The sequence below is a fragment of the Triticum aestivum genome, chromosome 4A, assembly GCF_018294505.1.
Source record: "Triticum aestivum cultivar Chinese Spring chromosome 4A, IWGSC CS RefSeq v2.1, whole genome shotgun sequence".
NCBI classification, from domain to species: Eukaryota; Viridiplantae; Streptophyta; class Magnoliopsida; order Poales; family Poaceae; genus Triticum; species Triticum aestivum.
Genome location: NC_057803.1, coordinates 162071376 through 162143016, shown reverse-complemented (window position 1 = coordinate 162143016; position 71641 = coordinate 162071376). Strand labels below are relative to the sequence as shown.

General features: G+C 43.6%; 3 protein-coding genes across 10 annotated transcripts; 2 read left to right on the top strand and 1 right to left on the bottom strand.

Annotated features, from left to right (window-relative positions):
• The first annotated feature begins 16772 nt into the window (after positions 1-16772).
• On the top strand, positions 16773-20888 carry LOC123085712 (transcription factor TGA2.2). 3 transcript variants are annotated; one of them, XM_044507402.1, is made up of 10 exons: positions 16773-17014; positions 17450-17483; positions 17590-17781; positions 18581-18664; positions 18751-18810; positions 19246-19323; positions 19400-19451; positions 19602-19873; positions 20009-20254; positions 20452-20888. In XM_044507402.1, exons 3-10 carry the CDS (start codon positions 17716-17718, stop codon positions 20596-20598), a joined length of 1005 nt encoding a protein of 334 aa, XP_044363337.1. In that variant the 5' UTR covers positions 16773-17014; positions 17450-17483; positions 17590-17715; the 3' UTR covers positions 20599-20888. The 3 variants fall into 3 exon arrangements, with proteins under 3 accessions (XP_044363337.1, XP_044363339.1, XP_044363340.1); XM_044507404.1 differs by having other exon boundaries at positions 16830-17365; XM_044507405.1 differs by lacking the exons at positions 16773-17014; positions 17450-17483 and adding an exon at positions 18037-18147 and having other exon boundaries at positions 17730-17781.
• A 4692-nt stretch (positions 20889-25580) lies between these two features.
• LOC123085711 (inactive glucose-6-phosphate 1-dehydrogenase 4, chloroplastic) lies at positions 25581-30333 on the top strand. 2 transcript variants are annotated; one of them, XM_044507400.1, is made up of 12 exons: positions 25581-25874; positions 26321-26516; positions 26803-27068; positions 27387-27481; positions 27580-27694; positions 27795-28000; positions 28100-28208; positions 28286-28326; positions 28708-28828; positions 28942-29141; positions 29540-29740; positions 29820-30333. In XM_044507400.1, the coding sequence occupies exons 1-12, from the start codon at positions 25797-25799 to the stop codon at positions 30058-30060; spliced, it is 1869 nt and encodes a 622-aa protein (XP_044363335.1). In that variant the 5' UTR covers positions 25581-25796; the 3' UTR covers positions 30061-30333. The 2 variants fall into 2 exon arrangements, with proteins under 2 accessions (XP_044363335.1, XP_044363336.1); XM_044507401.1 differs by having other exon boundaries at positions 25585-25874; positions 26328-26516.
• A 502-nt stretch (positions 30334-30835) lies between these two features.
• LOC123085709 (pentatricopeptide repeat-containing protein At1g56690, mitochondrial) lies at positions 30836-35845 on the bottom strand. 5 transcript variants are annotated; one of them, XM_044507396.1, is made up of 5 exons: positions 33620-35842; positions 33282-33369; positions 33038-33103; positions 32682-32927; positions 30836-31261 (listed from the first exon to the last, which is right to left on the bottom strand). In XM_044507396.1, the coding sequence occupies exon 1, from the start codon at positions 35751-35753 to the stop codon at positions 33633-33635; it is 2121 nt and encodes a 706-aa protein (XP_044363331.1). In that variant the 5' UTR covers positions 35754-35842; the 3' UTR covers positions 30836-31261; positions 32682-32927; positions 33038-33103; positions 33282-33369; positions 33620-33632. The 5 variants fall into 5 exon arrangements, with proteins under 5 accessions (XP_044363331.1, XP_044363332.1, XP_044363333.1 ...); XM_044507397.1 differs by lacking the exon at positions 30836-31261 and having other exon boundaries at positions 32480-32927; positions 33581-35845; XM_044507398.1 differs by lacking the exon at positions 30836-31261 and having other exon boundaries at positions 32480-32927; positions 33194-33369; positions 33620-35843.
• Between the last annotated feature and the right edge of the window lie 35796 nt (positions 35846-71641).

The following is a 71641-nucleotide window of genomic DNA, read 5'->3' as shown; positions in this document are numbered from 1 at the left end:
GGATAGCGGTCGATGTGTGGAGTAATAGTAGTAGATGCAGGCATGAGTCAGTCTACTTGTCTCAGACGTGATGCCTATATACATGATCATTGTCCTGGATATCATCATAACTATGCGCTTTTCTATCAATTGCTCAACAGTAATTTGTTTACCCACCGTATGCTTTCTTTCAAGAGAGAAGCCTCTAGTGAAAACTATGGCCCTCAGGTCTATCTTTTATCATATTATTTTCAGATATACAAAATTAAAAACACAAAAAAACCTTGCTGCAATTTATTTACTTTTATTTTATTTTGCACTTTTACTTATCTTTTATATCTATCACTACCAGATCTCAACCTTGCAAGTAACCATGAAGGGATTGACAACCACTTTATTGCATTGGGTGCAAGTATTTCTTTGTTTGTGTAGGTGCAATTACTGGAGACTTGTGTGTTCCTCCTACTGGATTGATACCTTGGTTCTTAACTGAGGGAAATACTTATCTCTACTTTGCTGCATCACGCTTTCCTCTTCAATGGAAAAACCAACGCAAGCTCAAGAAGTAGCACCAAGATCCCAAGCCTTGAGAAGTACCTACTCCCATCGACATTTCATTCATGTTATCACGTTCATTACACTTGTCGGTGTTCATCGTTTTCCTTGTATATTCATGTTTGCTTTTATTCATTTCTTTTGTGTGTTTGATAAAACTTAAAAAGATCCAAAAATATTCTCACTTCTTTTTAATTTTATTTCTTTGTTAGCTAGTTTGTTGTATTAATAGAAAACTCAAAAGACTTCTCGTTTCCTCTCTTGTCGTTTGTCTGGAGTTCTTTTGGTGTAAATAGTTTTCTCGCTTTTAGTTTTTCTTTGTTTCTTTCGCTTTCTTAAAAAAACTAAAAACTCCAAAAACATTTCAGTGTGTTTCTGTGAATTTCTTTTCTTGAGTCATCGTAAGGAGAAGGAATTAAAAAGAATCACAATGGCTCTTATGTGCTTTGTTGTTGATCTAATAAAAGACCAAATATTTTCTTGTTTGCTACTGTGTATATAGTGTTTCCAGATTTCATCTTAGTCCACAACACACTTGCACTATGTTATATCCCCCACATCATTCGGTTGTGCAAGTGAAAGGCAATAATAACGATGATTTGATGAAATAACCATGGTGAAGAAAAGCTGGTACGAACTCTACTTGTTTTTGTAAATATGTTTATCTTAGGAGTCCTGATTTAGGTTATTATGATTAAACATGTGTATGATAATGATTAGAGTTCATAGTTGCTCATGCCATGCTTAAGTAGCTATGAGTGTATAATATATTATCTTGCATGTCAACATGCATTAAATGATTATGATGTAGTATGTTAGGATGGTGCCCTCCTCTGAAGAATTCAAGTGGCTTGACTTGGCACATGTTCACGCATGTAATTGACTCAAAACCAATATTTCCTCTATGATATTTATGTTCAGAGTGTTTATATCCTCCTCATGCTCGTGTTCAATGTTGATTATTCAAAATGCAAGATTATGACCGTTGTCGCTCTCTAGTTGGTCGATTCCCGGTCTTCTGCTAGCTTTCTCCTATACTAAGCAGAACTTCTGCTTATGCCTTAAAATCTTGAAAATAAAGTTATGGCATAAGAGTCCACCATATCTACCTATACACGATATTACCCTGCCATTATAAGTAAATTTTGTGTGCCCGTACTTCTCATGGAGCGATGGGGTAGTCAATATCTTCCATGCTAAGTTTGTTTTACTCGCGGCGAGAGTTTATTCACTCGTCAAATTTGAGAGAGGCTAGTAACAACGATGCCCAGTCCTGAACTATTTATAAAAATGCTCTCCCGAAAAGTTGAAAGCTAGCAAGCAGCCGTGGATTCGGCTAGTCATGGTTTGTGTTGGTATAGTGGAAGGGAGTAATAATTTTTGCACGGGAACCGCCATTAATGTGTTTATCATGGAAGATATTGAAAAGTTTGTGTAAAACATTGACAGGAAAAGTACATCTCTCAAAATACAATTATCATTGCTTTTAGTAATGAGCTTTGGCACCTCTGTAAATCTCTGCTTCCCTCTTCGAAGGACCTATCTATTTACTTTTATTGTTGAACCACACCTTCTCATTCAAGCATCAACCCTGAGAACGCTATTTTCATTCTTATTTTAACATGCATCTGGTCTAATTAATGTTGGGTGTGAGCATGATTGGATATCCTCTACTCTTAATTACAATTTTTAGTCGCTACTTGAACTTCAAAGGTGCTCTGCATTTGTGCTTTATAGTCTTGGAAAGGGCTAGCAAGATACCACTCTATCATATTGTATCATGGTTGTTTTGACAAAGTGTTGGTATTTGAGATATACTATTATTGCTTGCTAGTTGATTATGTTATCGACATGAGTAAATATGGATTTTAAGTGTCATCATATATGTGGTTAGTTAATGATATTTGTTGAAAACTTGAACATTAGCTAAGGATATATGCAACAACAAGAACAAATGAATTTGTAAAAGTTTTTCTAAAGCACCTTCAGATTGTCACTAAATTGCTTCAGGACAAGCAATGAGTTAAGCTTAGGGGAGTTGATACGTCTCCAACATATTTACTTTTCCAAACACTTTTGCTCTTGTTTTGGGCTCTAGTTTGCATGATTTGAATGAAACTAACCCGGACTGACGCTATTTTCAGTAGAACTACCTTGATGTTATTTTTATGTAGAAATAAAAGTTCTTGAAATTGGATGAAACTTTACAGTGATTTTTTATGGAATGTAAAAATAATAATGGAGCAAAGAACTACCGGATAAGAGCCACCAATGGGCCACAAGTCAGGGGCGCCTACCCCCGTGCGCGCCTTGATGACTTGTGGACCCCACGGACCTCCGTCTAACCTAATTCCAAGCCTATAAGTACCGTCTTCTCGAGAAAAAAACCAGAGAGAAAGTTTCATTGTGTTTTATGATACGGAGCCGCTAGCACCTCATGTTCTTCGTTAGAAGCCCTAATCAGGAGTCCATTCAGGGCTCCAAAGAGAGCAATTTGTCACCGTCGTCATCACCAACCCTTCTCCATCGTCAATTTCATGATGCTCGTCACTGGGAGTGAGTAATTCCATTGTAGGCATACTGAAGGTAGATGGATATGGATGAGATTTCTTATGTAATCAAGTCAATTTGTTAGGGCTTGATCCCTAGTATCAACTATGTTATGAGATTGATGTTGTTATGACTTCGCTATGCTTAATGCTTGTCACTAGGACCCGAGTGCCATGATTTCAAATCTGAACACTTATGCTTTCATGAATATATTTGAGATGTTGATCTTACTTGCAAATTTTATACACCTGCTATTGTTCTGAACTGTAGACCCCAAGGTGAAAATAATTGGGATACTCTCCGGGGATGATTGTAATTCGAGGAGTTCATGTATTCACCATGTGTTAATGCTTTGTTCCGATTCTCTATTGAAAAGAGCGCCTTAATTACCCTTAGTTTTCAATAGGACCCCGCTGCCATGAGAGGGTAGGATAAAAGATGTCATGCAAGTTTTATCGCAAACATGTATGAATATATACAAATACATGCCTACATATGATTGATGAATTGGAGCTATTGCGTGTCGCTCTAGGTTGTGACTGTTACATACTTAATCTCATCTAAATATCCATCGCTACTCCATGCCTACGCTTTAATACTATTGCCACTATTTTTACTCTGTTACTATTGCTATCACTATTATCATATTAGTGTGCTACTAATAAGTTGTTGTAAGGAAGTGATTCTCAGGTGTGGTTGAATTGACAATTCAATTGCTAAGGCTTAGAAATATTCTTTGACTTCCCTTGTATAGAATCAATAAATTTGGGTGAAATACTTCCCTCGAAGACTATTGCGATCCCCTATACTTGTGGGTCATCAGCAGTCTAAGAGTTGCCGGACGTACTGCGGCGGCATCCAGGTCGGTGACGATGTTTGTGGCAGCGAGAATGGATTTGAGCACTACTGTGGCGGTTTTGGCGGATCTGAGAGCTCAGTATGGCGGCAGAGCAAGGGTGGCAATGGATCAAGGGAAGGGTCGGCGTGGAGGAGGGAGAAGAGAGGTGCGGAACAAGTCGAATCGGCTAGGGGGGATTTGTTGCAATTTGGGGTAGGGTCGGTCTGTCTGGTCCGATGTGGCGCCCGAGCCTCCCCATATCCGCCCGAGTTTTTGGTTGGATATGAGGGGTGCCGGTCAACCTGGGCGTTTAGGGTCGGTATGAGGAGCTCGTCTAGATTGTATTTGTTGATCAGTCAGTGACCGAACCGTCCGCCCGAGCATATAATGGGGGTTTAAGGCGTCCGGTTGTAGATGCTCAAGATATGCTAATGTCTCGAGCACCTTAGTGACATAACGATTTCATATGAATAAAACTCTTTAATTCCCTGAAAAGAAACGATGCAAAGGACGTTTGCTACGAGTCATGAAATTTTTGACACATGTACATTAGCATTTCTAAAAGAAAATTCAGGCAAACAATAATTTTCTTTTCTTGAAGGGACTGACTAGATGGCAAACGCCCGAAAAGGAATTTTGGGTTAGTCGATTTGTTTTAAGTCGTTATATAAAAAATGAACGGTATGATCGCTTTCTTCAACCTTCAGCCTAATCTCTTGCTCGATGTACCATCGGTCCAATCGCCTACTACCATCATCCCACCCTCCCGACAACCGCCACCCACCGCCAGCTGGTGCCGCCCTCGTCCACCCCTCTAACCCCAGGGACGACAAGTTTTTTCCGGCGAACTTGCACCACCCACACCCTTAAGATAAATAAGTAGGTTGTCTGCCACACTAAGATAGACGCAGAGGAGCCTATGGGCACTCTTTTTCCCCTAGCTCTCGCGACTAGGGTTTCCTTCCTATGAGGCGACTCGTCCCCTCAGAGTTTTACGTCCGATCCCGGCAACCCTTGCAGGGTTTCTCCTTGCACTATGTCGCCTCGTTCGGGATGGCTTCCTCCTCGGATGCGAACTCGGCGACCAACGATGGTGGCGGTAGGGGTGGTTATGGTGGCGGCGGCGGTGCAATTGCAGATCCCGATCTGGAAAACTTCTTCGACCAGTTGGATCTCAATGAGGAAGAATTTGATGATGTGGAGATTGATGATGACGACCCAGAAATCAAAGAGAGCATTCGTTGGTTAGCCCTTGCTAGGGTTCATACCGACAAAACCTTCTCGGCGTCAGCCTTTTACAAGGAGATGCGGGCGGCATGGAATCCAGCACAGGGAGTCAGATTCTGCCCGGTCGGACCGAACAGATTTTTCGTCAAGGCCGCGTGCTTGGGTGACTGGGAGAGGATCATGAAGCAAGGGTCGTGGTTGTTCTGCAACATGGCGGTACTGTTGTGTAAGTACGATGGTTTCAGTCGTGCAGAAGAGGTGGTGTTTGATCACATGCCCATATGGCTCCAGATTGACAAGTTACCAGATCCCTACTGCAAGGATCACATAGTTGAGAAACTGCTGAAGGGAGCTGGGGAGATTTTGGAGATGCTTTTGAATGGCAATACAAGGGGGGACTATGTGAGGATTAGGGTTAACCATAACATCAAAATCCCCCTCACTAAGTTTGTCAGTATTGTGCGAGCAAAGGAGAGGCAGGTGTACTTTGTTCGCTATGAGAAGTTAGCTCGTTTTTGCAAAGTCCGCGGACTGATTGGTCATGATCATAAGGAGTGTGGACAAGTGCTACGTCTTGAGCTTGCGTTGGTTTTCCCCGAAGAGGAAGGGATGATGCGGCAGAGTAGCGTAAGTATTTCCCTCAGTTTTTGAGAACCAAGGTATCAATCCAGTAGGAGGCCACGCTCAAGTCCCTCGTACCTGCACAAAACGATAGCTACTCGCAACCAACGCGATTAGGGGTTGTCAATCCCTTCACGGTCACTTACGAGAGTGAGATCTGATAGATATAATAATTTTGGTATTTTTGGTATAAAGATGCAAAGTAAAAAGTAAAGGCAAAGTAAAAAAAGCAAAACAATATTAAAGTGATGGAGATTGATATGATGAGAATAGACCCGGGGGCCATAGGTTTCACTAGTGGCTTCTCTCAAGAGCATAAGTATTCTACGGTGGGTGAACAAATTACTGTTGAGCAATTGACAGAATTGAGCATAGTTATGAGAATATCTAGGCATGATCATGTATATAGGCATCACGTCCGTGACAAGTAGATCGAAACGATTCTGCATCTACTACTATTACTCCACTCATCGACCGCTATCCAGCATGCATCTAGAGTATTAAGTTAAAAACGGAGTAACGCCTTAAGCAAGATGACATGATGTAGAGAGATAAATTCATGCAATATGAAATAAACCCCATCTTGTTATCCTCGATGGAAACAATGCAATATGTGCCTTGCTGCCCCTTCTGTAGGTAGATGATACGTTGGAGACGTATCAGGCACCCCCAAGCTTAATTCCTGCTCGTCCTCGAGTAGGTAAATGATAAAAAGAGAATTTTTGATGTGGAGTGCTACTTGGCATAATTTCAATGCAAATCTTCTTAGTTGTGGTATGAATATTCAGATTAGAAAGATTCAAGACAAAAGTTTATATTGACATAAAAATAATAATACTTCAAGCATACTAACAAAGCAATTATGTCTTCTCAAAATAACATGGCCAAAGAAAGTTATCCCTACAAAATCATATAGTCTGGCTATGCTCCATCTTCACCACACAAAGTATTTAAATCATGCACAACCCCGATGACAGGCCAAGCAATTGTTTCATACTCTAACTTTTTCAATCTTCACGCAATACATGAGCGTGAGCCATGGATATAGCACTATAGGTGGAATAGAATGGTGGTTGTGGAGAAGACAAAAAGGAGGGGAAGATAGTCTCACATCAACTAGGCGTATCAACGGGCTATGGAGATGCCCATCAATAGATATCAATGTGAGTGAGTAGGGATTGCCATGCAACAGATGCACTAGAGCTATGAATGTATGAAAGCTCAAAATGAAACTAAGTGGGCGTGCATCCAACTTGCTTGCTCATGAAGACCTAGGGCAATTTGAGGAAGCCCATCATTGGAATATACAAGCCAAGTTCTATAATGTAAAATTCCCACTAGTATATGAAAGTGATAACATGAGAGACTCTCTACTATGAAGATCATGGTGCTACTTTGAAGGACAAGTGTGGTAAAAGGATAGTAACATTGCCCCTTTTTATTTATTTTCTCTTTTTTTGGGCCTTCTTTTTTTCTTTGGCCTTTCTCTTTTTTTTATTGGGACAATGCTCTATTAAATGATGATCATCACACTTTTATTTATTTACAACTCAATGATTACAACTCGATTCTAAAACAAAGTATGACTCTATATGGATGCCTCCGGCGGTGTACCAGGATATGCAATGAATCAAGAGTGACAAGTATGAAAAAATTATGAACGGTGGCTTTGCCACAAATACTATGTCAACTACATGAACATGCTAAGCAATATGACAATGATGAATGTGTCATGATTAACTAGATGGTGGAAAGTTGCATGACAATATATCTCGGAATGGCTATGGAAATGCCATAATAGGTAGGTATGGTGGCTTTTTTGAGGAAGGTATATGGTAGGTGTATGATACCGGCGAAAGGTGTGTAGTATTAGAGAGGCTAGCAAAGGTGGAAGGGTGAGAGTGCGTATAATCCATGGACTCAACATTAGTCATAAAGAACTCATATACTTATTGCAAAAATCTAGAAGTTATCAAAGCAAAGTATTACACGCATGCTCCTAGGGGGATAGATTGGTAGGAAAAGACCATCGCTCATCCCCGATCGCCACTCATAAGGAAGACAATCAATAAATAAATCATGCTCCGACTTCATCACATAACGGTTCACCATAGGTGCATGCTACGGGAATCACAAACTTTAACACAGGTATTCTTTAAATTCACAACTACTTAACTAGCATGACTTTAATATTATCACCTCCATATCTCAAAACAATTATCAAGCTTCAATCTTTTCTTAGTATTCAACACACTCAAAAGAAAGTTTCACCAATCTTGAATACCAAGCATATTATTATTAAGCAAATTACCATGCTATTAAGACTCTCAGAATAATTTAAGTGAAGCATGAGAGATCAATAGTTTCTTTAAAACAAATCCACCACCGTGCTCTAAAAGATCTAAGTGAAGCACATAGAGCAAAATTACTTAGCTCAAAAGATATAAGTGAAGCACATAGAGCAAAACTACATAGCTCAAAAGATATAAGTAAAGCACATAGAGCAAAACTACATAGTTCAAAAGATATAAGTGAAGCACATAGAGTATTCTATCAAATTTTAATTCATGTATGGCTCTCTCAAAAGGTGTGTACAGAAAGGATGATTGTGGCATACTAAGACACAAATAATACAAGACGCTCCAAGCAAAACACATATCATGTTGGTGAATAAAAATATAGCTCCAAGTAAATTACCAATGGAAGTGGACGAAAGAGGGGATGCCTTCCGGGGCATCCCCAAGCTTTGACTTTTTGGCGTCCTTGGATTATCTTGGGGGTGCCATGGGCATCCCCAAGCTTAGGCTCTTGGCACTCCTTGTTCCATAATCCATCAAAAGAATTCACCCAAAACTTGAAAACTTCACAACACAAAACTCAAAATAGAAAACTCGTGAGCTCCGTTAGCGAAAGAAAACAAAAGACCACTTCAAGGTACTGTAATGAACTCATTATTTATTTATATTGGTGTTAAACCTACTGTATTCCAACTTCTCTATGGATTATAAACTATTTTACTAACCATAGATTCATCAAAATAAGCAAACAACACACGAAAAACAGAATCTGTCAAAAACAGAACATTCTGTAGTAATCTGTAGCTAGCGCAAGATCTTGAACCCCAAAAATTCTAAAATAAATTGCTGGACGTGAGTAATTTATCTATTAATCATCTGCAAAAATAATTAACTAAATATCACTCTTCAAATAAAAATGACAGCAGTTCTCGTGAGCGCTAAAGTTTCTGTTTTTTACAGCAAGTTCAACAAGACTTTCCCCAAGTCTTCCCAACGGTTCTACTTGGCACAAACAATAATTAAACACAAAAAACAAACCAAAACAGAGGCTAAATAATTTATTTATTACTAAGCAGGAGCAAAAAGCAAGGAATAAAAATAAAATTGGGTTGCCTCCCAACAAGCGCTATCGTTTAACGCCCCTAGCTAGGCATAAAAGCGAGGATAGATCTAGGTATTGCCATCTTTGGTAGGCAATTCTTAGATGAGGCATCTATTTCCCTTAGTAATTTCTTTCTTTCTAGTGATTATCAAACTTTTAGGCACAAGATCGAAAAATTCATTTGTAGCAATTGGTTCCTTAATGATAGCAAAAAGATTAGGATGAACACTTATAGATTTAAGATCCGCGGTTTCCTTACTAGATAATTCACCCTTATTTTTAGGAACATACATAAGCTTGGCAATTTTAGTAGGGGGACTTGGAGTATTCTTTACGGAAGAAAAAGCGGTTCCCAAGTTTGTAATGATACCCTCAAGCTTATCAATTCTAGTAGAATCTAAGTTTATCTTCCCATTAACTATGGGTTCCTTTTCCTTAATATTTTTCAAAGTCATTCCTACCTTAGATCCATATTGAGTAATTTGATTGTGGATCTTTTTATCTAGATTTTCAATTAATTCGATAGTAGCAACTTTATTTTCAATAATCTCAAGTCTTTGCATAACATGCTCCAAAGTTAACGTGGTTCCATTAACCAAAAGAGGTGGTGAGCCAAATAAATCTAACATAGCATTATAAGAATCAAAAGTATGGCTACCCAAGAATTTCCCTCCGGTAATGGTATCGAGGATATATCTATACCAAGGATTAACACCTACATAAAAATTGCGGAGAAGAACTAAGGTAGATTGCTTTCTGGTAGATCTATTTTGAGCATTGCAAATTCTATACCAAGCATCTTTTAGATTTTCTCCCTCCCTTTGTTTAAAATTTAGAACTTCACTCTCGAGAGACAATGGAGAAGAAATGAGACTAGACATGACGGTAAGCAAACAAACTAGAACACGAGCAAAAAAGATGCAAGCGGAAAGGAGAGGGAGGATAGAGAGAGAGAGGGCGAATAAAACGGCAAGGGTGAAGTGGGGGAGAGGAAAACGAGAGGCAAATGGCAAATAATGTAATGCGAGAGATAGGGATTGTGATGGGTACTTGGTATGTTGACTTTTTGCGTAGACTCCCCGGCAACGGCGCCAGAAATCCTTCTTGCTACATCTTGAGCTTGCGTTGGTTTTCCCCGAAGAGGAAGGGATGATGCAGCAGAGTAGCGTAAGTATTTCCCTTAGTTTTTGAGAACCAAGGTATCAATCCAGTAGGAGGCCACGCTCAAGTCCCTCGTACCTGCACAAAATGATAGCTACTCGCAACCAACGCGATTAGGGGTTGTCAATCCCTTCACGGTCACTTACGAGAGTGAGATCTGGTAGATATAATATTTTTGGTATTTTTGGTATAAAGATGCAAAGTAAAAAAGTAAAGGCAAAGTAAAAGAAGCAAAGCAAGATTAAAGTGATGGAGATTGATATGATGAGAATAGACCCGGGGGCCATAGGTTTCACTAGTGGCTTCTCTCAAGAGCATAAGTATTCTACGGTGGGTGAACAAATTACTGTTGAGCAATTGACAGAATTGAGCATAGTTATGAGAATATCTAGGCATGATCATGTATATAGGCATCATGTCCGTGACAAGTAGATCGAAACGATTCTGCATCTACTACTATTACTCCACTCATCGACCGCTATCCAGCATGCATCTAGAGTATTAAGTTAAAAACAGAGTAACGCCTTAAGCAAGATGACATGATGTAGAGAGATAAATTCATGCAATATGAAATAAACCCCATCTTGTTATCCTCGATGGCAACGATGCAATACGTGCCTTGCTGCCCCTTCTGTCACTGGGAAAGGACACCGCAAGATCAAACCCAAAGCTAAGCACTTCTCCCATGGCAAGAACTACCAATCTAGTTGGCCAAACCAAACGGATAATTCGAACAGACTTGCAAAGATAACCAATCATACATAAAAGAATTCAGAGAAGATTCAAATATTATTCATAGATAGACTTGATCATAAACCCACAATTCATCGGTCTCAACAAACACGCCACAAAAAGAAGAGTACATCGAATAGATCTCCACAAGAGAGGGGGAGAACTTTGTATTGAGATCCAAAAAGAGAGAAGAAGCCATCTAGATACTAACTATGGACCCGAAGGTCTGAGGTAAACTACTCACACTTCATCGGAGGGGCTAGGATGATGTAGAAGCCCTCCGTGATGACGGCCCTCTTCCGGCGGAGCTCCGGAACAGGCCCCAAGATGGGATCTCGTGGATACAGAAAGTTGCAGCGATGGAATTAGGTTTTTGGCTCCTCTTCTGATCGTTTGGGGGTACATAGGTATATATAGGAGGAAGGAGTACGTCGATGGAGCACCGAGGGGCCCACGAGGCAGGGGGCGCGCCCCCCACCCTCGTGACCTCCTCTTTGACTCCTTGGAGTAGGGTCCAAGTCTTCTGGATCACGTTCGGTGAGAAAATCACGTTCCCGAAGATTTTATTCCGTTTGGACTCCGTTTGATATTTTGTTTCTCCGAAACACTGAAATAGGCAAAAAACAACAATTCTGGGCTGGGCCTCCGGTTAATAGGTTAGTCCCAAAAATAATATAAAAGTGGAAGATAAATCCCAATATAGTCCAAAACAGTAGATAATATAGCATGGAGCAATCAAAAATTATAGATACGTTGGAGACGTATCAACAAGGCATACATGACACGAAATAGATGAAGTATGGTGACTGGCTTTATGCGGATGGGCCGTCTAGACCAGGACAAAATGCACCTGCAAGACAGTCGGGCCCCCGACCGGCGGGCAAAGGGGATGGCCAGCCACCTCCATCAGCACCAAGAAAGGAGGCTTCAGATTCTGAAACCGCGACAAGCCCTCTGAAACAGGCCGTGGCTAGGATGGAGGTTGACAAAGATGCAAGGAAACGTCTGAATATGGATGAGGCTGGGAAGGGGCTTGGCAACATCTTAGGTGCCCCTAAGGCTACGTTGGCTATCACAGATGGTAGCGGGGTGGAGGCTATAGAAAATAAATCGCCTGCCAGCAGTGACTCAAGCAACAAAAGGCTGAAAGTTTCAAAGGGAGGTGGAAATAATGAGATATCGGCGGCCTCCCTCAAGGAGGACCGCCGGACACAATGAATATCCTCGCATGGAACTGCCGGGGGGGAGGGAACCACCGGACAGTTCGAGAGGTGTTGGCCCTCACTAAAGCCAACGTCCCCAGCCTAGTTTTCTTAAGTGAGACTAGACAAGATGTAGTGAGAATGGAAAAGCTAAAGTGGAGGTTGGGTTTAAAGGGTTTCCATGGAGTGAGTTCGGACGGAAGAAGTGGTGGCTTAGGTCTCTTTTGGGATGAAGCCCTGAACGTGACTGTCTTGGACTCCTGCAGCCGCTATATTGATGTTCTTGTTGATGATGTGGGAGGTGGATCCTCGTGGAGAGGAACTTTTGTGTATGGAGAGCCTAGAACGGAGAATAGACACTTAATGTGGGATCACCTAGCTCGGCTTAGGGCAAGCTCGCAGGATCCATGGTTAGTCTGTGGCGATTTCAATGAAGCTATGTGGCAACATGAGCATCTTTCTAGGACGCTGAGCTCAGAAACGCAAATGCTAGCCTTCAGGGACTGCTTGCTGCTATGTGAACTAGAAGACCTGGGATTTTCAGGCATTCCTTACACATACAATAATGGACAGGAAGGAAATCGTAATGTGCAAGTTAGACTGGATCGCGCTTGTGCGGATGAGGCGTGGCGTGACCTCTTCCCTTCTACACAGGTGGTCCATCTAGCAACACCGTGCTCTGACCATAGCCCAGTCCTAATCCGCATGGGTGGGGTTCAGATGGCAAAGCAACGTGGACAAGCACCACGTTATGAAATTATGTGGGAAAGACACCCGGCTCTGGCAGAGGTGGTGTCGCGATCATGGGCTGGAAATCCTCAACTAGGCAATCTGGGTTCGGTCGCCGAAGCTTTGAAAAAGCTCATGAAGGATCTAAAGGCATGGAGTAGGGCAAATTTTGGCAACGTGTTAAAGGAGATAGAGGCATTGCGAGGTCAGCTAGTGAAGTTACAGTTGGATGGGGCTGATCGATCTCAAATTCAGCTCAAGATGAACCAACTTGATGAGCTCCTCTACCGGGAGGATATGATGTGGCTCCAAAGGTCACGTATCACGTGGCTTAAGGAGGGGGAACGCAATACTAAGTATCTCCATCGCCGGGCAGTGTGGAGGGCGCGGAGGAATTATATCCAACGTCTATGTAGAGCAGATGGGACTTGGTGTAATGCACCAACTGATATGGAGAGAATGGCGTCCTCATATTTTTAGGAAGTCTATACTAAGGATCCTACCCATGATTATTCTGTGGTTCTGGACTGTATTCTTCCCAAGGTCAGCCAAGAAATGAACATGGCTCTTGATGCTCCATATTCAGAAGTGGAGATCTCGGATGCGTTATTCCAAATCGGACCACTAAAAGCCCCGGGTGTTGATGGCTTTCCGGCCCAGTTTTACCAGAGAAACTGGAACGATTTGAAAAAGGACATCATTGGTGCAGTACAAAAATTCTTTGTGAGTGGTACTATGCCCGAGGGGGTTAATGAAATGGCGATCGTGTTGATCCCGAAGATTCAGCACCCACAAGAATTGAAAGATTTTCGCCCAATCAGTCTGTGCAATGTGGTTTATAAAATTGTTTGTATGGTGAATAGGTTGAGACCCCTACTGGGGGAGTTGATCTTTGAAAATCAGAGTGCTTTTGTTCCCGGGAGACTTATCACAGACAATTCAATAATTGCTTTCGAATGCATACATCATATTCAGTCTCTAAAGGAAAATGACCCTGCTTTTTGTGCCTACAAGCTCGATTATCTAAAGCATATGACCGAGTCGATTGGTTTTTTTTGGAGAAGGCCTTACACAAATGGGTTTTTTCACCTGCTTGGATTGCCCGAGTTATGGCATGTGTCTCCTCCGTAACATATTCGGTGAAGTTCAATGGCAAGATCTTAGAGTCTTTCACCCCATCGAGAGGGCTACGTCAAGGTGACCCGTTGTCCCCTTTCCTTTTCCTATTCATTGCTGATGCATTATCGGCTCTGTTAAATAAAGCGATGAATGAGGATGGTTTTAGAGGGGTGAAGATTTGTAGAAGGGCCCCGGAGATTTCTCATCTACTATTTGCAGATGATTCACTTTTGTTTTTTGAAGCTTCAGAACAACAGGCACACATGGTGAAAGGTTTGTTGAACATCTATGCGTTGGCCACGGGCCAGCTAATTAATCCAGCAAAGTGTTCCATCCTTTTCTCAGAATCCTGCTTACCTGCGGTGGTGGATGAAGTGAAGAGAATTCTGGAAATTGAAGAAGAGGTTTTTGAGCCTAAATACCTTGGTTTGCCGGTGCCTGAAGGTAGAATGAACAAAGGAAAGTTTGAAATGGTACAAGATATATTAAGAAAGAGATTGATTGACTGGAGCAAACAGTATATGTCATCTGGTAATAAGGAAATCCTGATAAAATCAGTTGCCCAGGCGATCCCAGCTTATGTCATGAGTGTTTTTAAAGTACCAGCTTCAGTGTGTGACGAGTTAAAACCCGGCTTATGCGTCAGTACTGGTGGGGTATTGAGAATGGAAAAAACAAGATGGCGTGGCTCAGTTGGGATAAAATGAGGTTACCAAAGTCAATGGGTGGTATGGGGTTCAGAGATATGAGAGCGTTTAACCAGGCGCTTCTTGCTAAGCAAGCTTAGCGTCTCATTGATACTCCAGAAAGTCTATGTGCCAGATTGTTGAAGTCCAAGTACTTTCCCTCAGGCAACCTTTTAGATACGGTTTTCCCTAACCAGGGGTCGGCGGTCTAGAAGGGTATATGACATGGCCTCGAGTTACTAAAGACAGGAGTTATTTGGTGAGTGGGTAATGGTTCAAGTATAAGAACCTGGAGGGATCCATGGATACCGAGAGCATCTTCGTTCAGACCTATAACTCCAAAGCGCACGTCCCGCCTAAATCGAGTCTCTGACTTTTTGGACGGGAATGGTGCATGGAGGATGGATAGGTTGTCACAGCATTTTTGGCAAATGGATGTTGATCACATACTGAAAATAAGAACGTCCCCGAGGCAACGTTGCGATTTTATCTCATGGTTCCCGGAGAAGAATGGAAGATTTTCAGTAAAGAGTGCCTATAAATTGGCTACAAGTGCTCATGATGCTGCCTACGCAGGGGGGTCATCTTCAGACGTACCAAATGGCACAAGATCAATATGGAACTGTGTTTGGAAATCATCGGTGCCACAAAAGATGAAGATAGCGATTTGGAAAGTGGTGGTAGGGGCTTTGCCGACGGCAACATGCAAGAAGTACAGATATGTTTCTAAGCGGTCTAGTTGCCCGCTATGTGGGGTGGAGGAGGAGAATGAGTTCCATGCCTTAATCACATGCGATCATGCACGTACCCTGTGGACACACATGCGGGAAAGGTGGCCTCTCCCTTCGGATAATATTCTGATCAATACTGGCAAGGAATGGCTCCTGAATTTGCTCACGCAATGTTCGGATCAGGTTCGTGACATGGTGATTATGCTGCTGTGGAGGATATGGCAGCTGTCAGCTGCGGAATAACTGCTCACATGGCAAGGAGGTGCCAGTAGCGGCGGCAACAGTGGAGTATCTGGATAGTTACTACAAATCCATTCGGCTCGCTAGTCGCTTACCACGGAAGAAATAATAAAAAGGTAAAATGTCGGTCTCGGAGCAGAAGACCGACACTCAGATCAAACAACCAGCGCCACCATGGCCGGCTCCTAAGACGGGGACCGCCGCGCTCTCTGTTGATGGGTCCTTCCGACAGGAAGATGGGTCAGCAGCAACCGGAATCGTGTTGAGAGATGGATCAGGTACGGTGTTACTAGCGGCTTTACATGTTTAATTGTAATGATGCATTGGAGGCGGAGATCCATGCTATCATGCAGGGTATGGCCTTGGCTATTCAACACACAGTTCTTCCGGTGGTGGTGCAGTCGGACTCGGCGACTGCTCTTTCAATATTGGCGAATGATGATCTCACCAAATCAGTATATGGGCATTTGATACTGGAGATTAAAGACTTGATGATGGAAAGAGAGTTTTTACCTCAGAAATTACATCGGAGTCAGAATAGTGTTGCAGATCGGTTGGCAAACTATAGCCGCACCGAGAGAACCACGGCTGTGTGGGTTCATTCGGTTCCACCATGTATTGAGGACCTTTGACCTCTCGATTGTAACACTGTGACTTTATAATAAAACTTCCTTTTACCGAAAAAAAATAGACGCAGAGGGCTTTTCTAGCTCGCCGACGCGTGCTTCTTCCTTCCCTCCATCGGCTGCTTCTTTCATCCGAAATTGAATGACCCAAAATGTGTTTCAGGCGAGTGATGCTAAACTGTTTACCGAAACGGACGACGAACAGCGATTTATGACGTGCATATGATTTCATGGCTCTTTTCCCCTGTAGAAACGGAGAAAGTCCATATTGGAGTCGTGCTGGAGCGGCCCAGCCCCAGGTGGTAGGAAAGCCAAACGCGGACCTCTCACTCTTCTTACCAAACCCCACCGCTGGCGTAGGCCCAGACCCCACCCGTCAGCCGCCGTGTTTCAGCCCTTTGACTAGAAGCGCACGCACGCCCCTCTCTCTCCCTTCTGACCAACCCGGCCGCCCCCAGTTTCTTCTCCTCTTCTCTCTCCGCGCTGCCGTCCCGACCCCGTCTTCTGCTCCTCCGCTTCACGCGGCGCCGGCCGCCGGCCGGTCTCCTCCAAATCCGTACGCCGAGCGGGCCCTCCCTCCCTTTCGACCTCCTCCCCTGCCGCAGACACTGCCCCCGTGGTAAGTGGAAAGCCCTAATCCTGCTCTCTCCCGCCTGATTCCTTGGCACCACCTCCGATTCCATACAATTGTCGCGTGGGTGCTGCTGATTGGAGCTCGTGAGATGCTTTGAGGTCGGGCTGGAGACGGCTCTTAATTCCGAATTCTTAGGTGTTTCCCGCTGCTTTCGTGCTGGCTGGGTTGTGAGCTGTGGGGGGAAGGTAGGCCGGCCGGCCTAAGCTTAGTTATTGACGCTACGAGCTAGCAAAAATCTGTACTTGCCGCTTCCTTTGCCTTGAATTATCTCCCGTCCCGCTGTTGTCCTGCTGTACTTGTTTACTTTTGGAATTACTTGTGCTACTATAAGGGAAGGTACGATCTGCCAAAGTGCCTAGGCACCTCGAATTTCCTCACCGCACCATGGTAGCTCACTATCTCTTGCGTGCTTCTCTGCAGATCCCGTGCCTACAGATAATTTGACTCTGAAAAAGTAAGATATGTCTGCGCTTAGACTGTTGAATTTGTCACTGCTGGACAGCCTTTACCCGCGATGCTAATATGTATGGATATCTGTTTGCTTTTCTTGTGATGGATAGGTGACGGCTCTGGCCTCGGAGCGATCTGACACCTAAAGGATACAGGCGCCCATATTACCCTGCTTCAACTAAAGGGACAACAAAGCGATTTGTTGTCCCGTTGTTTTGAGCTGGAAAACCCTCGGTATGGCTGATGCTAGTTCGAGGACTGACACATCCATAGTTGTGGACACTGACGATAAGAATCAAAGGGTAAACCTTCTTTTCTCTATCCATTAGGCACCTGCTTTGAGCTTTTGTGAAAGCTAGGCAGAGAATTGGAATTAATGTATGTAATGCGTCGATCCTGAGTTGTGGTGTAAAAGTATAATAACAGGTGAAAACTGGTACTGTATTTGATAAAAGATGTGGCAGACTTCATTTGTATGAAGCGCGCAAGTTTAACTTGGATGGTTTTGATGCCAATACTTGATGCTTCTTTTGCCATGTCCATGTTACCCTCTGCAGATTGTTGTACACATTTGCTCCAGTGCCTAAAGAAACAACACACTTCTTAAATTAGATATCAACTTGCAAAAGTGAACAGGACTACTGCTGCTGCACTATCAGTTTCATCAGATGGGAAATATTCAGTGTGGAGTACATTAAAGTGTGAAATCCATGAATAGCTTGGATACTTTGCCCTTTTTTTGACAAATAGAAGGGCTGTTCATGATAATTTATTATCACCCCCTGCATTTTTAAAAAATACCTGACTAAGCACGCCTCCTATATGTTGGATATGAACAACGTATTAGCTATTAGGTGCTAATAAACGATCTATAATCTCGTTGAGTTGTTACTACATTCCATATGATGAATAAACAAATTCTAAAACCAACCACACAAAACGGAAAATTGTGTCATTCTTTGCTGAAATGCCTGTTAAGTTCTGGTGCCAGTTGAAATTCATAAGATATTATTAATTTAGCTTTTGTTGCTGTTGCATGCCAACCTCTTTTTTTTCCATATGTAGCAGAATTTTCTTATTTTTCTTAACCAAGTTGTGCAGATGGAAAACGGACAAAATGGAGCTATCGTGCCTTCTAATTCATCTGAACCGTCTGACAGGTCCGACAGGCCTATGGACCAAAAGGTGGTACTTTATATTCTACTCTTCTAGAATGTTTTTTATCCCTTAGTAATAAATGGTATTTACACAATGTATTTGCTATTCCATAGGTATTGCGGAGGCTTGCCCAAAATCGCGAGGCAGCACGAAAAAGTCGTCTGAGGAAAAAGGTACCATAACAATGCATCCATCCATGTGTAACGTAGGTAACTTTGTATTATTAATTTACATTGGGGAGCTATTACTGCATGATGGTGCAGTTATGCGGTGATGTCGTGGATGAGCTGTTGAGTGAGTGTATGGTATATGAGCAGTTCTCTAGCACTTTTGATACCACTGAATTTTGCCAAATTCTTGATAGGCATGTTCAGTTACAAAAAAAATTTAGTAAATAATCCAAAGGCGCCCTTGATTCAAACAAATAGCTGGCAATCAGCTAATCACCAAGGGACTTGTTTCTTGATGTATTTGTATCCTTGATAACTGACAGTATATGCATAATATATACATATGCTCTGAATTGTAACTATCGACTTCTTATTTGCCTTCAATTTTGGGTTCATTATTTGTTAAGAGCCATCCTAATGCATCTTATTATTTTTAAGGCGTATGTACAACAACTTGAGAGCAGTAAGCTAAAACTTGCAAGCCTGGAACAAGAACTCCAGAAAGCTCGACAGCAAGTAAGTACCTATTGGCCGATGCTGGCAGTGTCCAGTCGATCTCCCTTTAAATCTGTTATTTCCATGTTGTTTGTAGGGAATCTTCATTTCTAGCTCTGGGGATCAAACTCATGCTATGAGTGGAAATGGTAACTTCTTCCTCTGTCTGCTCACGCCTGCATTTTCATGCTCTGCTAATCAATCATTGGTTAAAAGTTCTCTCAAAAGTACAGAACATGCTTAATTGCTCCCGAGTGTTCATTGGGAATACAACTAAAATAGTAAGCTTGTTTCTGCAGGAGCGATGACATTTGATTTAGAATATACTCGATGGCTAGAGGAGCAAAATAAGCAGATAAATGAGCTGAGGACTGCAGTAAATGCTCATGCAAGTGATAGTGACCTCCGTCTTATTGTAGATGGAATAATGGCACATTATGACGAAATATTCAAGCTGAAGGGCGCTGCTGCAAAGGCTGATGTGTTTCATATACTTTCAGGCATGTGGAAAACACCTGCTGAAAGGTGTTTTTTGTGGCTTGGGGGGTTTCGTTCGTCTGAGCTTTTAAAGGTGCAAAAACTATATACTCAATCTATAAGGAAACCTGCTGACAAATACTTTTGACTAGTTGAATTTCAGGTTCTGTTGTTCGTTTTCATGTATACCTGAAGATACAACATTTCTCATGTTCTTGTAAATTTTCAGCTCCTTGTAAATCAGCTCGAGCCTCTAACAGAGCAGCAGTTGATGGGGTTATCCAGCCTCGAGCAATCCTCACACCAGGCCGAGGATGCACTATCACAAGGAATGGAGGCATTGCAGCAATCTTTGGCTGAAACGTTGGCTGGTTCCCTTGGTCCATCAGGATCTTCAGGAAACGTGGCAAACTACATGGGTCAAATGGCTATGGCTATGGGAAAACTTGGAACCCTTGAGAATTTCCTTCGCCAGGTATTTAAAACTTCTTCTACCTTCTGGTCCTGCAAACATGTAATTTTGTTATTATTGCCTCTAACGTGAAAGGAATGGTTCACCTAATTTTGTTGAGAAGTTACTCAGTACTTCCTAGTCGGTGCAGCTTTTCAGCAAACCGTGAAACATTAGATGCACATAGTTCTGAAGAGTTTTTATTGTTCTATTTGTGCTAGGCTGACAATCTACGGCAACAAACTTTGCATCAAATGCAAAGAATTCTGACAATACGGCAAGCTGCTCGAGCTCTCCTTGCAATACATGACTATTTCTCACGTTTGCGTGCCCTGAGTTCTCTCTGGCTCGCGAGGCCACGGGAGTAAACCATATGCGCCATCTTTTGGCACTTCATGAGCTGATCCTAGAAATGTGGACAAATTGCGACGCATTTGCAGAAGATTGGTGGTTCAGTTCCCTCTGAAAAATATATATTGACACCTTGTGTTCTCATATTGTACTTCGATGTTGTACAAGTAGCCAGGTAGGGGTAAGGCTTGTAACTGTAAGTTCCCATGAATTTATGATTGACATATTGTACAATTGTATTAGCAATAAATAAACGTAGATAAAAGGTGCAAGAGGATCCATTGATTGCACCTGTTGGAAGCAAGAAGCGAAAACAGCATCTTGTGTTTTTTTTTATAGGAGGATTACCCCGGACTTTGCATCAAAATGATGCATGCAACCATATTTTAACCAAAGAACCCACCAAGTATGTGGTACAACACAAGAACTCAAAATGAGTTGAAAAGAAAAGAACATTGCCGCAACCGACTAGATGATTATACACTTATTGGATAACGATCCTGATCGGTTCGCGTGCTACCGTTTCCTAATGGTTGCATCCATAAGCCATATACTCGAGTGACGATCATGCACGGATCTAGCCAGTTGTTCTATAGATGATCTGCAAAAAAAAAATTGTGATGTTTTGTCCGTTAAAAATCACCTCATTTTGACATTTCCATACAGCCTTAAGCTATGTGCTCTTTGATTTTCGCACGGTTGAGTAACGATCAAATTCTGATCCAGCCAGTTGCTTTGTAAATGACTTGCAAAAAAATTGTGATGTTTTCTGTGCTAAAAATCATGTCATTCTAACAGTTCCATATAGCCGAAAGTAATACGCACATTTCGATTCGAATATGCGCCGCTATTTTAGACTCCACCCCATTTAGCTAAGGGGAGATTGTGGAAACCATGTTTGAAGGTTTCAAAAAATTCTGAAAAAATGTAATATGTTAAGAGGATGAACTTCTATTGCCATGTGAAATTTCAAGTTAAAACACATTGCGGGATGCAAGCTATGAAAAAAAATCAACATTAATGCTGATTTTGTTTTTTTCATATCTCATATCTCATAATGTGTTTGAACTTAAAATTTTGTAAGGAAGTCGAACATCACTCTCTTAACATCCCGTAACATTTTGAGATTTTTTTCGGTGCTTCAAAACATCACTTTCACATGGTTTTCATCGGTTTTCACCGAATGTTGGTTTTCCCTTAGCCAAGTCCCAAATAAATAGCAACGGTATTAGGAGGACTTACATTAAAGGCCACAATGTGCGCCACAGTAGCTTGGCTAGTGCGTATTTGAGAAAAAGATGTTGGATCGATTCATCTTGATCACAGAAATCAACACCTTCTACTACCCTTCCAACTACGTTTTGCCAAGTTATCCTTAGTCAAGATCATTTCCTTGTGAACAAACCACACAAAGACTTTTATCTTTAAAGGCACCTTAATTTTTCAAGTGTGAAGTAACTTTGGGATTGGACCAGAATTTATCAAATCTATATATATTGATTTCACTGAGAATACCCCTGACACCTAAAGTTTACAGTGTAGTGTATCTGGCTTACCAGAAAGGTTGACATCCATCAACCTGCACATGTAGCCATCTATTACATCGCTCCCCCACCGGGGATCTCCAATGTTTAAAGGAACCGATCCTAGAATTGCACTTACAAATTGCCTCTTTACATTGTATAATATTGTAGAGGGTTGGATATTGTATGAACAGTGGCATCTCCCCTAGCCATGTATCTTTCCAAAACCTATTGGTATTTCCGTTCCCTACAATTAATTTGGTCCTATTAAAAAAGGCAACCTTTATTCGCATCAACCACTTCCAAAAAGGTGAATCATCTGGCTGTGCCATTATTTGTGCAAGGGTCTTGGATTGCAAATACTTGTTACGCAATAATTTGTATCCACACATCCCTCGTCTTCTGTAGAAAGTCTGTATAACCATTTACTAAGCAGGCATATGTTCTTTACCTCAAGGTTTTCAATCTCTAAGCCCCCTTGTCCTTCAGCCTACAAATTATATCTCACTTGGCCAACATGTTTCTCATCACTTTGCTAGAAAAAACGTGATTGATAAAAGTCCAACCTTTTTCATACCCCGACAGGTACTTAAAGAAGGACAATAGGAATGTAGGCATACTTCTAAGCACGGAATTTATCAATTAGCTGGCCCCATAAGACATAAGCTTGCCCTTCTAGCAACTTAGTTTCTTCTCAAATCGATCCTCTATGCACTTCCATTCTTTGTTGGTTAGTTTTCGGTGATGAATTGAGATTCCCATGTACCTAAATGAAAGAGACCCCAACTCACAACCAAATAACTGTCTTCCTTGGTGCGCCTAAAACAAGAACAGTTCACTCTTGTTGAAATTAATTTTCAAACCAAACAGTTGCTCGAAAAGACACGAAACCGGTTTCATATTCCTAGCCTTTGCCAAATCATGTTCCATGAATATAACAACATCTTGTGTTGAGTGGTCTATCAATCTTCTTTACATTTGAAGCTTAAGAAAGTCGTCGTAAAAGACTAGGACCCTAGGAGGATATTGGTTGATGTGGTTCGACTTTCTCCTAGGGTCCTAGTCTTTAGTTGGATGATGCCGTTCGATCTGTTACTCACTAATGTACTATAACGTTTTAGCGTATAAACCATTTAACCTACGATTCGAAGGATTTTCATAGGATTTGTGGAGGATTTAAACCTGGGATAGGAAAATTCCTAAGGATTGATTTGCACATAGTTTTGGACGGAAATTTCTATCCACTCGAATCTCTTTGTATAACTTTTGTTTTTCTGTGGCATCATACACATATTGTTCAAATTGATGTCGTTTTCTAGTCCTATAGCATTTAAGAGAACATGACATTTTAATCATATGCTTTTTCTATTCATGTATTTTGAGAATCTTGCGAACAAAGAGGGCCCTCCAATTACGACTTCACGTGGTTTTCTAATTCTATATAGGATTTAAACAGTTACAATTTTTTTGACCTCCCAAGTCTCAACTCATCTTTTTTTAGAAACTCAGAAGTCTCTCCGCGGCTCGGTTGAATATCAGCAAAACGAAATACCTTAGGCTAGTTAGGGTTTCTCTTGCCTCCCGCCGGCGACGTCGCCGGTCTGCCCTGTCTCCGGTGGCCTTAGGGCCATGGAGGCGGAGTGGATCTCGGCCCTTGTCGGTGGGAGGGCTCCGTTTTTGGATCTTTTTTCGAGTTTTGTTAGGGTTTGTGTTCTACTCAGAAAGGCGAGACGGCGGTGACTCCCTGAAAATAGAATAAAGGTCTCCCCGCCTAGCCCCCGTTCCGGTGATGCGTCTAGCATTGTCGGTGGGCGTGTGGAGGTGTGTCTCCGGCGGATCTGTCTTTGGTGGATTTGCTCGGATCTGTTCGTCGTTCGTATATGTTCCCGTGTCTTCGGGTTAGATTCTTCTGATCTACACTCTTCGTCAGCGGTGGTTGCTGTTCTGGTGCGTTGGTTCTATGGGGCCTTAGCACGACGACTTCCCGACTGTCTACTACAACAAGGTTTGCCCGGCTCCGGCGAGGGAGGGGCGATGACAGCGGCGCGCCTTCGGCTCGTTTCAGTGCTTGTAGTCGTCGCTAGGTGGTTTACAAATCTGGATGTAATTTTTATTATTTCTAGCATTCGTTATACTATCATGATTGAAGATGAATAGATTGGAAGTTTTCTCGCAAAAAAAAGAATATCAGCAAAACATCCCCATTGATTGAAAAAAATTCACATGATTTTTGAAGGATTTTGATTTTTTCCTTCACATTCCCGTCCTTTGAGAATCTATAAATTAGAGGCCCATAAATAGGTTCATGAAGAAAAACCAAAGCTACATGCCCATAAATAGGTCCACAAGCTCAAGCAGGAGCATAGATCGATATACAGACACATTGTAGATGTTGCCTCAACTAACAATCTACTCTATCTGCATGGGCATAGTTTGCAAATCTGAGTTTGTTTTTGCGGGTTCCAAACCTGAGTTATGAGTGTAATTTTTGTATACTATTTTTGCACAACAACCGCTTCCCAATTTACCTTTCAAATTTTGTCAATGATTGGATACACCTCGAAAACATTGATACCTTCTTGTGGCATTCGAAAAATTCTGTTAAAGATTGGTGGATCAATTTATCAGATGCCAACATCCCTCATAGGAAAGTCATGGTCTGTCTCAAACAAGAGAAATGCCCGTGTCTTCCGACACAAGAGCGCTACATCCAATCCTTCTAAACTTAATTAAGGCCTTGTTTGGTTCCAAATAAGTCACCAACTTATAAGTTCAAAAGTGAAAAAAATAACTTATTTTGCCAAACAGACCCAACTTATAAGTCACCCCAACTTATAAGTCATAAGTTGCTCCACCCCAACTTAAAACTTATAAGTCACCCCTTTTTGCATGGGTCCCACCACCTTTACATAAAAAAACAAGATGGAAATGTGTGCTCAGATAACTTATAAGTCAGGTGATAACCAAACAGACGTGACTTATAAGTCACTGGTTTTAAGTCACCTGACTTATAAGTCAGGTGACTTATTGGAACCAAACAGGCCCTAAAGAGAAGGCCATGCTTTGGACCAAAGCGGGTGCTAAGAAGTTAGAAAAAATAATATTGAGATAGTAACATTTTGTAACAATAGGGTATTTTTGTAACAATAAACTTTTTAATTAATAGACGAGGCAAAGCTCACGCCTATGTTTAAAGAAAAACAATAACAGTGGCGACGATGACAATAATATTTCTCATACAAATTCAGTAGTACCAACTTGTGTTTGTCAGAACCAAGAACTTGGACAGTGAAACTGCATCCCACGCTTCGAAACGGCAAAGCGGTAGCCGATAGCGAAAAAGTTTAGCTCCCAGATGCACGCGTCCTTACACATTAGTAACGTTATTTTTAGACTTGCTGCTCTGTACGTATTTCACAAAGCGAGGAGTACTTTGTCACTTTCCTAGGGCTTTTTTTGGCTGTACTGCGAAATGTGCATCCCAACGGGGGCGGCTACAGAGCGTCGCTATCCACTCCCTCGTGATACCTGAAACCGACGACACGTACGGCTAGCTACTGTCGCGTGGCTGTCTATCACTATCAGATCAGCCGGGGCCTGACTGACACGATCCTGGCACCGGCCACCGGCGTGAGACTAAAAAGAAGCGGGGCGGGATACGGCGGACCGAGAAAGAAGCGCCAACGCCGTGTATGGCTACCACGGTCCTCGCCGTGAGGGCTTCAGCAGCTCCAGCGCCGCCTTCGTTGGGGGCTGCGCGCTTCAGCCCGGTGAGTACTCCAGCAGAGCTCCTGTGGTTGGTGGCCGTCGTGCCTTTTGGCCTCCTTCCACCCTTGTGGCGCGCTTGACCTGCTTGATAAAATGCCTTTACCAACTTGTTATGGTTATGGTGCTATGCTGGATTCTGTGACCATGGATGCGTCATGCGTCATTCCTACGGGCCAAGAGGGGTGGATGGAAGGGCGAGCGCTCCTGTCTGCTATCAGGATGTTCGATGAAATGCGTGTGCGAGCATGTGATTCTTGTGGCCCGTTCTGGCACCCGAGGGTGACGGAATACAGAGTCGGCCAAGCACCATCCTGCCTCATATTGCCTACAGATGATGCTTGCCTTTTATTTGCTCTGCATTTGGTTTAATTACTGTCATTGTCCGATGTAGTAGACATGGACACATTCAAGTGCTGATCAACTGCCTGCTTGATGCTTCTGCACGTAGGTTGCAGGACCTGCTGTCAGTCTTAGAACGCAATGTTGGATTGCTGCCAAGATGAAGCTCCACAAGGCCCTGAGGAGGCATGGATCGCAAGTTCAGAGAAAGCTGGAAATTCAAGGGGTTGGTAAAATTCCTGACTGCTTCAAGGTTGCATCGCTGACTGGAAGGATGACTCGTCGGAATGTACAACTTGCTGATGGTTGGTATTCGGAAACCACTTGCTATTTGCTACTTCAAGTATATCTATCAAAATTATGAGATTCCTGGCTTATCATTCCCACAGATTTACATGTGTGCATGCCAGTAGTTTGCTTCATGCCTTTGAAAGTTATGTTCAGTTCGCATTATTTGTGAAATATGCTAGTCCCTAGTTTTTATCATACTATCTTACTACTGTCATCACAAATTTCTCCGTGGTTATTTGCTTGCATCCAGATGCTTTCACACACACACACACACACACATTATTGCTTCCTTTTATGTAGAAACAGGAGGTGAAACAGCAAATACAAGCTCTGTTATGTCAGATAACTCGATCGATGACAAAAGTTCAATGCATTTGGGACTCAACCACTCTGAAGCTGATCATCCTGTACTAGAGGAAGACCTTGTTCTGTTTGATAATTTTGATGACCAACCTGAAAGTGTACCATCTCTTTGTATTGCTGTTATTGGAGCTACTGGCGAACTGGCAAGAAATAAAGTCTTCCCAGCACTATTTGCTCTGTATTACAGTGATTTTCTTCCTCAGGTATGAGCATAACATGTCATAACATCTGATTGCCTTCATTTTTATCCCTTTTTAGAACCATCCTTAGCAAACAAGCTTCGATTTCCAATCCCATATCTGTGATCAACCCGCTGAATGATCAATTTCTATTTAGGATTAGTTACATCTTTCCTATACATAGTTAGGCTTAGTGCTAATAGAGGTGGTGTTGTACGTGTGAATAATGATGCAGAATAATCAGATTTTCGAGTACTTTTGGGAGTTCGAATCTAGTGACTGCCTGTCAACTGTCTGTATTATCATTTCATCCTGTCACAACTTCAATGCTTTATATTGCAGAATGTTGCCATATTTGGATATTCTAGAAAGACATTAGCAGACGAGGATTTAAGATCCATGATTGAAGCCAATTTGACCTGTCGGGTAGATCACCAGTACGTTTCTTTGGTAGCAGACCTTGACTCCAAGCTTCATGCTATTAAATTTAGGAAGTTTTCATCTGATATATATTTATAATATTGTTGTGCTGCAGTGAAAACTGTGAAGAAAAGTTGAATGAATTCCTTAAAAGGACATACTATGTCGATGCAGGACATGATAACATAGATGGGATGGCCAAACTGAATTCGAAAATGGCACAGATAGAGGTGAGATTACGTCACACTTCTGAAATTCTGTTGGATCGAATTCAAGGGCTATAATTGAACCTGGGATTTGTATGTTAATTCCCAATTTCTCGTTTCAAAGGGCACTTGTGCAGCAAACAGGATATTCTACCTTGCTGTTCCCCAAGAGGCACTTCTTGATGTGGCATTGCCATTATCTGACAGTGCCCAAACTAAGCATGGCTGGAATAGGATAATTATCGAGAAACCATTTGGCTTCACTAGTTTGTCCTCACAACGGGTAACACAGTCTTTGCTGTCAAGATTTGAAGAGAGGCAAATCTACCGGTGACCATCTTGTATCCATGCAAGTTACAAGTCCTGTCACTAGTTTTTACTGCACCTTTCTTTCCCTTAAATCTTATTGCTAAACATTATATCACACAGAATTGATCATCTTTTGGGGAAGGATCTAATCGAAAATCTCACTGTCTTGAGATTTTCTAATTTGGTATTTGAACCTTTATGGAGTAGGAAGTACATACGCAATGTGCAGGTACTTTCGAAATAAGCTCATTTCACCAATGTTTTTATTTTTACATACACACTGCTAATGTGCATGCATTGTTACAGGTCGTTTTTTCTGAAGAAACATCAGCAGAAACACAAGGGAGGTCAGTTAACATGAAGGCATTTCTCTTAGGGAAAAAGAAACATTACTAAGTCATCATCGATAAAAGAATGCTAAAGCCCTTTAGGTTACATCATCATCAGGCACCATTTGTTTTGCAGTCTAAATAATATAAACTTTGGCTATGCAGGTTTTATGTAAATTAGCACAAGTTCATCCTACTGAGTAATTCTTAACAAAGGAAATTTAGTACTGCACCAGTTTTAATCCTGGTTTTATGCTGCATGATTAGCTTACAACTGGGTCTGTGACCTTCAATGTAGTCTCTAATTTACTCAGGGTTTTTAATGAAACTTTAGTCCTTTATTAGTGCTCCCATTTTACATTTATACTATCATTTAGTTCATCCACCATGTCATTTCAGGTACTTTGGAAACTACGGGATAATCCGTGACATAGTGCACAGCCACATTCTTCAAACGATAGCACTATTTGCTATGGAACCACCTGTTAGTCTTGATGGGGAGGATATCCGCGATGAGAAGGTAACCGATAGAGCACTATAATTTAATACCAGAGAAAACCATGCACTTACCATCCTGGAAGTAAAAAAATGCTAATATTTGTTACAGGATTAAGAAAACTATATGTTATGCAGGTGAAGGTGCTCAAATCAATTCGAAAAGTGGACATTGAGGATGTCGTCCTTGGTCAACTCAAAGATACCTCCGGTAAAGTTGACAGATATACAAAATCAATGACACCTACCTACTTTGCTGCCGCCATGTACATTGACAATGCACGTTGGGATGGGGTGCCTTTTTTGATCAAGACTGGAATGGGACTTATGGAGAATAGGTACTCTCAATGAGTTCCATAACTTTTACCATTAGATGTCTTGGCTGGTTTATCTCTTACTCTCAAAAGAAGTCAGTGTCTGATTTCAGTCACCTCATCATATCCTTTTGTTATAATGGAATCATCATCATTATACCTTCCATAAATCTTTGAATTCTCCAAAGGTAAAAGTGCATAGTGTTTCGTATGCATAGGTAACACTCTTGTCATACTCCCTCCGGTTTGTACTAAACCAGCGACAATTAATATGGACCGGAGGGAGTATTATTTTCAATAGCCCACCCTCCTCTGAGCACATTATTGAGATCTTTGCATGCTTACTGTTTCAGAAAAACAATGTACCACTTACCTACCTGATCAAGCATAGCTGACAATTCTTAATCCTTCATTTCCTTCAGAGCTGAGATTCGTATTCAATTTCATCATGTCCCTGGCAATATCTACCGTGAACGTTTTGGTCATGACATAGATCTCGACACAAACGAGCTGATTTTACGTGACCTACCCGAAGAAGCCATTCTCTTGAAAGTCAACAATAAGGTCCCGGGACTTGGGCTCCAGTTGGATGCTTCAGAGCTCAACCTACTTTACAGGGACAGGTATGGAGGTCACTTTGATCATCTTGTGATCTACAGTATTCAAGAGAGCTGGTACTGAATCATGATGCATGCTTTGCAGGTACGACGTTGAAGTTCCAGATTCATATGAGCATCTTCTTTTGGATGTTCTAGATGGCGATAGTCATCTGTTCATGCGCAGCGACGAATTAGCTGCTGCATGGAGCGTATTGGCACCTATACTCCATGAGATCGACCAGAAGAGGGTTGCTCCAGAGCTCTACGAGGCTGGGGATAAAGGACCAATTAATGCTTACTATCTCGCTGCTAAACATGGAGTCCGATGGGATGATGGCTGCTGAACTGTGGAAGCTGCTCAATGTATTTCGCTTCCTTCTCTGTGTGTAGCAAAATCTGTTAAGTGAACTAAAACAAGAACTGGAGAAAAAAAAGGTATTTCTTGCTTGTTGATTCAAACCCTTCGAAGGTGGAAAGGTACTATTACCGACCGAGCTGATATGTTGCACCCGACAATGAGGATGGAGTAGTGCATTTAGCGAGTCGTGTGGGGTGACTTGTGTAAATTGGACCTTACTTTTTTGCTAATAGTCGCAAACATCTTATGGAAATGTTAAGTATGCGTGGGTCGTGTTGTCATTCTCAAGCGGTCATTTGATTCCGCAAAGCAAACAAATTGCTTGAAACTCAAGAAGCTGCAGAGTCCGGAATTTTCTGTTCCTTTCCCCCCAAACACTTCCCTGATAGTACTGTTTTTGCCGCCTTGGTATCAAGGTAGATTCTGACAATCCAGTTTATCCAATGTAAACTGACTTTTTTTTTCTCTTTTTGAGAAACACATACACCTCGCTATCAATGGAACGTTGCCACCCACCCATTAAAAAAATCCACATTTATGAGATATGCAAGAATCAAACATTTCCTGATGGGCTGGGGGTGCAATCACCCTTCCGAACCATCTAACCATAAGTTGGTATTGGTTTCCACTGCAATTTATATGGGTAACTTGGTGACTATTGGTTTTTGTTGCCTTTTGACTAAGTAATTTTAAGCCCCTTGATACCAATGCTAATGTTGTGTTATGGCCTTATGGAATGAAAAAGGAGTGAAGTCTAATTTCTTTCATTAACCATGATGAAATGTCCAGTTTACAAACTTTGTTTTTCAGTTTACAAAGGATCTAACAACATTAACATATGAATTATTTGCACATACAGGGAATTCATATTATCTTTTAGAGTGCAATTTCTAGATGGCAATCTCTTTGTAGCAACAACAATCAGGATAGACCATCCGAAGCTTCCTTCCCAGTGGAATTGTCAAAAAATGTGTTCGCACATGAATAGTCATGGTGTGCTCTCAACGTCGAGTACAATACGTATAACACATCGCCGAAGGAGCCTCGCCAGGAACACGATATGCAGGACACACAAACGATGTCTCTTGAAGACCCGAAATCTCGCACATCGGGGAGGGACCCGTCAGAGCATGACGACTATGAGCTGTCCTAAGTCGGCCTAACCTCCTCTAGGGCCTTGTGTTTCACTGTCGTCAAAGACGAAGAACACCAAAGAACGAGAAGCAACAATCAGGATAAGAAAGAGAATATAATAAAGTAGTACATGGATTTGACCAATTGTTTGTTGTTTAATCGGCCATCGCCTCTGTCTCTACACTTTCATATAAGAAAGGGACTTGAAATCCCGTCCAAAAACTAAAAACCTAGCTTAACTTGACAGGTTGAAGCCCCCAAAATAGGCTTCCACTCAGCTTTATATATAAAGCCACACAACCGAACGATACAAGGTAGTAAGTTAGCCCTCTTACAAAGCAGACCAAAGGAAAATTCAAACATTGTACCACAAAAAAGTGCAAAGTGCACTACTAATGTTGCGAATGAGCACATGAGAGTGTGAAGACATTACGTCACAACCAACTGTACATGGGCTCCACGACAACACCCCAAAAGGGTAATAACGGTGCAAAGTGTCTCCGTTGTCAAGTCCGTAGGGCCAGACAAAGGTTTTCACCTGAAGCCCTGGCACAGAGAGGTGCCCCAAAGCCTCCTCACCTCTTCCGAGTAGGCTCTGAGCGGCATGCGCTTCTACTTTGGCTTGAATTAATACCAGAGCCTCTGAGTTGTTTTTGGCACCTGTTTTTTTTAACCCTTTTTTGGCTCTAGAGGTCGCATACGACCTCAGATTAAGATGATCTGAAAAAGCAAAGTTGCTCGTCTCGAAAAACACACAACTTTCATGATGATCAGTTCTCGATAAAGATCATCTTGAGAACACTTCTGTGCATGCCAAAAGCTGGTATCAACAGAAAGGCAGGCATATACCACGTTGGCTATAAGGGCATTAGAGCGTCAGCTAGCTTAGTTTTCTGAAAGAACGTAGAGCCCATAAAATACATAACATCCTCCTACCTGACAACTATAGAATGAATTCGGGAGTTGGTGGAATAATGCGATCAGACATGCAAGTTAAGAGGTTGGTATTAAGTAATCAATCGCTTGCACTTATTTTACAAAAGGTTTTTCAAATGAACGAGATCTTTGTTTGTGCTATTAAGTAATCTAATATCTCCTTTTTGAATTATTTTGATAATTTCTTGCTTTGTGTGGAGTTATGGTAGGTGAAGTTCATTTTATCAGAAGAATTCTTCAAATGCACTGGTAACTGCACCTCCGCTATCTTGGTTTTTCGATGTTGTGTTTGGTTCGCGCACAACCAAACACACCCTTTGGCGAATTCATAGAGGTGATACCTGGCCGATCCACCGGACAGCAAGATGAATTCAATTTTGATGTACGTAAAATTTAAATGAGCAACAGATTAAGAGATTAACTAATTGCCTCTTTTCAAAACTTCTGATATATTTCATACATAATAACGCAGTACAACATGGTGTTCAGGGGTGAAGGGGGGGGGGGGGGGGGGGGGTACGAAGCTGAATGATTCACCTGGATCCTTTGTTTGCCAAACAAACTGCTGAGTGCTGAGAAGCCACAGTACCCAATTAGTCGCCAACAGGATCATGCCAACAGTAAAAAAACTGAGGGCTATGTTCCACACTCAAAATCTCCACGAATGATTTTGTGATCAGACTGCCACCGCAGCATATTCAGTTTTCCGCCATGTCATGAATGTCCTAATTCTTCCTGTCTATCAAACCTATCACAATAGGCGAACTCCACTGCTTCACCAGTCTGCAAAAGTAAGAGTGCAATGTGAGAAAAAACATATGCACGTAAGTGAGTGTGCACATCAGGGTTCATGTAAAGGCAGGAACTAAATAGAAAATATATAAAACTTTCACCTTAAGCTGTCTTTTGGGGTTTGTACCCATTCGAATAACATGCTGCTCTTGAAAAACAGTGACTCCCTGCAGTAGAAAATGATTTGTAATTGGAGTTTTTACTGTAACAGGTGATTTATGCACTGGGGCTGCCCTTTTACTGTAACAGGTGATTACCCAGGTTCTAGCTCAGCATAATCTGACCTCTAAGAAGTGACCTTGCTTAGAGCAGCAGTCACATTACCGTCCATAGTTGCAAACATACCTCAAGGGAACAAGCTCCCCATGTGCAGTTCGCTCACAGTAGATGATGAAATCATGTTCAGATGAAACCCGGATTCTGAATATGTTACCTATAAGAAAATTAAACTGCCATTAAACTAGTTATCCTGAAGCCTTCAAATGATGAAATCAATAGGATATGCATATAACTGCAAAATGGAATTATTACTGGAGAACCCAAGGGTAACTGCTCTAACTCTTATAAGAGACATAAAGCGGAAGCATCACCAAAATGAGGACTTCCGTAACCAAGGGTAATTTTACTCAGATACTGAGAATTACCAAATAGCAGGATGAGATGACGTAGGACAAGGAATCTACCTTGCCATTCACCTCACCAATAGTCCTTGCATGAGCAAAATCCGTCTTTGAAATGATGGAACCTATTAGCATCTCTGAGTATGATTTCCCTGGAAGTTATTTTTGCAATCAACTTCATAGCAGCATGGCAGTCACCACACACTCTAAGGTTCTTCATGACACGAATGGGCATTCCTTCTGGAACTTTCAAAAGTCCATACGCCACAGCCTGCCTCTCACTATGATATCGCAAGCTATTAAGTTTTTGCTCTTCGTCTATATCATGGAGCACAAAGCTTCCGTCAGCTGAGTAACCAGATTCCATCAGTAGACCATCTAGTTTCTCCAACATCTTAAGGATAATAGCATGCTCTGGGTGTGCTAATATATCACCAGATGTGAAGAGGTGCACCCTCTTGTCGTACTCTATCCAACTACAGCCTGTAGACTTGTTTAAATTCCTTGAGCTAATGAATTTCCGCATCTTAGAAGCATCTTCCCACCTCCCAATGGATGTATAAATGTGAGAGAGCAAAACATATGGTCCAGCACTCTCGGGCTCTAGCTCTAATAGCTTCTTTGCAGCAAGCTCGGCAATCTCAGCATTCTTGTGCATCCTACAGGCACCCATCAGTGCTCCCCAGATGATAGCATCGGCTTCAACTGGCATGTTCTTAATCAAATCCAATGCTTCATCTACAAGTCCAGCTCGACCAAGCAAATCAACCATACAAGAGTAATGCTCCGCTCCTGGTCGGATGGCAGAATTCTTACACATAGAATTGAAAATTTCCCTCCCTACTTTTACTTTCCCCGTATAGCTACAACCAGTGAGGACTCCTATATAAGTAATCCCATCAGGTGCCATTCCTGCAATCGTCATGTCATTAAATATGCCAAGTGCTTCCTCCCCCAACCCATGTTGAGCATAACCAGTGATCATCGAGTTCCACATCACGACATCTTTGGGCTCAAACATATTGAAGACCCTATTAGCTTTATCCAAATTTCCACATTTGATGTACATTGTGATTAATGCTGAGACAGTAGAGACGTCCATGTCAAAGGAGCATCTCAGCATTGCAGCATGCACCTCCCTTCCATAATTGAGAATAGCTAGTGCCGAACACACAGTAAGGATGCTAATGACTGATGGGTAGTTTGGACGGATACCTCTCCATGACATATCACGGAAAGTAGACAATGCCTCAATCAAGAACTCATTCTGCTCATACGCTTTAATCATTGCACTCCACGTACCATCATCCTTCTCTTGCATTCTCTCAAACACTGCCTTGGCAGCATCCACCATCCCGCGCTGCCCAAACCCAACCATCATCGCATTGCAGGCAGCCACTGGGTGCTCTGGCATTGCATTAAACAGCTGCTCGGCATCCTCGATATGTCCAGCCTGTATGTACCCGACTAACATAGCAGTCCATGACACCTCATTGCGATCAGGCATCACCTCAAAAAGCTTCCGTGCAAGGTTAAGCTTCCCGTTTTGAGAGTATCCAGATATCATTGCAGTCCATGACACAACATTCCTCTTCGGCATATCATCAAACAGCAGGCGTGCCTCGGCAATTCGGCCAACCTGGCAGTACCCAGATAGCATGGCAGTTCGTGCAACGACGTCCTTGTCAGGCATTTCGTCGAACAGCTTGCGGGCCTCGTCGAGACGGCCGGCATCAATAAAACCACCCAGCATAACCGTGTAGGAGATGTGGTTGCGCTCGGGCATCTGGTGGAACAGGCGGATGGCGTCTGCCAGGAAGCCGTGGCGCACGTACCCGCGCAGGAGGGAGGTGAAGGAGACGACTGAGGGGGGTAAGGGGATGGAGGCGAGCGCGGCCGCCGCATCAGGGAGGGTGTGACGGCGGAGGGAGAAGCCGGAGATGAGAGCGTTGTAGGAGCCGAGATCGCGGGAGGGCATGCGGCGGAAGAGGCCGAGGGCGGCCTCCGGGAGGTGGTTACGGAAGTAGCCGGCGATGAGGGCGTTGTAGGAAGCGGTGGTGCGGAGGGGCATGGCCTCGAACGTCGCGCGGGCGCCCTCCATGTTCCCCGCGCGCGCCATCCAGGCGATGCGCGCGTTCGCGGCCACCACCGCCGTCGCCGCACTCGACGGCAGGAAGCGAACCGACGGGAGGCGCATGGCGAGCGGGTGTGTGCGTCGTAACCGGAGAAAAAATTACTCAATCCATCCTATGCGTTGTTTTTAGGAAACCTTTACCTTCAGCTGACTCATCCTATGCGAGCGTCTGCCGTCTCCCTGTCCGTCCGATGCACTGTTAATCACAGGATGGAGAACCACCCCTTCTGTCTCCGCGCAACTAGTGATCGCATCCATGTTTGATTTCCGCCTCCAAACACCTCCCCACCGGCGAGATCTGCCACGCCGGCAAGATCAGCTATATCGGTCGTGGAGCACCATGAACTTTGCCGTCTCCTGTCACCACCGACGCCGGCAACAACCACATCACCGCACACGTACGTCCAAATCCATTACGCGCCTGACCCTGCATCGTTCTTTGCAATAACACTTGCAATACATGTTTTCTGCAACAACGACTTTGCTGTGGAATGATGGCAGCGAATGACGACTGTGCAAATGTGCGATGCGGCCGGAGATGCTGTTGCAATTTTTGCAACAAGACTCTGTGCAAGTGTGCGACGCGGCCGGAGATATTGTTGCAATTTGTGCAACAAGAGTCTTGTTGCGAAAAATTAGATGCAGCGGCGGGAGATGTTGTTGCAATTTTGCAATAAAGATCTTGTTGCAAGAAATTAGAGAAATGTTTTTGCAACATGAGTTTTGTTACAAAAACTCATAGAAGAAGACATTTTGCAACAAGGGTCTTATTGCAGAATATTTTTTTTCTGAAACTCTTATTGTAGAAAATTAGAAAAGAGAAGAAAATTACAAACTGCTTGCATCACCTTATCGAACGGCTCACAAGGCGACAGATTTTTTAAAAGAATTCGCCGGCCGACGTGTAGCATAGCCTTTTTTATAAAAAAAATTACTCCCTCCATCCTATGCGTTGTTTTTATGAGAAATTTTTGCTGGAGGTACTCATATTTGTCGCATTGCTCAATTTAGTCATGTAGTTAGAAATACCCGAAATACAGTGACTAAACTTGTCTCAGGGGTTCACATATGGTCCAATGTATGATTTCTTATACGCACACGCTGATTTGGCAGTTGGCTTGTCCACGCGTGCGTTGACCACCAACTCATCAGCACCTGGTCTCGTCCATTCGATTCGGGTTTTCTTTTTTGCAAAATTTTCGTAATTAACATTTCGCACCTCACCTGGTCGGACCACACCTAGTCAGCCGCCCCCACACCTCGCCCTGGTTGGACCGCTCTCCTCTTCTCTCCACTCTCGAACCCTAGTCCCCAAAATTCCCTCGTCGCCGTCGCCGGCCTCCGCCGCCGCCGCCGCAGCCACTACCGCTGCCCTAAGCTGCCGCCGCCTAGCTGCCATAGGAGTGCCGCCGCCTGGATCTACTGCCCCCTCGCCGACGGTGTGGTCAACATGTCATCTGCGAGCTCCGTCCGCTCGGGACTGTGTGGGCACCCTGTTGATGTGCCATTGATATGTTGCCCCGATTGTGGCGACCCTGTGAAGTTCTACCGCTCTAGCACCGATGAGCATGATGGTTGGGTTTTCTACAAGTGTAGCAACCACATTGTAAGCTATCTTGATCTGTTTCCTCTAACGATGCTGCTGCCCTACTTGTTGTTATAGTTGGCATGATATATGTTCTGCTTGCTTAGTAGCCATGATTTTGCTCTGCTTACTTAGTTTGCTGAAAAAATTAGTTAACTAATTTTGTTTACTTACTAGGTAGATGCTATGATTCTTTCACAAAACTTGATATGATTCATTGATAGTAGTCTTAACTTAACTATTGGAGTTAACTGAACTAGTTGTGGCTACTGCAAATTTACTAGTTAACTGAACATTTTCATGTTAACTGAAGTTTTTCAGCCATCTTGTACACATTTTCTGTGGTTCATATGTTCCAAGTTAATTGAACTTTAGTTTGTTGTGGTTTATTTAGAATAACCAGGTTAACTGAACTTTTACAATTAACATAACTATTTCAGTCATTTTCACATATGGCATTGCTTTGGTTCTTCTGAAATAAAGATGTATCTTTCTTATTCCTAGGTCACCTGTGATTTCTGACGCTAGGAGTTAGAATATGTGTAGCATCTGGTTGAAACTAGGGCTCTTGTTGGTAATGCTGTTGTAGATGCAATAGGTGCAACTGAGGATAGAAGGGAAGAGCTTGAGAGGAAGAGGATTGACTCAATGGCAGGAAGAAACTTAGTTGGAAGGGGCTTGGCTGGAAGAGGCATTGCAGGCAGAGTTAATTTTGGCAACCCTAGTGAGAAGAACTTCGCTACCAAGCAGCAAGTTGCTATGCTACATGGATTAGGTAGAGGGATCCTACTACTACTAAAGCTTGTTATGGCTAGTGTTGTGGTGCTTTGTGTGATGTCTTTCATCTTAATTATGAAGAAGTGAGATGTTGATAAATGAGTAGGTGTCTCAGGTGAAGGTGTTCTTAATTGAGCATACATTATGTTATGTTGGTTGTATGGTTGTAATGGATAATCTATCAAGTAATATGAAGATTGCAGTATCAATGTTTATTCTTCCAATTTGTTGTCATTTGAAATTGTAGCCTGAAGGGTTATTCTTCCAAATTGTTGTCATTTGAATTTTTTATCTTGATACCTTAGCTCTATTGCAAATATGGACAACCATATAGCATGGCACTGAACTTAACTAGAAAAGATTCAGTTAACTGAGCTAAAATGTAACTGAACTTAACTAAAAAAGATTCAGTTAACTGAGCCATGCATAGATACTTTGTCTTTTCTGAACTGAAATGAACTAAAGAGCAACCATGTACATGCACATTGGCACCCTACAACGTGCACTCTACGTGTGGCTTTGGTCCACCACCACCAGATCCACCTTTTCTTCCTCCACACATGCCACCAGCTTCATCTTCATCGCTTTTCTTCCACCACCAGATCCACCACCACTTGTTCCCCTTCTCTTCCTCCTCTGGTCTCCAGCGGCAACCATGGTGTCGTGGGATGATCTCCCTAGCTCTTCTGAAGATGACTCGGTGACCATCAAGGTTGGTCATCTCCTCCACGCATCTAGGGTTAACAAGCAGCTAGGGTTTCTCTTCTCCATATGTGGATTGAATACAATTTGTATTTGTCTTATCCTCCTACCACAATCTTATGTGAGGAATGGAGAGGCATGTCGACATATCTGCCTAGCTTTACATGTGAGCATGTATCTTTGTGTGATAAGTTTGTGGCACTTGAATCAATTGATACTAGCAGGAGGTTCGTAGCATGTGCACAGAAGGTTAGTACAAATTCAGTCAAAATGTCAAAAGTTCAGAAAATTCAAATAAAGCAAAAGGTCCAGTTAAGTTTAAATTTTAGTTATTTCTTGAGTAGTGGGCATTTTGTATGCCATTCATGTGCTATGTTTAGTAGCACCACCCATTTTAGTTAACTGAATTTATGTTTGGTTTAAATTGATAGGAAGTACCTAGATGCAACTATGTGGAGTGGGTTGAACCTGAGTGGCCTGATGCTATGAAGACGAGCCTAGCTAGGATATGGAGCATGTATGATGAGGAGACAAAACAGAGGCTTAGACAAAATGTTCCGAATGCTAAAGAAAACTTGAAGATCTGAAGAGAAAAAAAGATGGAAAAAGAGCTAAGAAATTTCAGGCTTGATTTTGCTAAGATGGTGGCTGAGAGGAGCAGGCAATTAGCCAATTAGGCAGCACGCAACTTGCTCTGACTGATCTTAAGGAAGATCTTGAGAAGAAGAAGACGAATGAAAAAACAGTAACAAGCATTCATCAGGTATTCAGGGCTAAGGCAGAAAAAGAGAGAGACCAAGTAATGCAGGAGAGGGACCAAGTCATTGGAGAGAGGAGTCAATTAAAGCAAGAGAAGAGGAAGCTTGAGTACATGATTGGTGACTTGTTCAAACACAAAGAGGACACCAAGGAGAAAATAAGAAAGCTTAACGAGATGTTGGACGATTTTGATTGATCTGATGTTGTTCTTAAATGTATTTCTAGATATTTGAATTTGCTTCAGGTTTGAAATTGAACTTAATTTGTAACCGAATTTGTTTATCGAGCAGCTAACCACATATGCATTTTTAGAGCGCTAACAGTTTACTGACAAAAGACATAGAAAATGGTTAAATGGATTTTGATTGACATAGATAACTCTCAAAATTTAGTTAACTCGCAAAATTCAATTATCTGACAAATGCACACAAAATTTAGTTAAACAACAACACCAGATCTCTTGCAACAATGACAACACATCAGCAACAAAACATCAACATAGTAGCAACAATGACAACAACACTTCAGCATTTCACAATACTAGTCCACAAATAGATAGTTCAACATTTCATAGTACTTGTCCACAAATAGATACCTTAATTGATTTCATAGTACTACTCCATACACTGGTACACCGACGTGCTATACAAACAGTTTTTAACCCCTTTCCGCGATGGCATTTGGAACCGTCGCCAAGTATGGGAGATAGGGGGGTCCTTCCCACACGACCCAGAAACTGTCTGGGATAGGCCCTCCTGGCACACAAAATGAGCTCGTGTGCGATCTGGCGGGGTATCGAAACCCAATTGTTTCCGTTCGTATGTACATCCCACACGGTGAATCCCAGAAAATCATTTCCGTTCGTATGTATATCACACACATGTGGAAACGTTTGTGCAAGGTGGCCTAACGCAAACAGTTCTCTGCTGGAAGCCATGTGTGATTGTTAGTTGATCGAACACGCCTACTTTCTAGTAACCGTGCGGGTTGTTTGAGTTCATCGCCCACGGTGTTGTCTGAGCAAGCGTCTGCAATAGAAAACCCCAATAAGCAAGGTAATTAGCCTATTATTGATAATCCATGTACTAATCAAATTGATATTTCTCATAAAACACACCAGATATTTCATATCCATATAACAACAACCAGGATTTCATAATCGAATTACATCAGATAGCTTCGGCACTCAGTTACGCCATTACACAACAACACCAAGTTTTACAGGCAACATAAAAAACCTTTAGAAAGTAGCATCATACACGGTAAATAGACATATGAATCTCATCTGGGAAACTGCAGAAGCGGAAGGCAAATATTGAGCCTTCAATGATGTTGAATGTCCTTGCAACTTTAGGCCAATGGCTATGGATAATTGCCAGCCCAACCTTCATCCTCTTCAGAAAGACTTCAATATTGTACCGTGGGTATTGAATGAATACCTTCCTCGCCTCTTGACCATGCAGGTGGTTTGAGAGGTAATCATCGGTGAACTGCTTTGAAAAGTACTGAAAACAAAGATATGCATAAATCGCTGTTATAAATTTTGAAATGGCGCAAGGGGTAAAAACAAGGTAAAAGAGTTAGTACCATCCTATAGTTGACTGATGTCTTCTTCATTGTGCAAAAAGATCTTGCTATTATTCGTCGCAAGTTTCTTCATCCTAACAATCTTTCTAAGTTTCTTGACTTGATTGATATTCATGGATATCTAATTTCCCCATATGCAAAATGGGTCGAACAGTGGGTCTAAGCCTCTAACAGCAAGACCTACATGTGCAAGACCAAATTGTAAGAAACCTAAATATTAGAATAATTCCTGCAACTGCACAATAATGTGCTATTAGCCAAAGGACCATGCTTGAACAAACCTCGATGGTAAACTGCAGTGTCTCCCATTGTTTCCCTGCAGCACACATAAGGAAGATCTTGATCAGGTTAACTGGGAGTTGCCATACTATCAGTAGAATATGTATTGAGTACAACCAAATTCGATTTATTTCACATGCATAACAATACAAAATTGTACCCACAACAAATGAAAATCAATTGTAGAACTGAACCAAACAGTTAAATGGACAACGGACCAAATGAACCAAAATACTTAACTGAGCATGACATTGCAGAATAGAAACATGTACTAGAAGATAAGACAGTTAACAAAACAAAGAATGCTTGAGAACATTACTACGAAATGTAGCAATTGTTGGACCAAAGTGTTAACTGAACATTACATTTCAGAGGACCAAACTGTTAACTGAACATCAGATTGCATATTAATATTACAGAGGACAAATCACTAGAAGGCACTGGTGGTGGCCTCGAGAAAACATCACGAACTGTATTTTAAAGTAGACAACCACATGGCGATGTCGACGGTGGCCTCGAAGACGAGGTGCTCCTCCAAGATTTGGCGATTGGCACACATGGCAGCCATATCATCCTCGTGTGCGCGTGCGACCGCATGCTACTGAGCTCCACGTTATACTGCGTGCAAAATGGCTGTGGGCAGCTCTTAATTGGAGGAGGGGGACAGTGATTTCGGCGGAAGGTGTAGTGCTACCTCTTGAGCAATGCGTTGGTTCTCCCTTGAAGAGGAAAGGGTGATGCAGCAAAGTAGCGTAAGTATTTCCCTCAGTTTTTGAGAACCAAGGTATCAATCCAGTAGGAGGCTATGCACTAGTCCCTCGCACCTGCACAAAACAAATAAATCCTCGCAACCAACGCGATAAGGGGTTGTCAATCCCTACACGGTCACTTACGAGAGTGAGATCTGATAGATATGATAAGATAATATTTTTGGTATTTTTATGATAAAGATGCAAAGTAAAATAAAAGGCAATGAAAATAACTAAGTGTTGGAAGATTAATATGATGGAGATAGACCCGGGGGCCATAGGTTTCACTAGTGGCTTCTCTCAAGAGCATAAGTATTTTACGGTGGGTGAATGAATTACTGTTGAGCAATTGACAGAACTGAGCATAGTTATGAGAATATCTAGGTATGATCATGTATATAGGCATCACGTCCAAGACAAGTAGACCGACTCCTGCCTGCATCTACTACTATTACTCCACACATCGACCGCTATCCAGCATGCATCTAGAGTATTAAGTTCATAAGAACAGAGTAACGCCTTAAGCAAGATGACATGATGTAGAGGGATAAATTCATGCAATATGATAAAAAACCCATCTTGTTATCCTCGATGGCAACAATACAATACGTGCCTTGCTGCCCCTACTGTCACTGGGAAAGGACACCGCAAGATTGAACCCAAAGCTAAGCACTTCTCCCATTGCAAGAAAGATCAATGTAGTAGGCCAAACCAAACTGATAATTCGAAGAGACTTGCAAAGATAACCAATCATACATAAAAGAATTCAGAGAAGATTCAAATATTGTTCATAGATAAACTTGATCATAAACCCACAATTCAGCGGTCTCAACAAACACACCGCAAAAGAACATTACATCGAATAGATCTCCACAAGAGAGGGGGAGAACTTTGTATTGAGATCCAAAAAGAGAGAAGAAGCCATCTAGCTAATAACTATGGACCTGAAGGTTTGAGGTAAACTACTCACACTTCATCGGAAGGGCTATGGTGTTGATGTAGAAGCCCTCCGTGATCGATGCCCCCTCCGACGGAGCTCCGGAACAGGCCTCAAGATGGGATCTCGTGGATACAGAAAGTTACGATGGCGGAATTAGGGTTTTGGCTCCGTATCTGATCGTTTGGGGGTACGTAGGTATATATAGGAGGAAGAAGTACGTCGTTGGAGCAACAGGGGGCCCACGAGGGTGGAGGGCGCGCTTGGGGGGGGGGGGGTAGGCGCGCCCCCTACCTCGTGGCCTCCTTGTTGGTTGCTTGACGTAGGGTCCAAGTCTCCTGGATCTTGTTCATTCAAAAAATCACGTTCCCGAAGGTTTCGTTCCGTTTGGACTCCGTTTGATATTCCTTTTCTTTGAAACCCTAAAATAGGCAAAAAAACAACAATTCTGGGCTAGGCCTCCGGTTAATAGGTTAGTCCCAAAAATAATATAAAAGTGTATAATAAAGCCCAATAATGTCCAAAATAGTAGATAATATAGCATGGAGCAATCAAAAATTATAGATATGTTGGAGACGTATCATGTAGCGCCGTAGGTCGGGGCATGTGGGACGGGAAAGGAGGAGGATGGTGTGGGTGGGGTGTGGATTACCTGACCATATCGATGAGGCCGTGCGGCAAGAAGATGTTGGGGAACGTAGTAATTTCAAAAATATTCCTACGCACACGCAAGATCATGATGATGCACAACAACGAGAGGGGAGAGTGTTGTCTACGTACCCACGCAGACCGACTGCGGAAGCGTTGACACAACATAGAGGAAGTAGTCGTACGTCTTCCCGATCCGACCGATCCAAGCACCGTTACTCCGGCACCTCCGAGTTCTTAGCAGATGTACAGCTCGATGACAATCCCCGGGCTCCGATCCAGCAAAGCATCGGGGAGGAGTTCCGTCAGCACGACGGCGTGGTGACGATCTTGATGTTCTACCGTCGCAGGGCTTCGCCTAAGCACCGCTACAATATGATCGAGGTGGAATATGGTGGCAGGGGGCACCGCACACGGCTAAGGAACGATCTCAAGGATCAACTTGTGTGTCCTAGGGTGCCCCCTTGCCTCCGTATATAAAGGAGCCAAGGGGGAGGGGGCGGCTGGCCAAGGAGGGCGCGCCAAGGGAGTCGTACTCCCTGTGGGAGTACGATTCCCCCCCAATCCTAGTTGGAATAGGATTCCTCGAGGGGGGAAAGAGAGAGAGGGGGCCGGCCACCTCTCCTTGTCCTAATAGGACTAGGGGAGGGGGGAGGCGCGCGGCCCACCTTGGGCTGCCCCTTTCTCCTTTCCACTAAAGCCCACTAAGGCCCATATAGCTCCCGGGGGGTTCCGGTAACCTCCCGGTACTCCGGTAAAATCCCGATTTCACCCGGAACACTTCCGATATCCAAACATAGGCTTCCAATATATCAATCTTTATGTCTCGACCATTTCGAGACTCCTTGTCATGTCCATGATCACATCCGGGACTCCGAACAATCTTCGGTACATCAAAATGCATAAACTCATAATAACTGTCATCGTAACGTTAAGCGTGCGGACCCTACGGTTCGAGAACAATGTAGACATGACCGAGACACGTCTCCGATCAATAACCAATAGCGGGACCTGGATGCCCATATTGGCTCCTACATATTCTACGAAGATCTTTATCGGTCAGACCGCATAACAACATACGTTGTTCCCTTTGTCATCGGTATGTTACTTGCCCGAGATTCGATCGTCGGTATCCAATACCTAGTTCAATCTCGTTACCGGCAAGTCTCTTTACTCGTTCCGTAATACATCATCCCGCAACTAACTCATTAGTTGCAATGCTTGCAAGGCTTATGTGATGTGCATTACCTGAGAGGGCCCAGAGATACCTCTCCGACAATCGGAGTGACAAATCCTATTCTCGAAATACGCCAACCCAACATCTACCATTGGAGACACCTATAGAGCTCCTTTATAATCACCCAGATACGTTGTGACATTTGGTAGCACACAAAGTGTTCCTCCGGCAAACGGGAGTTGCATAATCTCATAGTCATAGGAACATGTATAAGTCATGAAGAAAGCAATAGCAACATACTAAATGATCGGGTGCTAAGCTAATGGAATGGGTCATGTCAATCCGATCATTCAACTAATGATGTGACCTCGTTAATCAAATAACAACACTTTGTTCATGGTTAGGAAACATAACCATCTTTGATTAACGAGCTAGTCAAGTAGAGGCATACTAGTGACACTAAGTTTGTCTATGTATTCACACATGTATTATGTTTCCGGTTAATACAATTCTAGCATGAATAATAAACATTTATCATGATATAAGGAAATAAATAATAACTTTATTATTGCCTCTAGGGCATATTTACTTCAGTCTCCCACTTGCACTAGAGTCAATAATCTAGATTACACAGTAATGATTCTAACACCCATGGAGCCTTGGTGCTGATCATGTTTTGCTCGTGGAAGAGGCTTAGTCAACGGGTCTGCAATATTCAGATCCGTATGTATCTTGCAAATCTCTATGTCTCCCATCTGGACTAGATCCCGGATGGAATTGAAGCGTCTCTTGATGTGCTTGGTCCTCTTGTGAAATCTGGATTCCTTTGCCAAGGCAATTGCACCAGTATTGTCACAAAAGATTTTCATTGGACCCGATGCACTAGGTATGACACCTAGATCGGATATGAACTCCTTCATCCAGACTCCTTCGTTCGCTGCTTCTGAAGCAGCTATGCACTCCGCTTCACATGTAGATCCCGCTACGACGCTTTGTTTATAACCGCACCAACTGACAGCTCCACCGTTTAATGTAAACACGTATCCGGTTTGCGACTTAGAATCGTCCGGATCAGTGTCAAAGCTTGCATCAACGTAACCTCTTACGGTGAGCTCTTTGTCACCTCCATATACGAGAAACATATCCTTAGTCCTTTTCAGGTATTTCAGGATGTTCTTGACCGTTGTCCAGTGATCCACTCCTGGATTACTTTGGTACCTCCCTGCTAAGCTGTGACGCCCGGGTAATTAAACTACAGTAATCCCCACTAATGATGCCATGTCACCTCGGTTACTGTGGATAAACTCGCATTAGTTCGAAACCTACTTCGAATTTCAAATTCAAAATCGAGCAAACAATAAAAGTTTTCAAATATTAAGATTTAAATGTTCGGAGTGAACCAAATAATACATAGGTAATTATGGTGGAGAAACCAAACTTTGATAAAATGTTTAAAGGCCCTAAAACAATTAAAACAATAGTGAAAAAAATTATTTAAATACCTTTTGTAATTAATAAAATGTCAAACTAATTTATTTGAGGATTAGACTTTTTGTGACTATGGACTAAGTTGAAATACTAAATTAGATGCTACGTGTGTATTTTAATAAAACTAAAATAATAGGAAACAAAACTAAAACAGAAAAGGTAAAATAAATAAAAGTAAAAACAAAAGAAAAGAAAAGGGACCCCCACTGGGCCAACCGGCCCAGCTGACAGCCAGGCCAGCCCAACTGGCCCACCCGCACGGCCCAGCCGACCCCCACTCCTCCCTTATCCTCTCACCCCCACCCGAACCCTATCCCCTCGCCCCCGCACTCCCCCCCCCACGTCGTTCCCCCCTCCCGATCCAATCCGGATCGGGGACGAGACCCCCACTCGCCCCACCCCGCTCGCCCCCGATGCCGCCGCCCGAAGGCCTCCCGCCGCCGGAGCCGCCACGCCGGCCCGCCTTCCGTCTCCCCCCCCCCCCGCGGCGCCCCGTCCCCCATCGCCAATCCCGCCGCCCGCCGGCGACGAACCCCCCCCTCCTTCCTCGCGCCCGTGCCACGGCCTCCCACTCACCGGACCCCGCCACCGCCCGTCGCCCCGTGCTGACGCCGTCGCCAACCACCGCCACCTCACGACGCCGGCGCCCGAGCTTCACCACCGGCCTGCCTCCTCTTGCCGCATCGCCACCCCGCTGGAGGACGACCTCGCCGGCCTGCATCGTTCTTCGTCGTCGTCTCCGACCACTGCCCGAGCACACTGCCCTAGACCCTACTCCCCACCGTGAGCTCCCCTCTCCCTCGCGCTCACCGCGGCCGTCCACGCCCGCGCACGACCACCGCGCTCCGGCCGTGCACTGGGCTCGCCCGCCGCGCCCGTCGCCCCGACCACGTCGCCATGCATCCCTGCCACCGCAGCTTGCTGCCCCGGCCGCCTGGCCGGCGCCGTGGCCTCCGCCCCGCCTTGCGCACTAACTCCCCTGCTCCGCGCCTCGGCCATGGCCTCGCCCCTCTCCTGGCGTCGCCGCTGGCCGTTGGCCGCGGCGCCCCACGTCCTGCACCGGCCGCTCGTGCCGCACCTACCAAGCGGCGCTGGCCCCAGCGCTCCCGCCGCGCCCCCCCCTGCGGCCACCTCCGCGCCGGTGCCCCGGTGTTTCCCTCGCCCGTGCCGGTTCGGGCGAGCGTCCCCGACCGCGCCTGTTAAGCCCGCTCCAGTGGCCTATGTGCCACTGGCAACTGGGCCCCTTGGAGTATGACAAGTGGGGCCCAGCCCCTGGAACATTAAAAAATATTAAATAAATAAATATAATAATAAAATAATTAAAATATTAATTAATTAATTAAGTAATTAATTAAGTTAATTAATCCTGATTAGATTAACCTAATCACTAATTAATAATTAATCTGTTTTAATTAAACATAGAGAATGACAGGTGGGTCCCACTGGACCCACATGTCAGGTTGACCAAGTCAACTCTGTTGACTGCTGATGTCAGCATGACATCATGCTGATGTCATTAATCTGTTTTTCGAATTAATTAAATTCCAGGAATTAATAAAATCTTTAGAAAATCATATCTTTTAATCCGTAACTCGGATTAAAATATTTTCAACATGAAAGTTGCTCAGAACGACGAGACGAATCCGGATACACCGTCCGTTCGTCCGCCACACCCCCCTAACCTATCGAACTCGCAACTTCCCCCCTCCGGCTCCTCTGCCCGAAAACACGAAACACCGGGGATATTTTCCCGGATGTTTCCCCCCCTTAACCGGTACCACCTCATACCACGTTAGGGCACGCCTAGCATCGTTACTTGTCATGTCATGCATCGATATGCATATGTTTGCATGGTATTCATTGTTTCTTCCCCCTCTTCTCTCCAGTAGACCACGAGACCGACGCTGCTGCTGCCCAGTTCGACTACGGAGTTGACGACCCCTCTCTCTTGCCAGAGCAACCAGGCAAGCCCCCCCTTGATCACCAGATATCGCCTATTCTTCTCTATACTGCTTGCATTAGAGTAGTGTAGCATGTTACTGTTCGGTTATTCCTATTCTGTTGCATAGCCTGTCATTGTTGCTACAGCCATTGATACCCTACCCGCAATCCTAAATACTTAGTATAGGATGCTAGTTTATCATCATTGGCCCTACATCCTTGTCAGTCTGCCTTGCTATACTATTGGGCTGTGATCACTCGGGAGGTGATCACGGGTATATACTATACATACATACATACTATACAGATGGTGACTAAAGTCGGGTCAGCTCGATGAGTACCCGCAAGTGATTTTAATGAGGGGGCTGAAAGGACAGGTGGCCCCATCCCGGTAGAGGTGGGCCTGGGTTCCCGACGGCCCCCGACTGTTACTTTGTGGCGGAGCGACAGGGCAGGTTGAGACCACCTAGGAGACAGGTGGGCCTGGCCCTGTTCGGCGTTCGCGGATACTTAACACGCTTAACGAGATCTTGGTATTTGATCTGAGTTGGTTACGAGCCTATACACACTAACCATCTACGCGGGAGTAGTTATGGGTATCCCGGCGTCGTGTTATCAGCCGAAGCCTTCGTGACGTCAGCGACTGAGTGGCGCGCGCCGGATTGGACTGGAACGCCACTAGGCTAGGTCTGCTTCCGGCCGCCCACGCAACGTGCAGGTGTGCTCAGGGCGATGGGCCCAGACCCCTGTGCGCTTAGGTTTAGACCGGCGTGCTGGCCTCTCCGTTGAGCCTAGGTGGGGCTGCGACGTGTTGATCTTCCGCGGCCGGGCATGACCCAGGAAAGTGTGTCCGGCCAAATGGGATCAAGCGTGCTGGGTAAGTTGGTGCACCCCTGCAGGGAAGTTAATCTATTCGAATAGCCGTGATCTTCGGTAACAGGACGACTTGGAGTTGTACCTTGACCTTATGACAACTAGAACCGGATACTTAATAAAACACACCCTTCCAAGTTCCACAGACAACCCGGTGATCGCTTTTCCACAGGGCGACGAGGGGAGGATCGCCGGGTAGGATTATGCTATGCGATGCTGGATGCACTGGAGATGCTACTTGGAGATGCTACTTGGAGATGCTACTTGGAGGACTTCAATCTACTCTCTTCTACATGCTGCAAGACGGAGGCTGCCAGAAGCGTAGTCTTCGACAGGATTAGCTATCCCCCTCTTATTCTGGCATTCTGCAGTTCAGTCCACCGATATGGCCCTTTACACATATACCCATGCATATGTAGTGTAGCTCCTTGCTTGCGAGTACTTTGGATGAGTACTCACGGTTGCTTTTCTCCCTCTTTTCCCCTTTCCCTTCTACCTGGTTGTCGCAACCAGATGCTGGAGCCCTGGAGCCAGACGCCACCGTCGACGATGATCCTACTACACCGGAGGTGCCTACTACTACGTGCAGCCCGCTGACGACGCCAGGAGTAGTTAGGAGGATCCCAGGCAGGAGGCCTGCGCCTCTTTCGATCTGTATCCCAGTTTGTGCTAGCCTTCTTAAGGCAAACTTGTTTAACTTATGTCTGTACTCAGATATTGTTGCTTCCGCTGACTCGTCTATGATCGAGCACTTGTATTCGAGCCCTCGAGGCCCCTGGCTTGTATTATGATGCTTGTATGACTTATTTATGTTTTAGAGTTGTGTTGTGATATCTTCCCGTGAGTCCCTGATCTTGATCGTACACATTTGCGTGCATGATTAGTGTACGATTGAATCGGGGGCGTCACAAGTTGGTATCAGAGCCGACTGCCTGTAGGAATCCCCCTTTCCAACTCCTTGGCCGAAGTCGAGTCTAGTCGTTGAAAAACTTTTACTAACATGGCTGTGTGGCCCATGGGCCCACGTCGCCATCGGGAGGTATTAGGATCTTTTATTCCTCGACCTTTACTCTGGGATTCTGAACCCTCTTCTATTCGGGTTAAACGATTTTTACTAAAAACTAACTTTAGGTTCTCGAAAATACTTTCTCCCGGAGAGCCCCTTCAGTCCAGATGGTCACCGACTGCACCAGAAGATTTCGGAGATACTCTTTGATATTCTCTCGAGACTTTGTGCCCATCACTTTTGCTATTCCCGACCACCGATAAATCCTTATGGATAACTACTTACACTTGCCATTCTTACGATCATTCCCCATTGTTCTTGTTATTACAAGATACCCGAAGTTTTCTCTATTGTTCCGAGAATACTTCGTGCCTACTGCCTAGCAGTTCTTTGCCACATGAATACCCCTTCAAATAAATCCCCGCACTTGTCAAGTATCCGCTCATCCCCAGTTGTTCATGAGTTTCACAAAAGTCTTCAAAATACTATTCGATCTTCCGAAAATCCTCTGGAGCCTTTGGCTCTTGAAATTCTTGCTTGCTCGCATTATGGTTAATCCCATAAGTCTCGTAGTCTTAATGACATTCCTTGTCATTATCATTTTGAGTCTGTTGACTCAATATGTTTGCGAATGCACGCAATCATCATTGATCCTTATAAATTACTTCTCCGGCTAAGCTGCCATTCTTTTAACTGGAATTGGTTCTCGACCAATCCAATTGTCATTGATTGTACCCTAAGGCTATTCAACTTATCCATCCCTACTCGGAGCATTGCTTCTGATCCCTTGATTTGGAAATCATAATTCCTTTGCATTTGACAATTGAGTTAGTCAGTTGTTTCTATAATCTGATCTCCTTGCAATCTTCTTCCTCTAGTTGAGTACCGATGCTCACGTCAGATCCCTTGTGGACCACCAGATCCTTTGTTGGATTTTATCTGACAACGCCCTTCATATTCAATAACCTTGTGAGCCTTTCCTCTGATACATAATGCCTTTGGTAAATTGTATCCTCTGCTTTCTTAACCATGCTCTGTCTTCGAGCTTGAGTTAATTACTTCTAAAGATTCTGGTATATGATTCTAAGATGCCCCGATGGGTTGAACCTATGCCTTCCTTAATAGGTGTGAACTCGAAAGTTTTCACGAGTCGTACTCTTCTGGTATTTTGCCAGATAAAATTTCAAAACTACAACTTCATTGAGCGCGAGAAGTGAATGAAAGGTTGTGCATTGGAGAAGTGGGAGTCGACCTTGAACTTTGCGTTCATGCCCATGGACACGATGTACATCTTCTCATCGAAGCTTCTTTTAAAATCAATTATTCCCTTGGTATAAGTTCATCTTATATCTGAGATCTGGCCTTTTTGCAATCGTGGTTCTGACCATGTTCTCCTTTAAATATCATGTCCTGTGCAAGTTTAAGCACTTGTCTTCTATAGAGCAATACCCCAGTTCAACTTCTAGTTTGATCTGTCGTCGAGTATTACCACCTGGTATCTCGAGATTATCTTGGAACTGCATAATTTCTTATGAGTTCTTCATCAAGTACTACATACTCACCGATTACAATTTTTCATGGGCTCGGAGTTATTGAACACTCAAAGACACCAATAACTGAACCGAGTCCGCTCTACGGTTCAACAACTCTTCAGTAAGCTTCTATAAGTACGAGTTTGTACCCGATCACGCCATTCCTAGCCTGTTTGGCTATATCATTGTCGTGACGATTCTAACGGTGCTACCTGGTCCTTATTCTCGGAGCACCAATTTTCGACGATGAACTAACCTTACGTCGATTTTCCTCGTCATACCCTTTCACCTTAAACAACAAGCTTGAGTTCGAGTTTGTGTCGTACCCATGGTTCCAATGACTTTTGGCTTCATCATTCCTTTGACTTGATGTCGTCGCTGATTGATTACTTCTTCATGAAATCTGTCGACAAATGTGTCGTGATCCTCATCAACCTTATGAGTTCTTCCAGGATATCAATTGAATTCATGATGAGAAATACCATCCTTGTCCCTCGATGATTTGAGTTATCATCGGCAACATTCTTGCCTCCCCCCCCCCCAACACAAACTTGTTCACAATTTGTGTTGTACCTTGGTTTCCTTGCTATCCAGCAATTGTTCTTCTTTACCTTGGAGTATTACCGTCCTTTATGTCAAGAATGTTCTGAGATTTGTTCCACCTCTTGAGAATTCTTGACATAGAAATACTTCTCACCATCACCATTCTTTCTTGGTCCCCGTGTTGGATCTAATCGGGATACTAACAGGTGAACGGTGCTGTTTGGATTCTGCCCTTCTAGCAACCCTATTGCTTCGAAGTTAATGGTTGGCCGTTCATTCTTAGACTATTGATTATTGAATCACCATTCTGACGTTGGTCATGCAACCCAGCCCATATTTCGGGTGCACATTTCAACCAATGTTTAATTGTGTATGTTTTCCTCGAGCATGCCTCATTACATCATTTGATCTGACAAATGTTGTCTCCTTGTTCACATAAGTGTGGAAATCCATCTTTTGAAAATTTCAATGAATAATCGTTGAGTTCATCAGCCACCTCCTCGTCCTCTCCTTGGTTAAATGATGAACTCATGATTCGGAACTTGCTTCCATAGTACATTTCCCGAGAATTTTGCAACTCCATCTCATCTAATTGTGTTGCCCCCTTTCCTTCTCGGGCATCATGAGTCTGAGTTATCCTGACACCAATCAGATCTGAATCTCGGCCAGATATGATGGTTGGGACATATTCCAAGAGTTGTAACATTGATCTCTACGTGACCCGGTAACATGATGTCATGCCTAGCACCCCCCCTGGGTGGAGGACCTATCGTTATAATTCCTTTTGCAAGGACAACCATTCTTCCATGGAGGAAATTGTAAGACTTATTCTACAAGTTATTCCTGATGGATCCTTCGTGTTTCCAAAGTCTGATCTTCACCTGAAGACCATGTCAATGCTATCTCGAAGCATGTCAATGGTACTCCGATTTTCAACAGGAACATTTGAAGCACGATGCTAAATTTTATTTATCATTTATCCTAACACCGTTGTATGGGTAATATCATGAGATTCCTCCCCCCCTTACCTAAAGAGTTGTCTACATTATATCCTGCCACGGATATCATGCTCTGCTTGTCCTTGGGAAGGATATATCCCTGAAATATGTGTTTAGACACATTTTCCTTTCCATTGTTCTGTTTAATATGATAATCATATTTTACTTTCCATTGGTTGTTTGAACCTTTCTTGTGATCTATATGATCTAAGCAGCAATATTCTACTGCTTATGTAAACTCCTCGGTGTGCAATTCTGTCAGTAAGACCCTGTTACTATTGTTGATGACATTCCGGTAGCCACCGATGGACGAGAACCTTGCCTATTGGTCCGCCTCGTTCAACGAGCAGGAAAGTGGTTCTCTTCGTCCCTCGCCCTTGGTACCAACGTTGATGCCGACATAACTGACTTGGTACTCTCTGACATGCCTTGCTATCATGACCGTGAAAGATGTCACTGCTCCTATTAAAAAAACCACATGGTGGGCCCATAACCCACAGTTCCACAGGATCGAAACCTGACTGTCCTGTACACCCCCTATTCCCAAAGTTATTCCTCGCGCGTGGACTCGTATGTAATCCACGGGCCACTGTCCTAGTGGTCTATTCTGGTATCAGACGCAATACTTACTCTCGCTACTCTGAACCCCTTTCTCACTCTGGTTCAGGCTTCGAGCAACTATCTATCCGCTTGGAGCCTATTATGGTACCTTCGTACCTTACTCTCGAGGTATTTCATATGTTCAACTCGAGAGATAATCTTATACTAATTCATGGGTTAACCCCAGATTGTTTCCCTCAAAAGCATTATGTCGTAGTGAGCTGCCCCTTATCTTTTCGTAAGTACGATGGAGTTCCCGAAGAAATGATGACAAGTTTATCATGATGCATCGGAATAAAGGATTGAAGACATCAACGAAAGGAATTAACTTCTTCGAGAAGATCCGTTAGAATATCGTAGCCAGAACTTTCCCCTTACTCCCCTCTTAAATCTCGGGACGAGATTTCTTGTAGTGGAGGAGAATTGTGACGCCCGGGTAATTAAGCTACAGTAATCCCCACTAATGATGCCACGTCACCTCGGTTACTGTGGATAAACTCGCGTTAGTTCGGAACCTAGTTCGAATTTCAAATTCAAAATCGAGCAAACAATAAAAGTTTTCAAATATTAAGATTTAAATGTTCGGAGTGAACCAAATAATACATAGGTAATTATGGTGGAGAAACCAAACTTTGATAAAATGTTTAAAGGCCCTAAAACAATTAAAACAATAGTGAAAACAATTATTTAAATACCTTTTGTAATTAATAAAATGTCAAACTAATTTATTTGAGGATTAGACTTTTTGTGACTATGGACTAAGTTGAAATACTAAATTAGATGCTACGTGTGTATTTTTAATAAAACTAAAATAATAGGAAACAAAACTAAAACATAAAAGGTAAAATAAATAAAAGTAAAAACAAAAGAAAAGAAAAGGGACCCCCACTGGGCCAACCGGCCCAGCTGACAGCCAGGCCAGCCCAACTGGCCCACCCGCACGGCCCAGCCGACCCCCACTCCTCCCTTATCCTCTCACCCCCACCCGAACCCTATCCACTCGCCCCCGCACTCCCCCCCCCACGTCGTTCCCCCCTCCCGATCCAATCCGGATCGGGGACGAGACCCCCACTCGCCCCACCCCGTTCGCCCCCGATGCCGCCGCCCGAAGGCCTCCCGCCCCGGAGCCGCCACGCCGGCCCGCCTTCCGTCTCCCCCCCCCCCCCGCGGCGCCCCGTCCCCCCATCGCCAATCCCGCCGCCCGCCGGCGACGAACCCCCCCTCCCTCGCGCCCGTGCCACGGCCTCCCCCTCACCGGACCCCGCCACCGCCCGTCGCCCCGTGCTGACGCCGTCGCCAACCACCGCCACCTCACCGACGCCGGCGCCCGGAGCTTCACCACCGGCCTGCCTCCTCTTCGCCGCATCGCCACCCCGCTGGAGGACGACCTCGCCGGCTTGCGTCGTTCTTCGTCGTCGTCTCCGACCACCGCCCCGAGCACCACTGCCCTAGACCCTACTCCCCCACCATGAGCTCCCCCCCTCTCCCTCACGCTCACCGCGGCCGTCCCGACGCCCGCGCACGACCACCGCGCTCCAGCCGTGCACTGGGCTCGCCCGACCCGCGCCCGTCGCCCCCGACCACGTCGCCATGCGTCCCCGCCACCGCAGCTTGCCGCCCCGGCCGCCTGGCCGGCGCCGTGGCCTCCGGCCCCGCCTTGCACCACTAACTCCCCTGCTCCGGCCGCCTCGGCCATGGCCTCGCCCCTCTCCTGGCGTCGCCGCTGGCCGTTGGCCGCGCGCGCCCCACGTCCTGCACCGGCCGCTCGTGCCGCCCCTACCAAGCGGCGCTGGCCCCCAGCGCTCCCGCCCGCGCACCCCCCCTGCGGCCACCTCCGGCGCCGGTGCCCCGGTGTTTCCCCTCGCCCATGCCGGTTCGGGCGAGCGTCCCCGACCGCGCCTGTTAAGCCCGCTCCAGTGGCCTATGTGCCACTGGCAACTGGGGCCCCTTGGAGTATGACAAGTGGGGCCCAGCCCCTGGAACATTAAAAAATATATTAAATAAATAAATGGATAATAACTAAAATAATTAAAATATTAATTAATTAATTAAGTTAATTAATCTTGATTATATTAACCTAATCACTAATTAAGCTAATTAATCTGTTTTAGTTAATCATAGAGAATGACAGGTGGGTCCCCCTGGACCCACATGTCAGGTTGACCAAGTCAACTCTGTTGATTGCTGATGTCAGCATGACATCATGCTGATGTCATTAATCTGTTTTCCGAATTAATTAAATTCCAGGAATTAATAAAATCTTTAGAAAATCATATCTTTTAATCCGTAACTCGGATTAAAATATTTTCAACATGAAAGTTGCTCAGAACGACGAGACGAATCCGGATACACCGTCCGTTCGTCCGCCACACCCCCCTAACCTATCGAACTCGCAACTTTCCCCCTCCGGCTCCTCTGCCCGAAAACACGAAACACCGGGGATATTTTCCCGGATGTTTCCCCCCCTTAACCGGTACCACCTCATACCACGTTAGGGCACGCCTAGCATCGTTACTTGTCATGTCATGCATCGATATGCATATGTTTGCATGGTATTCATTGTTTCTTCCCCCTCTTCTCTCCGGTAGACCACGAGACCGACGCTGCTGCTGCCCAGTTCGACTACGGAGTTGACGACCCCTCTCTCTTGCCAGAGCAACCAGGCAAGCCCCCCCTTGATCACCAGATATCGCCTATTCTTCTCTATACTGCTTGCATTAGAGTAGTGTAGCATGGTACTGTTCGGTTATTCCTATTCTGTTGCATAGCCTGTCATTGTTGCTACAGCCATTGATACCCTACCCGCAATCCTAAATACTTAGTATAGGATGCTAGTTTATCATCATTGGCCCTACATCCTTGTCAGTCTGCCTTGCTATACTATTGGGCTGTGATCACTCGGGAGGTGATCACGGGTATATACTATACATACATACATACTATACAGATGGTGACTAAAGTCGGGTCAGCTCGATGAGTACCCGCAAGTGATTTTGATGAGGGGGCTGAAAGGACAGGTGGCTCCATCCCGGTAGAGGTGGGCCTGGGTTCCCGACGGCCCCCGACTGTTACTTTGTGGCGGAGCGACAGGGCAGGTTGAGACCACCTAGGAGACAGGTGGGCCTGGCCCTGTTCGGCGTTCGCGGATACTTAACACGCTTAACGAGATCTTGGTATTTGATTTGAGTTGGTTACGAGCCTATACGCACTAACCATCTACGCGGGAGTAGTTATGGGTATCCCGACGTCGTGGTATCAGCCGAAGCACTTCTTGACGTCAGCGACTGAGTGGCGCGCGCCGGATTGGACTGCGTAACGCAACTCCTTGTATGGAGGTGCTAGGTCTGCTCACCGGCCGCGTACGCAACGTGCAGGTGTGCTAAGGGCGATGGGCCCAGACCCCTGTGCGCTTAGGTTTAGACCGGCGTGCTGACCTCTCTGTTGTGCCTAGGTGGGGCTGCGACGTGTTGATCTTCCGCGGCCGGGCATGACCCAGGAAAGTGTGTCCGGCCAAATGGGATCAAGCGTGCTGGGTAAGTTGGTGCACCCCTGCAGGGAAGTAAATCTATTCGAATAGCCGTGATCTTCGGTAACAGGACGACTTGGAGTTGTACCTTGACCTTATGACAACTAGAACCGGATACTTAATAAAACACACCCTTCCAAGTTCCACAGACAACCCGGTGATCGCTTTTCCACAGGGCGACGAGGGGAGGATCGCCGGGTAGGATTATGCTATGCGATGCGACTGGAGATGCTACTGGAGATGCTACTTGGAGATGCTACTTGGAGGACTTCAATCTACTCTCTTCTACGTGCTGCAAGACGGAGGCTGCCAGAAGTGTAGTCTTCGACAGGATTAGCTATCCCCCTCTTATTCTGGCATTCTGCAGTTCAGTCCACCGATATGGCCCTTTACACATATACCCATGCATATGTAGTGTAGCTCCTTGCTTGCGAGTACTTTGGATGAGTACTCACGGTTGCTTTTCTCCCTCTTTTCCCCTTTCCCTTCTACCTGGTTGTCGCAACCAGATGCTGGAGCCCTAGAGCCAGACGCCATCGTCGACGATGATTCCTACTACACCGGAGGTGCCTATTACTACGTGCAGCCCGCTGACGACGCCCAGGAGTAGTTAGGAGGATCCCAGGCAGGAGGCCTGCGCCTCTTTCGATCTGTATCCCAGTTTGTGCTAGCCTTCTTAAGGCAAACTTGTTTAACTTATGTTTGTACTCAGATATTGTTGCTTCCGCTGACTCGTCTATTATCGAGCATTTGTATTCGAGCCCTCGAGGCCCCTGGCTTGTATTATGATGCTTGTATGACTTATTTATGTTTTAGAGTTGTGTTGTGATATCTTCCTGTGAGTCCGTGATCTTGATCGTACACATTTGCGTGCATGATTAGTGTATGATTGAATCGGGGGCGTCACATAAGCTTATAGCAAGGCACACATCAGGTCTGGTACACAGCATTGCATACATGATAGAGCCTATTGCTGAAGCATAGGGAACATCTTTCATTTTCTCTCTATCTTCTGCAGTGGTCGGGCATTGAGTCTGACTCAACTTCACACCTTGTGACACAGGCAAGAACCCTTTCTTTGCTTGATCCATTTTGAACTTCTTCAAAATCTTGTCAAGGTATGTGCTTTGTGAAAGTCCAATTAAGCGCCTTGATCTATCTCTATAGATCTTTATGCCTAATATGTAAGCAGCTTCACCGAGGTCTTTCATTGAAAAACTCTTATTCAAGTATCCCTTTATGCTATCCAAAAATTCTATATCATTTCCAATCAGTAATATGTCATCCACATATAATATCAGAAATGCTACAGAGCTCCCACTCACTTTCTTGTAAATACAGGCTTCTCCGAAAGTCTGTATAAAACCAAATGCTTTGATCACACTATCAAAGCGTTTATTCCAACTCCAAGAGGCTTGCACCAGTCCATAAATGGATCGCTGGAGCTTGCATACTTTGTTAGCTCCCTTTGGATCGACAAAACCTTCCGGTTGCATCATATACAACTCTTCTTCTAGAAATCCATTCAGGAATGCAGTTTTGACATCCATCTGCCAAATTTCATAATCATAAAATGCGGCAATTGCTAACATGATTCGGACAGACTTAAGCATCGCTACGGGTGAGAAAGTCTCATCATAGTCAACCCCTTGAACTTGTCGAAAACCTTTTGCGACAAGTCGAGCTTTGTAGACAGTAACATTACCATCAGTGTCAGTCTTCTTCTTGAAGATCCTTATTCTCAATTGCTTGCCGATCATCGGGCAAGTCAACCAAAGTCCATACTTTGTTCTCATACATGGATCCCATCTCAGATTTCATGGCTTCAAGCCATTTTGCGAAATCTGGGCTCACCATCGCTTCTTCATAGTTCGTAGGTTCATCATGATCTAGCAGCATGATTTCCAGAACAGGATTACCGTACCACTCTGGTGTGGATCTCGCTCTGGTTGATCTACGAGGTTCAGTAGTATCTTGTCCTGAAGTTTCATGATCATCATCATTAGCTTCCTCACTAATTGGTATAGGTGTCACAGAAACAATTTTCTGTGATGTACTACTTTCCAATAAGGGAGCAGGTATAGTTACCTCGTCAAGTTCTACTTTCCTCCCACTCACTTCTTTCGAGAGAAACTCCTTCTCTAGAAAGGATCCATTCTTAGCAACGAATGTCTTGCCTTCGGATCTGTGATAGAAGGTGTACCCAACAGTCTCCTTTGGGTATCCTATGAAGACACATTTCTCCGATTTGGGCTCGAGCTTATCAGGTTGAAGCTTTTTCACATAAGCATCGCAGCCCCAAACTTTAAGAAACGACAACTTCGGTTTCTTGCCAAACCATAGTTCATAAGGCGTCGTCTCAAGGATTTTGATGGTGCCCTATTTAACGTGAATGCAACCGTCTCTAAAGCATAACCCCAAAACGATAGCGGTAAATCAGTAAGAGACATCATAGGTCGCACCATATCTAGTAAAGTACGATTACGACGTTCGGACACACCATTACGCTGTGGTGTTCCGGGTGGCGTGAGTTGCGAAACTATTCTGCATTGTTTCAAATGTACACCAAACTCATAACTCAAATATTCTCCTCCACGATCAGATCGTAGAAACTTTATTTTCTTGTTACGATGATTTTCAACTTCACTCTGAAATTCTTTGAACTTTTCAAATGTTTCAGACTTGTGTTTCATTAAGTAGATATACCCATATCTGCTTAAGTCATCTGTGAAGGTGAGAAAATAACGATATCCGCCACGAGCCTCAATATTCATCGGACCACATACATCGGTATGTATGATTTCCAATAAATCTGTTGCTCTCTCCATAGTACCGGAGAACGGCGTTTTAGTCATCTTGCCCATGAGGCACGGTTCGCAAGTACCAAGTGATTCATAATCAAGTGGTTCCAAAAGTCCATCAGTATGGAGTTTCTTCATGCGCTTTATACCGATATGACCTAAACGTCAGTGCCACAAATAAGTTGCACTATCATTATCAACTCTGCATCTTTTGGCTTCAACATTATGAATATGTGTGTTACTACTATCGAGATTCAAAAAATAGACCACTCTTCAAAGGTGCATGACCATAAAAGATATTACTCATATAAATAGAACAACCATTATTCTCTGATTTAAATGAAAAACCGTCTCGCATCAAACAAGATCCAGATATAATGTTCATGCTCAACGCTGGCACCAAATAACAATTATTTAGGTCTAATATTAATCCCGAAGGTAGATGTAGAGGTAGCGTGCCGACCGCGATCACATCGACTTTGGAACCGTTTCCCACGCGCATCGTCACCTCGTCCTTTGCCAGTGTTCGCTTAATCTGTAGTCCCTGTTTCGAGTTGCAAATATTAGCAACTGAACCAGTATCAAATACCCAGGTGCTACTACGAGCTCCAGTAAGGTACACATCAATAACATGTATATCACATATACCTTTGTTCACCTTGCCATCCTTCTTATCCGCCAAATACTTGGGGCAGTTCCGCTTCCAGTGACCAGTCTGCTTGCAGTAGAAGCACTCAGTTTCAGGCTTAGGTCCAGACTTGGGTTTCTTCTCCTGAGCAGCAACTTGCTTGCCGTTCTTCTTGAAGTTCCCCTTCTTCTTCCCTTTGCCCTTTTTCTTGAAACTAGTGGTCTTGTTAACCATCAACACTTGATGCTCCTTCTTGATTTCTACCTCCGCAGCTTTCAGCATTGCGAAGAGCTCGGGAATAGTCTTGTTCATCCCTTGCATATTATAGTTCATCACGAAGCTCTTGTAGCTCGGTGGCAGTGATTGGAGAATTCTGTCAATGACGCAATCATCTGGAAGATTAACTCCCATCTGAATCAAGTGATTATTATACCCAGACATTTTGAGTATATGCTCACTGACAGAACTGTTCTCCTCCATCTTGCAGCTATAGAACTTATTGGAGACTTCATATCTCTCAATCCGGGCATTTGCTTGAAATATTAACTTCAACTCCTGGAACATCTCATATGCTCCATGACGTTCAAAACGTCGTTGAAGTCCCGATTCTAAGCCGTAAAGCATGGCACACTGAACTATCGAGTAGTCATCAGCTTTGCTCTGCCAGACGTTCATAACATCTGGTGTTGCTCCAGCAGCAGGCCTGGCACCCAGCGGTGCTTCCAGGACGTAATTCTTCTGAGCAGCAATGAGGATAATCCTCAAGTTACGGACCCAGTCCGTGTAATTGCTACCATCATCTTTCAACTTTGCTTTCTCAAGGAACGCATTAAAATTCAACGGAACAACAGCACGAGCCATCTATCTACAATCAACATAAACAAGCAAGATACTATCAGGTACTAAGTTCATGATAAGTTTAAGTTCAATTAATCAAATTACTTAAGAACTCCCACTTAGATAGACATCCCTCTAATCCTCTAAGTGATCACGTGATCCAAATCAACTAAACCATAACCGATCATCACGTGAGATGGAGTAGTTTTCAATGGTGAACATCGTTATGTTGATCATATCTACTATATGATTCACGCTCGACCTTTCGGTCTCCGTGTTCCGAGGCCATATCTGCATATGCTAGGCTCGTCAAGTTTAACCTGAGTATTCTGCGTGTGCAAAAACTGGCTTGCACCCGTTGTAGATGGACGTAGAGCTTATCACACCCGATCATCACGTGGTGTCTGGGCACGACGAACTTTGGCAACGGTGCATACTCAGGGAGAACACTTCTTGATAATTTAGTGAGAGATCATCTTATAATGCTACCGTCAATCAAAGCAAGATAAGATGCATAAAAGATAAACATCACATGCAATCAATATAAGTGATATGATATGGCCATCATCATCTTGTGCTTGTGATCTCCATCTCCGAAGCACCGTCATGATCACCATCGTCACCGGCGCGACACCTTGATCTCCATCGTAGCATCGTTGTCGTCTCGCCAATCTTATGCTTCCACGACTATCGCTACCGCTTAGTGATAAAGTAAAGCATTACATCACGATTGCATTGCATACAATAAAGCGACAACCATATGGCTCCTGCCAGTTGCCGATAACTCGGTTACAAAACATGATCATCTCATACAATAAAATTCATCATCATGCCTTGACCATATCACATCACAACATGCCCTGCAAAAACAAGTTAGACGTCCTCTACTTTGTTGTTGCAAGTTTTACGTGGCTGCTACGGGCTTAAGCAAGAACCAATCTCACCTACGCATCAAAACCACAACGATAGTTTGTCAATTTGACTCTGTTTTAACCTTCGCAAGGACCGGGCGTAGCCATACTCGGTTCAACTAAAGTTGGAGAGACAGTCGCCCGCAAGCCACCTATGTGCAAAGCACGTCGGGGGAACCGGTCTCGCGTAAGCGTACGCGTAATGTTGGTCCGGGTCGTCTCGTCAAACAATACCGCTGAACCAAAGTATGACATGCTGGTAGGCAGTATGACTTATATCGCCCACAACTCACTTGTGTTCTACTCGTGCATATAACATCAACATATAAAACCTGGCTCGGATGCCACTGTTGGGGAACGTAGTAATTTCAAAAATATTCCTACGCACACGCAAGATCATGATGATGCACAGCAACGAGAGGGGAGAGTGTTGTCTACGTACCCATGCAGACCGACTGCGGAAGCGTTGACACAACGTAGAGGAAGTAGTCGTACGTCTTCCCGATCTGACCGATCCAAGCACCGTTACTCCGGCACCTCCGAGTTCTTAGCACACGTACAGCTCGATGACAATCCCCGGGCTCCGATCCAGCAAAGAGTCGGGGAGGAGTTCCGTCAGCACGACGGCGTGGTGACGATCTTGATGTTCTACCGTCGCAGGGCTTCACCTAAGCACCGCTACAATATGATCGAGGTGGAATATGGTGGCAGGGGGCACCGCACACGGCTAAGGAACGATCTCAAGGATCAACTTGTGTGTCCTAGGGTGCCCCCTTGCCTCCGTATATAAAGGAGCCAAGGGGGAGGGGGCGGCCGGCCAAGGAGGGCGCGCCAAGGGAGTCCTACTCCCTCTGGGAGTAGGATTCCCCCCCCCCCCAATCCTAGTTGGAATAGGATTCCTCGAGGGGGGAAAGAGAGAGAGGGGGCCGGCCACCTCTCCTTGTCCTAATAGGACTAGGGGAGGGGGGAGGTGCGCGGCCCACCTTGGGCTGCCCCTTTCTCCTTTCCACTAAAGCCCACTAAGGCCCATATAGCTCCCGGGGGGTTCCGGTAACCTCCCGGTACTCCGGTAAAATCCCGATTTCACCCGGAACACTTCCGATATCCAAACATAGGCTTCCAATATATCAATCTTTATGTCTCGACCATTTCGAGACTCCTCGTCATGTCCATGATCACATCCGGGACTCCGAACAATCTTCGGTACATCAAAATGCATAAACTCATAATAACTGTCATCGTAACGTTAAGCGTGCGGACCCTACGGTTCGAGAACAATGTAGACATGACCGAGACACGTCTCCGGTCAATAACCAATAGCGGGACCTGGATGCCCATATTGGCTCCTACATATTCTACGAAGATCTTTATCGGTCAGACCGCATAACAACATACGTTGTTCCCTTTGTCATCGGTATGTTACTTGCCCGAGATTCGATCGTCGGTATCCAATACCTAGTTCAATCTCGTTACCGGCAAGTCTCTTTACTCGTTCCGTAATACATCATCCCGCAACTAACTCATTAGTTGCAATGCTTGCAAGGCTTATGTGATGTGCATTACCTGAGAGGGCCCAGAGATACCTCTCCGACAATCGGAGTGACAAATCCTATTCTCGAAATACGCCAACCCAACATCTACCATTGGAGACACCTGTAGAGCTCCTTTATAATCACCCAGTTACGTTGTGACGTTTGGTAGCACACAAAGTGTTCCTCCGGCAAACGGGAGTTGCATAATCTCATAGTCATAGGAACATGTATAAGTCATGAAGAAAGCAATAGCAACATACTAAACGATCGGGTGCTAAGCTAATGGAATGGGTCATGTCAATCAGATCATTCAACTAATGATGTGACCTCGTTAATCAAATAACAACACTTTGTTCATGGTTAGGAAACATAACCATCTTTGATTAATGAGCTAGTCAAGTAGAGGCATACTAGTGACACTAAGTTTGTCTATGTATTCGCACATGTATTATGTTTCCGGTTAATACAATTCTAGCATGAATAATAAACATTTATCATGATATAAGGAAATAAACAATAACTTTATTATTGCCTCTAGGGCATATTTCCTTCAGAAGAAGGGTCGGCGGCGAGGAGGCCACGCAGCAAGAAGAAGGGTTGTCGGCGAGGAGGCGACGCTTCAATAAGAAGGGTCGCCAGCGAGGAGGCTGAGCTGCCAGTAAGCAGTAGTGAAGGTTTGAACTTGGAAAGTAAGGAGAAACAGTGGAAATGTGGCTTTTGGTGGGAGGGAGGGGTGGGGAGATAGATATTTCCGCGGTGGCAAAACAATTTCGCTCGGTGCCACGAGAAAGTGGCGTGCAAGTGTGGTTCAAGCGGGGGCGATGGATTGTAGACGATGAAGCTTCCTGCGTAAGCCAGACAAGACAGTGCGCCAAGATATTTTATATCGCATCCCACACGATTCTTTCTAGTAAATTGTTTGTGGTATACCTGATTTTTTCATTATGTTTTGAAAGACAAAATGATGTTACGGAGGGAAAGGATGGTGTTTGAATTGCTAGAACATTTATGTACAGTGAACATGCAACTAGTACATGAGTGTCGTGTTTAAATTTGGAATTATTCCGGGTTTGTTTGGCATTTTTATGCATTAATTAAGTTTCTGGGCATTTAATGTGCATAATTCAAATTTGAACTACAAGCACATGTTCGAGTGCACCAAAGTTTGTTCAAAAATCACATGTGTGTCTTTGGGTGAATTTATAGGTCCCATGCAAGAAATGGGAATGAAATTTAAACATCTGGGCATCGTGGCTCGGACGGAAAGATTGAGAAACTTGGTTTTTAAATTCCTGTAAATCCAAAACATGCCTGAAAATCATGTAACTTGGCATGGTGTCATGACATGGCACCAACATGCTGCGGTAAATTTTTGGGCCGAATTGGGACAAGCTTTGGTATAAGCTTCTTGCAAACTGGAGCTTCCCTCAAGAAGGCTTGTGGTTCCGAGAGGGAACTTGTCACCTTCGTGTGCGAAACGACATACGTACATTGCCTTCTCCCGCCTTAATTTTTTTACACAAGCAGATTAGACCAAATAGAAGTATTGTGCTAAATTTTGGAATTATTCCGGGTTTGTTTGGCCTTTTTTATACATTAATTGAGTTTCTCGGCATTTAATGTGCATAATTCAAATTTGAACTACAAGCACATGCTCCAGTGCACCAAAGTTGGTTGAAAAATCACATGTGTCCTTGGGTGAATTTCTAGGTCCCTTGCAAGAAATGGGAATGAAATTCAAACATCTGGGCGTCGTGGCTCGGCTGGAAAGATTGAGAAACTTGGTTTTTTAATTCCTGTAAATTCAAAACATGCCTGAAAATCATGAAACTTGGCACGGTGTCATGACATGGCAGTAACATGCTGCGGTAAATTTTTTGGACAAATTGGGACAAGCTTTGGTGTAAGCTTCTTGCAAACCGGAGATTCTCTCAAGAAGGCTCGTGGTTTTGAGAGGGAACGTGTCACCTCCGTGTGCGAAACGACATACGTACACTGCCTTCTCTCGCCTTAATTTTTTTACACATGCAGACTAGACCAAATAGAAATATCGTACTAAATTTTGGGATTATTCCGGGTTCGTTTGGCATTTTTATACATTAGTTGAGTTTTTGGGAATTTAATGTGCATAATTCAAATTTGAAGTACAAGCACATGCTCCAATGCACCAGTGTTGGTTGAAAAATCACATGTGTGCCCTTGGGTGAATTTATAGGTCCCATGCAAGAAATGGGAATGAAATTCAAACATCTGGGCGTCGTGGCTCAGCCGAAAAGATTGAGAAACTTGGTTTTTTAATTCCTGTAAATCTAAAACACGCCTGAAAATCATGAAACTTGGCATGGTGTCATGACATGGCCCCCACATGCTGCGGTAATTTTTTTGGCCGAATTGGGACAAGCTTTGGAGTAAGCTTCTTGTAAACCGGAGCTTCCCTCAAGAAGGCTCATGGTTCCGAGAGGGAACGTGTCACCTCCGTGTGCGAAACGACATGCGTACACTGCCTTCTCCTGCCTTAATTTTTTTTACATAGGAAAATTAGACTGAATAGAAGTATCGTGCTAAATTTTGGAATTATTCCGGGTTCGTTTGGCCTTTTTATACATTAATTGAGTTTCTGGGCATTTAATGTGCATAATTTAAATTTAAACTACAAGCACATGCTCCAATGCACCAAAGTTGGTTGAAAAATCACATGTGTGTCCTTGGGTGAATTTCTAGGTCCCATGCAAGAAATGGGAATGCAATTCAAACATCTGGGCGTCGTGGCTCAGCCGGAAAGATTGAAAAACTTGGTTTTTTAATTTCTGTAAATCCAACACACGCCTGAAAATCATGAAACTTGGCATGGTGTCATGACATGGCACCAACATGCTGCTGAATTTTTTTGGCCGAATTGGGACAAGCTTTGGTGTAAGCTTCTTGCAAACCGGAACTTCTCCCACGCCTCCCACGGATTGATAAAACCTTAGGTCATCCACTTGAGGGAAATTTTCTACTGTCCTACAAACCTCTGCACTTATAGGCCCAACAAGGTCTACAAGAAGAAGGTTGTGTAGTACACATCAAGCTCTTTTCTGGCACCGTTGCCGGGGAGGTTAGCGCTTGAAGGTATATCTTTAGATCTTGAAATCGAATCTTTTTGTTTCTTGTTTTATCACTAGTTTAGTCTATAAAAGAAAACTACAAAAAATGGAATTAAGGTTACCTCATATGCTTCATATTTTTAATGTCTTTTGTGAGAATAAGGATTCCGATAATTGTGCTCAAGTGCTCGAAGAAGAATGCATTAAAATGTTTGGCACTAAATATTTGGACGATGAGCATGATTGCAATGTTGCTAGTATGAATTCCTTGAATACCTATGATGCTAATGATATGCAAAGCCACAAGCTTGGGGATGCTATGTTTGATGAAGATGATATTTTTTGTCCCCCAAGTTTTGATGAGCAAATTTATTATGATGATAGCATGCCTCCTATTTATGATGGTTATATTGATGAAAGTTGGTTTGGAAGAGTGTCAACTTTAGGAAGTAATGATCCCACTATTCTGGAGGATGTTGAGTCTTATTGTGATGAATATGAAAGTGGATTTCGAGAGGTCATGACTTTATTTAGTAATGATTCCACTATTTTGAAAGAGGTTTCAATTGATTATGATGAGAACAAAGTTGCTACTTATGATGATTATTGTGATGACACATATGCTATAAAAGTAGTGATGATTATATTAAAACTTGTCATGATTATGATTACCCTTTTCCTGAATATTACTCTTTTAATGTGGAAACAATTTATAGTATTCGAGTCTCTTATGATACTCCCACTATTCCGAATGAGAAGAAATTTGCTTATGTGGAGAGTAGTAAATTTTCTATGCTTGTAGATCATGAAAAGAATGCTTTATGTGATAGTTATATTTTTGAATTCATTAATGATGCTACTGAAAATTATTATGAGGAGGAACATATGCTTGTAGGAATTGCAATAATATCAAGTTTCCTCTCTATGTGCTTAAAATCTTGAAGTTTTGCTTGCTTTACCTTCCTATGCTAGTTGATTACTGTTCCCATAAGTTTTTTGCTTACAAAATCCCTATGCATAGGAAGTGGGTTAGACTTAAATGTGCTAGTAATATTCTTCGTGATGCTCTCTTTATGTTTCAATTCTTATCTTTTATGTGAGCATCATTGAAATCATCATGCCTAGCTAGGGGCGTTAAACGATAGCGCTTGTTGGGAGGCAACCCAATTTTTATTTTTGTTCCTTGCTTTTTGTTCCTGTTTAGTAATAAATTAATCATCTATCCTCTGTTATGATTGTGTTTTTATGTTTTAATTAGTGTTTCTGCCAAGTAAAGCCTTTAGGACCTTCTTGGGTGATTGTTATTTGATCTTGCTGTAAAAAAACAGAAAGTATGCGCTCACGAGAATAATTTTCATTTTTTACCAGAGAGCGATAAAATACCAATTCCAACAGAAGTAAATCAATAAACAAATTGCCTAGAACTTCCTAATTTCTCAGGATTTTTGGAGTTACAGAAGTATACGTTTGATCCAGATTACTACAGACTGTTCTGTTTTTCACAGATTCTGTTTTCTATGTGTTGTTTGCTTATTTTGATGAATCTATGACTAGTTTCGGAGGGTATGAACCATAGAGAAGATGTAATAAAGTAGATATTACACCAATATGAATTTAGAATGAGTTCACAACAATACCTAAGTGGTGATTTATTTTCTTATACTAACGGAGGTTACGAGTTTTCTGTTAAGTTTTGTGTTGTGAAGTTTTCAAGCTTTGGGTCAAGATTCCATGGATTATGGAATAAGGAGTGGCAAGAGCCTAAGCTTGGGGATGCCCAAGGCACCCCAAGGAAATATTCAAGGACAACCAAGAGCCTAAGCTTGGGGATGTGATACGTCTCCAATGTATCTATAATTTTTGATTGCTCCATGCTATATTATCTACTGTTTTGGACATTATTGGGCTTTATTATCCACTTTTATATTATTTTTGGGACTAACCTATTAACCGGAGGCCCAGCCTAGAATTGTTGTTTTTGCCTGTTTTAGGGTTTCAAAGAAAGGAATATCAAACGGAGTCCAAACGGAATGAAACCTTCGGGAACGTGATTTTCTCAACGAACAAGACCCGTGAGAGTTGGACCCTACGTCAAGACACAAAAGAGGAGGCCACGAGGTAGGGGGGCGCGCCCACCCCCACCAGGCGCGCCCTCCACCCTCATGGGCCCCCTGTTTCTCCACCGACGTACTCCTTCCTCCTATATATACCTACGTACCCCCAAAGATCAGATACGGAGCCAAAAACCTAATTCCACCGCCGCAACTTTCTGTATCCACGAGATCCCATCTTGGGGCCTGTTCTGGAGCTCTGCCGGAGGGGCGTCGATCACGGAGGGCTTCTACATCAACACCATAGCCCCTTCGATGAAGTGTGAGTAGTTTACCATAGACCTACGGGTCCATAGTTATTAGCTAGATGGCTTCTTCTCTCTTTTTGGATCTCAATACAATGTTCTCCCCCTCTCTTGTGGAGAACTATTCGATGTAATCTTCTTTTTGTGGTGTGTTTGTTGAGACTGATGAATTGTGGGTTTATGATCAAGTCTACCTATGAATAATATTTGAATCTTCTCTGAATTCTTTTATGTATGATTGGTTATCTTTGCAAGTCTCTTCGAATTATCAGTTTGGTTTGGCCTACTAGATTGATCTTTCTTGCAATGGGAGAAGTGCTTAGCTTTGGGTTCAATCTTGCGGTGTCCTTTCCCAGTGGCAGTAGGGGCAGCAAGGCACGCATTGTATTATTGCCATCGAGGATAACAAGATGGGGTTTTCATCATATTGCATGAGTCTATCCCTCTACATCAAGTCATCTTGCTTAAGGCGTTACTCTATTTTTAACTTAATACTCTAGATGCATGCTGGATAGCGGTCGATGAGTGGAGTAATAGTAGTAGATGCAGGCAGGAGTCGGTCTACTTGTCTCGGACGTGATGCCTATATACATGATCATACCTAGATATTCTCATAACTATGCTCAATTCTGTCAATTGCTCAACAATAATTTGTTCACCCACCGTAGAATACCTATGCTCTCGAGAGAAGCCACTAGTGAAACCTATGGCCCCCGGGTCTATCTTTATCATATTAATCTCCTACTACTTAGTTATTTCCTTTGCTTTTTACTTTGCCTTTATTTTACTTTGCATCTTTATCACAAAAATACCAAAAATATTATCTTATCATATCTAGCAGATCTCACTCTCGTAAGTGGCCGTGTAGGGATTGACAACCCCTATTCGCGTTGGTTGCGAGGATTTATTTGTTTTGTGCAGGTACGAGGGACTTGCGCGTAGCCTCCTACTGGATTGATACCTTGGTTATCAAAAACTGAGGGAAATACTTACGCTACTTTGCTACATCATCCCTTCCTCTTCGGGGAAAACCAACGCAGTGCTCAAGAGGAAGCAAGAAGGATTTCTGGCGCCGTTGCCGGGGAGGTCTACGCAAAAGTCAATATACCAAGTACCCATCACATACCCTTATCTCCCGCATTACATTATTTGCCATTTGCCTCTCGTTTTCCTCTCCCCCACTTCACCCTTGTCGTTTTATTCGCCCTCTCTCTCTATCCTCCCTCTCTTTCTCTATTTGCCTCTTTTTGCCCGCTTGCTTTTTGTTTGCTTGTGTGTTAGTTTGTTTGCTTGTCGTTATGGCTAGTCCCTTATCTTCTCTGTTATCTCCCAGAGTGAAATTCTAAATTTTAAGCAAAGGGAGGGAGAAAATCTAAAAGATGCTTGGTATAGAATTTGCAACGCTGAAAATAGATCTACTAGGAAGCAATCTACTTCTGTTCTTCTTCGCAATTTTTATGTAGGCATTACTCCTTGGCACATATATGTTCTTGATACTATTACCCGAGGGAACTTCTTGGGTAGCCATACTTTTGATTCTTATAATGCTATGATAGATTTATTTGGCTCACCCCCTCTTTTGGTTAATGGAACTGTATTAACTTTAGAGCATGTAATGCAAAGGCTTGAAATTATTGAAAATAAGGTTGCTACCGTAGAGTTAATTGAAAATTTGGATAAAAAGATCCACATCCGAATCTCTCAATATGGATCTAAAGTAGGAGTTACTTTGAAAAATATTAAAGAAAGGAACCCATAGTTAATGAGAAAATAAATCACGATTCCACTAGGATCAATAAACTTGAAGATATTATTACCAACTTGGGAACCGCTGTTTCTTCCGTAAAGAATAATCCAAGTCCTCCCACTAAAATTGCCAAGCTTATGTATGTTCCTAAAAATAAGGGTGAATCCTCTAGTAAGAAAAATGTGGATCTCAAATCTATAAGTATTCATCCCAATCTTTTTGCTATCATTAAGGAACCATTTGTTACAAATGAATTTTTCGATCTTGTGCCTAAAAGTTTGATAATTAATAAAAAGAAAGAAATTCCTAAAGATGGTAGATGCCTCATTGAATGATTACCTACCAA

What these genes read in the sequence shown, in the direction of transcription:
- LOC123085712 (XM_044507402.1), top strand. Translation starts at nt 17,716, where the DNA reads ATGGCTGATGCTAGTTCGAGGACTGACACATCCATAGTTGTGGACACT. An exon ending in ACAGGCCTATGGACCAAAAG is followed by an intron (nt 18,665 to 18,750) that starts GTGGTACTTTAT and finishes GCTATTCCATAG; the next exon opens with GTATTGCGGAGGCTTGCCCA. An exon ending in GTTCGTCTGAGCTTTTAAAG is followed by an intron (nt 19,874 to 20,008) that starts GTGCAAAAACTA and finishes GTAAATTTTCAG; the next exon opens with CTCCTTGTAAATCAGCTCGA.
- LOC123085709 (XM_044507397.1), bottom strand. Translation starts at nt 35,753, where the DNA reads ATGCGCCTCCCGTCGGTTCGCTTCCTGCCGTCGAGTGCGGCGACGGCG.
- LOC123085711 (XM_044507400.1), top strand. Translation starts at nt 25,797, where the DNA reads ATGGCTACCACGGTCCTCGCCGTGAGGGCTTCAGCAGCTCCAGCGCCG. An exon ending in GAATGTACAACTTGCTGATG is followed by an intron (nt 26,517 to 26,802) that starts GTTGGTATTCGG and finishes CCTTTTATGTAG; the next exon opens with AAACAGGAGGTGAAACAGCA. An exon ending in ACAGTGATTTTCTTCCTCAG is followed by an intron (nt 27,069 to 27,386) that starts GTATGAGCATAA and finishes TTTATATTGCAG; the next exon opens with AATGTTGCCATATTTGGATA.